This window comes from Cupressus sempervirens, chromosome 3 (genome assembly GCF_028749045.1).
Source record: "Cupressus sempervirens isolate cs-2001-9-10 chromosome 3, ASM2874904v1, whole genome shotgun sequence".
Classification (NCBI taxonomy): Eukaryota; Viridiplantae; Streptophyta; class Pinopsida; order Cupressales; family Cupressaceae; genus Cupressus; species Cupressus sempervirens.
The window spans coordinates 529,893,482-529,965,570 of record NC_143120.1 but is presented as its reverse complement, the minus strand read 5'-3'; the positions used below and the strand labels follow the sequence as shown (position 1 = coordinate 529,965,570).

At 34.6% G+C, this 72,089-nt stretch overlaps 2 protein-coding genes across 3 annotated transcripts; both read right to left on the bottom strand.

Annotated features, from left to right (window-relative positions):
* Positions 1-55,469: 55,469 nt before the first annotated feature.
* LOC149567498 (uncharacterized) lies at positions 55,470-57,159 on the bottom strand. The gene is made up of 3 exons (XM_089816644.1): positions 57,079-57,159; positions 56,848-56,890; positions 55,470-56,155 (listed from the first exon to the last, which is right to left on the bottom strand). Exons 1-3 carry the CDS (start codon positions 57,157-57,159, stop codon positions 55,929-55,931), a joined length of 351 nt encoding a protein of 116 aa, XP_089672770.1. The 3' UTR covers positions 55,470-55,928.
* Positions 57,141-59,183, bottom strand: LOC149567497 (DNA N(6)-methyladenine demethylase ALKBH1D-like). 2 transcript variants are annotated; one of them, XM_089820706.1, is made up of 2 exons: positions 59,054-59,183; positions 57,141-58,885 (listed from the first exon to the last, which is right to left on the bottom strand). In XM_089820706.1, exon 2 carries the CDS (start codon positions 58,686-58,688, stop codon positions 57,324-57,326), a length of 1,365 nt encoding a protein of 454 aa, XP_089676832.1. In that variant the 5' UTR covers positions 58,689-58,885; positions 59,054-59,183; the 3' UTR covers positions 57,141-57,323. The 2 variants fall into 2 exon arrangements, with proteins under 2 accessions (XP_089676832.1, XP_089676833.1); XM_089820707.1 differs by having other exon boundaries at positions 59,049-59,178.
* Between the last annotated feature and the right edge of the window lie 12,906 nt (positions 59,184-72,089).

Sequence of the window (72,089 nt, the reverse complement as noted above, 5' to 3'; positions counted from 1 at the left end):
GGCCTAATTGCCTAAGCGAGATGTTGGGTAAAACCCTATTTTGTTATTTCATCCAACCTTGATGCTTTATTATGTTTAGTAAAACCAAAAAGGGTATCCCATTCTATGATTTTTTTCCTAGGTTATGTGGATTTTATTGCAACTAAGTCAATTTTTCATCAAAAAGGGCTATTAGCCTATTGAGTAGTTTTGCAAAGAAACTATGTGTTAAAAGTTACATAGTTTGGTTTTAACCATTGAACAACTTTTTTATGACCTAAATAGGCCATCCCCTTGTGTATGAGTCTCCCCTAGTCATTTCATGAAGTTTAGGGGTGTTATGCCAAAATTGGTCAAATAGTGCAATTTGAGCAACTTGTGATAAGTTGGATTGTTTGTAGGGTTCCCTTGTGATTGGGGTTTTTTGTGGTTGGGTGAGTGGTTGCGATAACCTAATATCACTCCTGAAGCAATAGTGATCGGTGCTTGCACTTTTGATCATTATACCAGGTACTTGGTTGATAGAACTTTAGTGAAGAGGGTCTTAGGACCAATTGATCATCATTTGATCTAACCACTAGGCTCCATTGCATCAAAAGCTCAAAGGTTGCTTTGTTTTATTGATTTGAACTTTGATATACTACCTACTTTTGATTGTGGTTAAAAAGAGAGCATACTTGTCACCACATTTGAAAAGAGAACCTTGGTTCTGGTATGCATGATTTGGGAAAAATCTCATTTGGTCTGTCTAGTCTAAGTATACAAAATTTAGGAAAAGCCGCATTTGGTTGTTGTGTTCCATGTATAGGAAATTTAAAAAAAGAGTCATTTGGTTTTTGTGCTCCACATATATACAATTTAGGCAAAACCTCATTTGGTTGTTGTGCTCTATGTATGCTCAATTTAGGAAAAGACTCATTTGATTTTTTGTCCAAGTATACATAATTTAAGAAAAGTCTCATTTGGTTTTTGTGCTTTGAGCATACACAATTTAGGTAAAACCTCATTTGGTTGTTTATTTTTGGGTGTACCATTTTTATAATATGAGTCAAAATCTATTTGTGTGTTGTAGCCATATTTTTATATTGAACTAGGTTAACATGTGGTTTTGATCTTGTGTTGAAATTGTCCATGGATGGTTGTGAGTAGGTATCTTGTCTCCAAGAAGCTCAAGACCTCGTTTCAACCATGGGTAAGTGTTGGAAGTGTAATAGGAGTAACTAAGAGGGGAGGGGTGAATCAGTTACCACAAAAACAAATCCTTGTCCCTTAGATGTCAATACAAACTTCCACTTATCATACAATAAAGAATAGCTCAATTAACAAAGAAATTTTAAGATGTGGTAATGTGTTTCATCCTTTAGTGACTTAGTTGCAAAAATATAAAGCATAAGCAAATAAAATGAACATAGATGACACTATGATTTAATGTGGAAACCCAATTTGGGAAAAACTACCTTGCAACTAGTCACAATAATCTTCACTCTTCTGAAGTGAGCCCTATTAGGAGCTAACCCTATTAAAGGTTACAAACCATATTGTTAAGTATGACCCTGTTAGAGGATTTAGATCACCCTATTAGGAGTGGCTTGGTTAGAGAGGATTTACAAAATGATTGTTAATTCAACTCTGTTAAGAAATTTCTTTACTGCTACAATGGTTAGAAAGCAACAACAATTTGACCTGATTTATGAAGGAACTATCTTTGCGGATTTAGATCTTTGTTCTGGCTTGACCTTTGGATCCTTCTTGATCAAATGTTTCTTTGCAAGTTATCTTCCACACTTTCCTGCTTTGCCTTTTGCCTTCATTCACATGTCCATCCTTTTCATATTCTACTTGATACACTCTATCCTCACAACTTGACCTTTCTTATATATCATAATGCTAGGAAAAGCCAGCTTGAAAAACCTTTCAAAACATCAATAGCCATCATAATAGTTGACCTCAAATAATAATTTATTTTACAATTTCAATCTAATGTCAGTCGATGTAAAGCCCAACCAGGGAACCAAAAGAAATTAACCTAAAGTTTCACTAAGTTTGCCAATTTTTTTTTTATAAAGATAATAACATTCAATAACCTAGTGGAAGAAAGTAACATACACACATGCATAAGCATTACACGAACATATTACATCACTTAAGGGTTCCATGACGTTGAATCACATTCAAGCTTTATTAATACTAAAAATGATACATAACAAATCCACATCATAGATAAACCACAAGTACAAATCCATTTAAAGAATATACAATTACATAGGAGGCCACTTGGCATAACCAAAATGTACAATCATATGATGTATAGGTCATGAGATATGAAAAACTTTAAGAATAACAAAAATGACATATCATTTAAATGAGTTTCATTTCTAACTATAATCTTTATAATAATAAATACATATTCATTCATGTACATAATTGATATATTTCATTTATAATATCCTATAATATATCAAACCTAGAAAGGAACATTATGAAACAAGCATTGTGTGCAACATTAGTCCCTGCTTGTGGCAGGCTTAGCTGGAAAGATTGAGCAGATGTTCTCGGTCAACAAGTTGAAGAGGAGAGAATGATGGAACTCGATAGAAATAGAAAACAATAAGATCGGATACAACCAGTGTAGAGCCAAATGCATGGAGGCAAATTACATAGAATATAAGACTTAGATGCTAACATTATACTTTGTTTGAAGAGGGATGAACAATCCTACCAAAGCAACTTTCCCTACTTGATTATATACAAGCAACCAATGTACAACCACATGCATGGAGGCACATTATAAGAAATACTTTGAATTAAGGAAAATTATCAGAAATACTTTTACCCTAAGATAATTTCAAATTAGATATAATATTGTTTTTTATTAGATAAGTAGGTTTTATAGGGATCCTAAAACCTGAGAGTTAAAACATAATAGGCTAAAAATAAGTGTTAGAAGCCCAACCACAAAAGTAACAAGTATAAAGGCTGATAATAATCACTAGGCCTAGCCAAATAAAAAAAGGCTAAACAGAAAAGACAAGACAAATGAAATAGACAAAAGCCAAAACAAAAAGCCAGCCAAAAAGGAAAAAGATAAGAACTAATCCTCAATCTTTCTTTCCAACTCCTGCATGACCTGGGTAGCCTCCTAGGTCATCTGGTTCTCCTCGGCCTCCTACTGGTGAGTCTTGTGTTCTTCCTGGTCTAGAGTAGAAAAAGTGATACCAGTGGTATTATCATCATCAGATCTGGCTTTATTCCTATCTTTTCCATCCATATCCCCCTGGATGCCTCTATCTTTAAGCCAATCAGTTAAAGATAGAATGTTGTTATTAATTGAGTTGAGTAGTGAGATCATCTGGCTAGACAAATTGTGATTGTAATTTTCCAGGTTGTGGATCCTCCTTTCCACCAGGCTATGCCTATCAACATAATTTGTCCCTTTCTCTAGGCCCTTTAGATTCCTGGCTCCTTCCATTTGACCCACCTTCTCCTTAACCTCCTCCAACTCATGAAAAAGCCACTTGATTGACTTGTAATTGTCTATCATGTTGTTGCGGGCATTGTTCAAGAGGTTCATCCCAAATTCTTGAGCATTATCAGAGATTTCCACAATCGTAGGATTAATGAGCGCTTCAAGATGCAGTTCCTCCTGGCTGTCCACCAGGATCTGGGGGTTCATCACTTCTCTGAAAATATCCATTTTTGAAGTCCTCACATTAAAATTTCTCCAAGCTTTCCTCCTATCTTTAGCCAACACCTCCCTCCCCTCAGCTCCAAAACTATCCTTCATCTGCTCCTCCGGGTGGGCTTGGAGATGGACAGAGGAGAGAGGGAGCAGAGAAGAGTTCAAGTCCTACTACAACCTCTCATCCTCTGTGCCCACCCTCTTGCGTTTCTTCCCACCCTAGGTTTCCTTTTTTTCTTTTGCCTCTCCTTTTCCTCATCTTCAAACTCCATAGCCTCCTCTTCATCACAAGTGTCTTGCTCCTCATTCCCAAGATTCTTCTGACCATGATCTCTAGGGCTTTTTCTTCTAGGGGTAATGGGGGAGGGCGACTTCTTTACATTAGGCATTGCTTTTTTACCAGAGAAAGTAAGCCTTCCTTCCTCAGAACTAATGCTCTGTATATCATCTAAGTCAGAGGAGTAGCTAGAGCTTTCAATATTCTCATTCCTAGCCTATGAAGGGATGTTACTTATCGTCTGAGCCTTGAAGTGCTCATAGATGAGCAGTAATAGCCCCTCATGAAAAGTAGGCTTAGCAGAGGGTTTCTTTTTGAAGCTTGACACCACCTTGCTCATAGAGTTCAACAAATAGAAAGGGAAAGAAACTTTGCTATCATGCCAAAAATGATTCAAAAGAATGAAATGGTGGGTGTGAAAATGATCAAACCTAGGGTCAAGAGTAATGTACTCAATGACAGCACGCAAAACATACCTCCAAATCTTCATTATAGAATCCAGATCATAAAACATATCACTCTTTTTCAAGGCATTCAACTCCTTAGAGTTGTTGGCAAAGTCCTTCACTACACTGGCTAAAAGAATTTTTGTCCCTAAAGAACTTAAAGCCCGATAGGCCAACACTGGGGCAAATATTAACAAAAGAATTAACAATTTTATGACAAAGTTAGGCTGGTCTATATGTGTCAATCCAAGAGCGTAAGCTTGCAAAATGTGTTCGAGCAATATGCTATCAAGGGGTGCAGCTTGTGATATGAGCAATTATGAATGCATCTACAACACACGAAATTGAATCTATGAAAACTAAAATAAAACTCCGACAGGAACTGTCACTTCCTGCGACAGGAGCTTGGCTGAAATCTACTAAAGTAATTCTGGCAACAAAAAATCAACAACAAAAATGTCTTTCTACCAACAATAATAATATGATTACCTCTATTCAAAGCTATGAAAATACATTAGTAATTCAAATTATGGATAAATAATAATCATATTATACCAATGCAAATTAGATTATAAATTGCTTATAGGAACAACGTGCATATCATATTAATACAAATTAGATTACCAAAAAAAATAATCAAATCAATCATGAATTTAAACAAAACTTGATATTAGTGTAATAGAAACATACCATACTGAAATAAAACCAGAAAACATACCAGACATTCCAAGAAGTGGGCCCCCTCCTCAGTCTGTCAGGTGGTGAGATAGAAGACAGTGAGCACAAGGTTGATCAAGACAATATACAGTCTTTTTATTTTTTAGAAGAATAGTACATAATTAATACATATATATTCCCTCTGATTATGAATTGCGATGTTTATATACACAGCCTACAATACATAATAGGAATAGCTTATAATAGACAACATAACAGATATCGTACAACCTTAGTTACAGGTTGTGAGTAGTTGCAAATACAACTTATTTATGCCAAACAGGTTTGTTTCATTTTTGGCCCACGACTAACAAACTATAATATAATAGTTTGTACAATCTTGGATTATAACACACAATAAATATAGGAATAAACTTCCCACGTGAGTCTTACAAATCTTTCTTCCTTATACCAGTCACACAAGTCATTCTAGAATGCTATTAGCAGATGACATAGCATTACATCTTCCACCGTGAACTGCAAATAATATGGTTTGAATAGAATATTTCAGTAGCAACCTAGCTATTCATAGCCTACGGTTCAAACCTGCATATATGCTTGCAAATATTGTTGTAGAAATGGAACTATGACATATGAATTAATATGGATTAATATTCCATCCATCGATTCTGAGCCATTGGTTTGAAAACGGTTTGGAAGACAATAACAATCAGATTCATTAATCTGATTTACGTGGCTTGACATTTGGAGAGAATGCTTCCTATTATTATTCCACAAAGATGCAGCAAGTATTGTAATTAATATATGTTCATAATAGGAATAAAACTTATGCAGCTGGAAAATACATTCTCCACCAGTCTTTAATGTCCTCCCCACGTATCTATGTTGAGCTAGTAACAACAGAAAAATATAGAACAAACTTTCCAAACCCATAATAGAAAAATCACATTTTGAAAATGGCCTCTAACTTTTCCATCATCCATGCTCTGAAGATTCTGCCGCATGGGATTGTAATTGGGCACATTCTGGACAATACCCATGTCTCAAATTTTTGAGATTCATCCATATCTGTTTGCAAAAGGAAATACAAAACTGTCTATCCTTATTTTTAGTTGCTAATTATTCTGGTTAAGTTATTTAAAAGTGGATGGAAATTTGTATTTTTGAAATAGCTATATGAACATGCATAGTGGGTGACAAGAAGAGCCATAACTTGTTAGATAAATACAATCTCATCTATTTATTCACACATTGTATCTAATAACTATATTAAATATTGCTCATAAATATTTGGTCATATGCAACATAGAAGGAGAAAATGGAATAGAAGATGGGTATTGAAATGCGTGTGAAGGCTTATGCAAAGGTTAAAATATGGTATAATTTGGGACATAAAATGCTCTCATCAAAGCCCACCATCAAGATCTTAGTAACAGCCAAAATCACCTCCTCTATTATTAGAAAAGCTATTCCATTCACCTTGACTCTACCATCCTTCCATGAATTGACCATGCTATCAGTCACATTTTGGTTGTAACCATGCAACTTCACGATATACCTTGAAATCCCTCCCTGAACCAAATTCTCCCACACTTTCTCCCTGCTTCTCCATTTCTCCATTTTTCCCACTGGGTCTTTTCTGCACCTTTCACCCACCATATCGACACTTTGCTCTCCTACAATTCTCATAAGAATAGCCCTTTAAAACCTTACCACCTTTTAGGGTTTTCTGTGTTTTAGAGAGAGACTGAAGAAAATAAGCCTTGTCGTTGCTTAGGTTACAAATGCAAAAAAAGACCCATAAAGCATGCGGAATAAACTATGATAATTCCCACTTCTTGCATTTACCAATACAACCTTTAAGAGTCATAACCTTTCCCCATAAGCCTTTCCTATTCATAATTGTAGATTGATCTCCTCTATACTCCCTTGGATCTTATCCAGCTCGATCTGGCTCTTAACATCCACTGAAAAACTCTTTCCCAGTTGCCAAGTCATTTTTTGGTCAGATTGGACACCTTTATTTACGAACCAATTTGTCACCAGGTTTGCTGCTCGAAAAACATGAGTGACATGGACTCTATCAAATTTAGCAAGAGTCTCACATGTCTCATCAATAAGATTAGCAATCGACCACAAATAATGAGATTTTCCATTTTAAAAAACATTTAATAATGTTATTCAAGTCCCCTTCAAGCCATAGATTAGTAACTCCTACTTCAAAAGCTAGTTTCACCACAGGGCAGGCCGCACTTGCTTCCACAAAGTGATTAGTTTGGAATCCCAATGGGCGAAAGAAGGCCACTACTTTATCCCCAAATTCATTCCTAATTATGCTTCCACATCTCGAGGAGCTAGGATTTCCCTTAGAGGCCCTGTCAAAATTGGCTTTATGCCATCCTTTAGGGGGGAGAAGCCACTTGGCTTCTTGTCTTTTTAACATTCTTTCTTTTTCCTTCTCTATTTTCCTACCGCCCACTTTGATATCTCCCCCCTTCCTTACTAGGTAGTTTTTCTTTATATTTTTGTGAATCTTCTTCCTGAGAACAATGGTTGGCTCCTCTCTATCTCTAAATATTCTATTGTTTCTCTCCTTCCATATGCTCCAGTAGTAATGGGGTAAGATCCAGGTTCCTAATTCCTGCAAAACAAGGGATTTGAACAAGGATTTCCATTGGTAGAAAAAATATAGGAGATTATCTGGCATGCACTAGCTAATCCCTAAGTCTTGGGTCAGGAAGTCCCAGACCTCCCTAGAGAAGGAACAATGAATGAACAAGTGGTTGCCTATTTCTAGCTGGTTCTTACATAAACTACATCTGCTTGGCAGAATCTGTCCTCTTTTTATAAGGTTATCCTGAGTGAGAATTTTTTTCTGTAAGGCCAGCCAATAAAATATATTGATTTTAGTAGTGACGCCTGGGATCCAAGCTTTCGACCAAGGAGACTTCTCTTTTAGGCTCTAAAGAGCCATATACCCAGAAGCAACAGAGTAGTTTCCACTGGTGTTGTCCCCCCAAATCACTTCATCCCTCTTGTTGCTGAGAACCATTGACTTTAACATTAACATGATTGGTTTTATATCATCATAGATTATAGACAGATCTATCCAACCCTAGTCATTCCTATAGTTGTAGACTTTCAGCCCAAAAAGTTGAATACAATGGTTCGCCCAAACATCATAGACAAGATTGTTCATTGGGGGGCTTTGAATAAGCCAACTATTTCAAAAAACCATTCCAGATAGCTGATCCTTTAGGAATGTCTTCACTAAAAAGGGTGAACTAAATAAAAGGCCTCTTAATGTACTTGTTGACCAAGATGTCTCTCCATTCCCTAGTACTATTGAAGATATGCCATAATTGCTTTACCAAAAGAGCCTTATTAAGATGAGTAAGCTTCCTTATGCCAAGACCTCCATAATTCTTAGGGAGATAGACTTTGTCCCAGACAACTAGTGGGTATCTTTTTTTCCCTTTAACTCCTATCCATAAGAAATCCCTCTAAACTTTCTCCATCCTCTCTGCAAATTTAACTGGAACCACAAGGAGGCTTAAAGCGTTAGTGGCAAATTCTAAAGGGTGGATTTAACTAGTTGACATTTGCCAGCTTGAGTAAGAATAGCTCCTTTCCAGCCAACAAGCTTTTTCTGAACCTATCCATAATACCATTCCAAAAGGAGTCAGGAGGAATTGGACCCAAAGGAAGATCAAGGAAGGTAGAGGGAAACTTTCCCACATTACAACCCAGAATCCTAGAAATTTTCCTCTGTCTATCCTCTGGGGTATTAATAAAATATAAAGAGCTCTTTTCCTAGTTAACTAGTTGGCTCGACCCTTTGGAGTAGATATCCAAGACATCCTTCATTGCTTTTTCCTCCTTCATATAAGCCTCCCCCGCATGATAGTATCATCAATGAAATGCTGATACAAGAAAGGATCACTTTTAGAGGAAGGTTTTATCCCTTTGATTTTACCTTCTTTCTTCTTTCTCTCAATAAGCCTTCCCATACATTCAACCAGGATAATGAAGAGTATTGGTGAGAGAGGATCCCCTTGCCACAGTCCTCTTAAGGGTTTGAAGATTTTTGAAGGAGCTCCATTAACTAACACAACAAGAAAGAAAGTAGAGACAAGCTGAGATATTAGTTTACAAACTTTTAAATCAAACCCAAAAGCCTTGAGTACCATATCAAGAAAAGTCCAGTCAACTTGGTCATAGGCTTTAAATAGGTCTAGTTTAAGTAGCATCCCTTCTCATTTGCCAGCTTCCATAGAGTGGATCACTTCGTGTACCATCATGATCGAGTCTAAAATCCGTCTGCCTAGGACAAAACCCACTTGTTGTTGCGATATAATCAAAGGGAGGAGCTTAAGCAACCTAGAGGTAATAACCTTTCAAATAATCTTGTAAAAGGAATTGCACAAGCTAATAGGTCTGAACTTGTCCAAAGAATTAGCCCCAAGCACCTTAGGGATGAGGACCAGAAAAGTGGAGTTAATCTCCTTAAGAATGCTCCTGGCTCCAAAGAATTCTTGAACTGCCTTCACCACATCATCCATCACCACCTGCCAATACATCTAAAAAAAGAAGGTAGGGAACCCATTAGGGCTAGGAGATTATCCGCAGGCAAGGAAAAAAGAGCTTCACGAACTTCAACAATAGAAGGAATGGCTTGAAGCATTAAGTTATGATGAGGTTGGATTAACTAAGGAATAGAAACAATCAAGTCTTCCTTGTCCACTTTTGACAAAAGAGGATCCCAAGACAAGAGAGAAGAGAAGAAGGAGACAGCTTTAGCTGATATTTCCTTCTCCTTAGTCATCAAATCCTGCCCTTTCATGATGCCAACAATTTTGTTATTAGCTCTATGCTTGAAGGTGGTTAGATGAAAGAACTTTGAATTCTGATCACCATCTTTAAGCCACTTGACCCTAGATCTTTGCCTCCAAAACTTCTCATCTTTGTTGATGATATTATGTAAGTCTATAAGAATAGACAAATTAGCCTCCCTATTAAGCTCATCATACCCATCTTGCTGAATAGAGGCTTGAATAGAAATAAGATTGTTAGACAATACATCTTTCTCATGAAAGATATGGTCAAAATCAGTCTTATTCCAAACTTTAACAATTCCCTTAACATTACTCAGTTTCTTGGCAACTCTAAACATAATAGTGCCTTCCACTTCTAAACCCCACCAAAATTTGACTTTATCAATAAGATCAAGATGAGAAGTCCACATTTTTTCAAATCTAAGGGGGGGGGAGGGTGTTCCTTCTAGGTTCTAAAGGAGCAACTGAGAGGGAGATAGGAGAATGATCAATCCCATTCTAGGTAGGAGAGCTAACCTACAAGAGAAAGACTTCAACCAATTAGGGGAGATTAAAGCTCTATCCAATCTGACCTACATGCAATCCTGCCCCAAGCATTTTTTTGACCAAGTAAAGGCACCTCCCATAAGATCTAGATCCAAAAAAGCCAAACCATTGATGAAGCTAGAGAGGTCTTGTTTACTTTCCCAATCTAGGCTCAGACCACCCATCTTCTCCACATCCACAAGAGGACTATTGAAATCTCCCATAATGATGCCTTTCTTTAAATTACTACTTTGCACCATGTTTCCTACTTTATTCTAGTAATTTATTCTATCTCTTTTATTGTTAGAAGCATATATATTCAGAAAAAACCAATTTTCATTGGATTGAATATGATGAACATGACAGAGAAGGATATTACCCTAATTAAACACTGCTTCAACTCTGAAATGCTTGGTATTAAATAGGGTCAACGGACCACCAGAGGTACCTTTTGCATCTAAAGCCTCCTCACTCATCATGCTACTAAACTTAATTTTCCTTAGAGATTCCTTTTTCATCTTAGTTTCTTGGATCATCAAAGTATCAGGTCTTTGATCTCTGATCAAATTCCTTATAATTTCCTATTTGTAAGCTTCGTTTAAGCCCCTAATATTCCATGATATGATCTTCATTTTCCATTCTTGGAACACTCTTGAAGAGTTCTTTGGCACCCATTTGCCAACCATCTTCTGGTCGCCTCCTCTCTAGTTTTCTTCTCTATTTTTCTACCTTTTCTAGCCACTATTCCCACATCTGGTTTGCAGTTTCTTCTAGTCTCCACCAGAGAACCCAAAGAGGGTTCTCTAAAAAATTTCTTCCTAGGCTTAGGGGAAAGAAAAGCTTCTCTTTCCAAAATAGAGTTCAAAGACCTAGATACTATTTGATCTTTCTTTGGAGTTCTAGGAGGATCCTCCCAATCATTGAGCACCCTCACCAAAAATTCTTTCTTGTTCTCTACAACACTTTCAGCTCCTACTCTAGAGGAAACAAAATTATCCTCTGGGCCTTGATAGATAATTATATCCTTATTAACTCTATCCTTCTCTTCATCTTTGGTGGCAAAACCACTTCTCCCTTCAAACTCAGGGATCCCTTCTGGATCTGCTTCCTTCATAATCTTTTGAGGAGCTCCCTTGCAATCTTTAACCATAGGCTTTACCTATTGCAAATCTGTTGCCCCTACCACAATCTGAGAGTCTTCTGACTCATGAAAGTAAACTTGGTTTCCTTCTAGGGAATTTGTCTCTAGCTTTTCCTTTAGATCTATAGATACTTCACCATTTGAAGTTTTCTGGGCATGCTCTTCAGAATGGGGAAAATCCTTCTTATCTTTGGTTTGAGCTATTGTAGCAGAAGGTGCTGGCTTATGTGTAATGTCCTTCTTAACTTCTCTAGCCTTTTGACCAACCATAATAGGATCAACCTTGTGGCCTATGCTGGTGGTCTTCCTCTTCCAAATTTTCTTGTCCCTATTGAGATAAGAGGAAGGGAGAGACTTCTTCTTCTTGTTCATCTTCACTTTCAGACATTGAAAAGCCTTATGTCTAGTCTTAAAAAAATGATAGCAACCAAAAGGTATGCTCTCATAGTTCATCTAATGTATGTGAGTACCAAGCTTAGACTCGAAGTACACCACTTTCGGTATATCGTCCCCTTCCCTTACTCTTATGCAAATCCTCTCATAGGTAACTTTGATCTTAGAAGTAGTAATAGGATCAATTGATAATAGTTCTCCAAAGGAATTGGCCACACCCATAAAAACATTCTCATTCTAGAATTCCAAGGGTAGCTCAGGGAGTCTAACCCATACTAAAGCTTGCTAAAAAAAATATTCATTTAAGTCCAATTTTGAAGACCATTTCTGCAACACCAGAGTTTCCTGTCCTATACTCCAAGGCCCTTCCCAAAGAATATTAGCCATGTCCTCATTACAAGAAAAGTCAAAAGAGAGAAACCCCTTTGCCATCGCAGTAATGTTGACCTGACCTTTAAGATGCCATTTCTTCAAGGTGAAGGACCGCACCACATCAATGTTTGGTCTCTGACCGATAAACTTTCCAACCAGTGTGGATGCCATCAAAGCTATGCTATGATCAACTAATTTGTATGGAATAAAAATTGTGCATGATCCCTTTTCCAGACTTGATACAATCTTAACCAGAGGGAAAGATGACTTACCAGATGGTTTGACACTAAAGAGCGAGGCCCATTTCATTGGAAGATTCCCTGGCCCGACCACATTGGGTTTCATTTTTGGCTTGATCTGGATTTCACCATTAGCATGTGGGTCCCCATCCCCATTTTTTGCCTCTCCACACTCTACTTGAAAACCCTCCTTTGTACCTGGTTTTAGAGATCCTCCTCCTTGAGGACTCTCACCTGAAACTAGGTTTGAATTTTGAACAGATGCTTCCCATTTTCTCCCTTGACCTCTCCCTCTCCCTCTCTCCATTTTTATTGTTGATTAGATATGATATTTTTAATAGCATGCCCAACACAAGGATTATCGAGAAAACATGAATTCCATGTCACCATCACTCAATGTAGTCATAGTCCCTACCTTTGGTGGGCTTGGCTAGAGGTGCATATTGGCTGGACTGGATGTATGGATGGATGAGCTGAGCACTAGAGTATAGGTTATTGTTCAAGACATAGCTAGGTGAGATTACCATATTCATTATAGTTGTGGTGTTAGGTTCAAGCTTAAATTCTATTGCTGTATAAGTCCTGAAACTGCTATTTTTTATGAGTATGGCTTGTGCTTTGAAACATAGCAATTGAGTAGGCTAAAGATCTTTCTAGTTAAACCACAAGAGTTGCTAATGGAGCACCTGATATTTGCAATATGTTATAGTGACCTAGAACCCTTTAGATTATTCACCAAGTTCCTTATAGACCAAAGTTCCCCATTGCTAGAAAATGCAACATAAGATGTGGGATTTACTTCAATGTTTGCGCTTCTGTGTTTAGATTTGATATTTTATTATGTGGATTGTTGTAACAGTAAATTAAAAATAGGCAGACATTGAAAGCAAATGTGGGAAGCTCGTGCTAAACAAAGAAAAGTGAAGGGGCATTGTTGTAACAGAGCACTAAACTTGTAATCTTTAGCACACTCATCCTCTTTAAATTGAGAATATGTTGGCATTTTAAATCATATCTTTCTCTACATCAGCTATCAAATTCTTTTTTTTATCAAAACTTAAGATTTAAGTATCAAATTCAAAATAAGGGAACGAAACACCCAACCATTAGTCACAAGGATGAAAATAAGAAATATTCATGATACTGAACAAAGGCCATTGTTCGTCTAATAGAAAATAATAGAACACATTGATGCAAATTTAGAACAAATAGAAGAAGATAAAATGATAGCCAAATAAGCCAAAAAGACATACCTGAGAGTAGCAGGCAAACATAAAAGGAATTTTGTGCAATGGTAAATAAAATTTTTGATAATAAAGGGACCTCCATTAGCAACACTGACCACAAAAGTAAGGAGACATGGGTCTATGGAGTCATGCCAGCAAAAAATGCAAGAGGCGCGTGTTGTAGTCTACAACGAGTAGTTCGAATGTAGGCTGCTAAAAAAACATTAATTTTTTTGCCAATAAAATTAAAAGACATCCGAGAAAATCATTACGAGCCAATAGAAATACATGGAAAATTAGGAGGAAAATAGTGATAAATTGAAATGCAATAAGGAGCTGATTTTTGTGGCATTGTTTTAGTGTTTTGCATGGTTCTCGAGATAGGAAGTAATAGAGAAATGTAGTGAAAACATTAGTACCTGCCTATGGGTAGTAGGGACTAATATTAATAGTAATACCTTTTTTCTTGCCTTTCACGCCAACTCACTTGGCTCCCTCTTAGCACACCTTTATATTCTAATTATTGTTCTTTCATGGAAGTCGCTCTACTAATATCTATGTTTATATTTTCAACTACCCTTTTTCACTCATCTTTTTGTCCTCTACATGGATGCAATCCTTCTTGCTTTATTTTTCATATTACCATTATATAACCTTTTTGTTCTATGTTTTCTTACCTCTTATTAAGGTGAGATAAAATGAATAGATATATCTTCCTTTTTTGCATCCTTCTTCCCATGCCCCTTCCATATTAAAGGACCCATATTAAATATTTAAACTCTTAGGCCTACCAAATGATGCAATTGATCTTAAATCATATGTGCTTCTTTATTAGCAAGTATATTTTTATTTGTTTCTATTTATTTGTTAACCGATTTGACAATGATAGGTTTTATATCGATTCACTTGTATTTATTTTTTATTAAATTAATTTTGAATATTTATGATTTATTATTTTTTAATATTGACAAGTAAAATAAATATTATTTGATTGATTATTAATTTTTATTCTATTCTATTATTTTATTTAATTAGTTGCAAATGTTTTTTAATTATAAAGCAGCCAAACAAGGGGGTTGACCGTTACGATAGTCAAACTAGTCAGCAACCAATAGATAACCACCAAACAAAATTACCCCCTAATGCTTACAATCACAAAAACATTAATTGAATAGATGAAAATAAGATTTTTAGCAAGCATTAAACTACTATTGCCTTACCATAACAACATAAACTATAAAAGTTTTTAAACAAAGGCACAACCACCTTAAAATTATCAAAGTTCATAAACCAATAGACTATAAACATAAGGAAAAAGAGGAAACGACTCTAATTGGGCTTCTTGTCATCCTTCCCTTTGAGGAGGATGTTAGCCTAGTCCTCAGCCAGGAAGTCAAATAACATTTTGGAATCCTCATTGGTCAGATCACCTTCCTGGTTGTCCTTCAATAGGTCCAAGGTGGTAGCCACAGTGTGAGTGATCTTGATAGTGAACTTGACTATAAGTCTCACTCTTTCCTCCAGGGCATATACTCTCTCCCTCAACTCTTTATCATATAGTTTATGGGCCTCCGTAGGGGTCTCCTACATGCCACTCTAGTTGCCATCCACCTGATCCTTAGCAATTTCCTACAATACCAGTGGGTTAGGGAAAACATTGTCTTTGGTTGTAACCTTAACCAGTGAGGACACTGTCATAGGGGAGGGCTCACTTTCCACCATTTTAGGGAACTGGTCCTACATGAGGTCCATGCACCCCAATGCAATGGAATCTGACACATGAGTCATCTCTTTCCCACCTCTAGTCTCATCTCATGAACTAGACATTGAGGAGTCCAAGACCTCCTCCTCCATATTCCCCCCACCAAAGTTTGAGGTCTTTTGTTTAAGTCGTTGGTTACAGTGGGTCGTCTCCTCCGAATTAGAATCCTCCTCCTGTGAGGCCCTAGACCTCAACTTCTTTTTTGCATTAGACTTAGTGATTCGCCCAAACCTCCTCCTACCACTTCTCCCCTCGTCCTCAGAGTCCTCCAACTCTTTATCCTTACCTTCTTCCTCTCCATAGGGGACCCACTATGGGAATGCTGGGGGGTGGGGACTCTGAGCCTAGTAATTCTGAGTAGGATTTGGTGGGGGCGAGGGTTAGGGAGAGAAAGGATATCCACCTCAACAATTCTGGGGGGTAACAAAGCAAGGTGAAATTGATAAAGGCGAAACATCAGCCCTTGATGGAGAATGGTATAGTTAACCCCCTTCCTCATTTTCTCCTTAACAGAAAAAATACAATAGAAATGTGATCGCAGTGATGGAAATGGTTCAGAAGAGGAAAATGATAATAACAGCAGACTCCATACCTTCCTTCAAGCATTAAATACTTCATGATTAGCACCAAGAAGACATCGTTCCAAGGCTCCAGGAACTTTTCCCTCATAATCCCTCCCTTATGATGAATAGGTTCTTTGCCTTCCAAAAAAAAATGATTTAGGCTCAGCAGTGACCCTAGCCACCTTCTACCACTTCCTCCCCTTCATAGCAAGGCCCATAACCATAAAGATAACTTCCTTAGAAATATGAAACAAAATACCATTAATAGTCACCTTTCTATCCTCCCATGAGTTAACGAATTGTAGATAACAACTTTCATCATAACCATTCAATGCATCCATAAAAGGGATAAACCCTCCCTCTTTGAGCATATACCAAACCGACAATTTACAGGCACTGTCCTTCACCATCAAAGGTTCAATGCATACAAGATCACCACCCATATTAGCAACTTCCACTAGAATTCTCTTTATTTTCAAAAACCAAAGGCAATTATTAAAAATGCAATCACACTTAGGTGAAAAAATGGTGGCTTTGAGTATTCATAAAGGCATTTATTGTTATGAATAGCCATGTCACATCTATGTTGAGTTGTCATGTGTCGCTTGTCATTGCCCCAATTCCAATTTTTTCCACCATTCCTTGATGTAGAGCCTCACCTTGGAAAACTTAGGAGGAAATTAATCACTTGGCTAAGTTTCTTCAAGGGGCACATACACCTTCCAAGATCAATTTTAAATCACCCTAAAATTGCTATTCAATTGATTCTCTTAATACTAATTCATACACTGACATGCGATAGGAACTTCCTTGACCTCCTGTAGCAACATTTGTTTTGTACCCCAAATTAACATAGACTGACTAGACTCCTCTTCACTGACTTCAAGATATATGGAAAACTTACTCACGTTCGAATGAAAACCAAATATCAGAACAAATACAAATTGATTATCAATAAAAAAAACTACATTCAAATCCACACTATATGTCTACATGTAAAAAATATAAAACTCGAACCCAAACTAGTTATTGAACATGACATTCCTAACATGAATCAAAATTGGCATTTCATGGTTTGGCTCAGTTCTTCTCACCATCTCATAACAACTATGAGATTAAACATATCGGTGAATACATGGACCATATTCATTGAATTCAGAGATTGGATTCCACACGGACACAATTAGGAGTAATAGAAAAAATAAAAACAAAAGGCAACAAAACACTTTACTACATAACTCCTCCACGATTCTAGAAATTAGATCATGGAGAGTTTAAAAGACTCCCATCGATGAACGTAACTATCAAAATAACAAAAATTACATTCACTTTTTAGAATTTGATAGTTCTGTAATAAATTTATGAACCCAAAAAATTTAGGTTGGAATTCATAAATCCACTCAAGGCCTTTTATCCATCTATTAATATATCATTGGTATGATCTTAGACTTCAATGTTTCAGTTTAGGAAAAGGAATAAAGAAAAATGCACATTCCAATCACATCCCATGAAATCAGAAATAAGACTCACAAAAAAAACTTTCTATTCCTTTGCTATGCATCCGATCTCCATTACATTAAAAAATATGACTTTTCAATACTTTCCCATCTATGATGTAGGAAGATGAAATGCCATCCAAAATCAAGAATAGAGAGTCATTTTTCAAATCATGAGGAATCAAAAACTGCAACCAACTTCCTATAGTTGTCGATTGTTTAGTTGGCTTCATAATTAAACACACAAAACAAACTTAAAGAAAACTAACTCAACTGAAAATCAAACACACATTGTCCTAAGTGGCTATACTTGGAGAGTTCATTGAATTACTACTCCATTTATGCCACTACATCATAGGACTTTATTAAAAACATTTAAAAACATGACATTAACAATGTTTATAACTTCTTGTAGCATATGTAAACATGTTAGTTCCTATAGCATTTGTCTGATTTGCCACTGCAGTATAATCCCCTATAGAATGAATCTCAAGTCCACTTGAGATCAGATGTTGTAATGATGAACCATACTTGCTGACTTATCTCTCATCCATCCAAATAGCTTTTGTCATTGGTCTATTGTTCCATTTGACTAAATACTTAGTGTATTGTCTTCTTCGAGTTTTCTTTATCTTTGTATCGAGTATCTTCTCCAATTGAGCTGGTGTTGGTTTAGATACTTGCTACAAATCTATTTTTACTAAATCTTCATTTGCTGATTGTGTTTTAGAACCTTTGTATGGTGTAAGATCATAAACATTAAATATGGGTGAGATACCAATTTGTGGAGGTAACTAAATCTTGTATGCATTGTGTCCATACTTTTCCAAAATTTGACAAGGACCAACCTTCTTAGGTAATAACTTTGTATGCTTCGTTTGAAGTAATCTTTCTTTCTTCAGATATGCCCACACTAAATCACCAACCTTGAATTGTACTTCTCTTCTTTTCTAATTAGTGAATTCTTTGTATTTTTTATTTAAATTCTGTAGTTGCAACTTGACTTGATCTTGGACCTCTTTAATAGCTTCAACAAATTCTTCACCATGTGAACTGCTTGAAAAAAGGTTTGGAAGTTCTCTCAGCTCGAGAATTTCTCTTGGGCGTGTACCATACACAATCCAAAATGGAGATTTCCCTATACTTCTATTCATTGTATCATTGTATGAGAATTCAACTTGAGAAAGTATGGAATCATATTTTTCTCCATGTTGTTTTGTAAGGCATCTTAACAAAATTTTCAAAGATCTGTTGACAACTTTTGTTTGACCATCAGTTTGTGGGTGATATGTAGATGAAAAAGATAAATTTGTTCCAAGTTTCTTCCAAAGGGTCCTCCAAAAATGACCTACAAATATGCCATCTCTCTAAAACAATTTTCAATGGTTATCCATGAATTCAAACTATCTCTTTAAAGAATAAATCTACTATGTATGATGCATCTTTAGTGGATTTACATGCTAAGAAATGTTCATTTTACTAAACCTATCCACAACAAAAAAAAAACTATCATACCCTTTTTGAGTTCTTGGTAAGCCCATAATGAAATACATACTGATACTTTCTCATGGTCTTGAAGGAATAGGTAGGGTTTGATATAATCCTACATTAGTACTTTTACCTTTTCTTTTCTGACAAATGGTCCACTCTTCCACAAATTTTCTCACATCTTTTTGTAACTTTGGCCAAAAGTAATTCCTAAGAACCAGCTCTAAAGTCTTATCGAGTCCAAAATAATCGGATAATGCTCCACTATGTTTCTCTTGTATGATGTCATCTCTCATTGAAAATTTTGGTATGCAAAGTTGTCCTCCTTTGAACAATAACCCTTCTAGAATTAGAAAATCAACATACTCACGATTGTATCTATCATCCAAATTAGTACATGATTTATAAATCTCTTTAAAATCAGCATCATTAATATACATATCTTTCAACCCTTCTTCAATTAGAAAATCAACATACTCACGATTGTATCTATCATCCAAATTAGTACATGATTGATAAATCTCTTTAAAATCAGCATCATTAATATACATATCTTTTAGATTTGAAATTCCTGTAGTTTCCAACTAAATTTGTGATGTAGTCAAAGTTATTCTACTTAACGCATCAATAACCTTATTTGTAACTCCCTTTAGTTTCTTAACAGAAAAAGTGAATGCTTGCAATGTCTCCACCCATTTCGTATGCCTATGATTCAATTTCTCTTGACTGTGTATGAAACTAAGTGCATGGTTATCTGTATATACAATGAATTCTTTGGGCATAAAATAATGTCTTCGTTTCTTAAGGGATTGGATAAGGGCATACATTTCTAGATCATATGAAGAATATTTCTATTTAGCTTCATTGAGATTCTCACTAAAGAAGGCTATAGGCCCACCCTCTTGACTAAGTACACCTCCTATTGCTATGTTGTTGGCATCACATTCTATTTGAAAGACTTTACTAAAATTAGAAAATGTGAGGACTGGTTGTTGGGCTACTTTCTACTTAAGAAGTTCAAAGGCTTCACTAGCTTCTATTGTCCAAACAAACTTACATTTCTTCCCTCCTTTATGGTATTCAAAATAGGTGCACAAATCAAACTAAAATTTCTAATGAACTTTCTATAGAAAGTGGATAAACCATGAAAACTTCTAATTGCTACAATAGTTCTAGGAATTGGCCATGAATCTGTGCATAGTCTCCATGTTCCTTCTTTATTTGGTGCTAGGTTTGCATTTACTACACATGGGCTTATACTTTTTCCAATTAAACTAGTTTCAAGCAACTCTTCAATTTGTCTTGACATTTCTTCATTCTGTTGTGGTGTTAGTTTGTATGCAACCTTGTTGGGTAATGTTGAACTTGGTATGAGATCAATGCAATGACTGATTTCTCTCATAGGTGAGAGACTTCTTGGTATTCCATCAACTATGATTTCCTTGAACTTGTCTAGAATTGGTTTAACTTCTTCTACTACCTTTTTTTTTTTCTTTTCTATCACTTCCACCTTCAAGTTTGATTGTTCCATTTCTGATTTTTCTTCCTCAATCTGATTTTTGGCATCATTATATAATGTATCCTTTAGTACTGAAATTAATGCAAAGATTTGACACTTCTTTCCTTTCACTTCTTTCAAAAATTCTTTCTTACCCATTACCATGATCTTAGCTTCTGTAGCTTTTGATTCTTCTTGGCTTGGTTCAGTTATAGGTATCAATTCAATGACCTTTCCATTCTTTGTAATGGTGTATGTATTCTTCACTCCATCATGATGTGCCTTGAGATCATATTTCCATGGTCTACCAAAACATAAATGGCATGCATCCATATTAACAATATCAAACAATAATCTATCTCTGTATGCTCCAATCTAAAATTCAACCCAAGCTTGCTCTTCCACTATAATATGTTGTCCTTTATTCAGCCAAGACACTTTGTAAGGATACAGATGTGGTGTTCTTGGTAACTTTAACTTCTCCACCATTTCAAGAGCTACAAAATTCTCTGTAGAACTAGAGTCTACCAATACCTTGCAAACCTTTCCTCCAGACTTACAATTAGTTCTAAAAATAGACTTCCTCTGTGGTGGTTCTTCTTTTACAAGCATCTTCAATAGTGTTCTTCTCATCATAAGTGTGTCTCCCCTTTCTGGATAACCATAAGTTTCTAAATCATCTTGCAAATCAACTTTTTATGTAAGGTGTATTCTCCTTTCTTCATGAGTACTAGAGCTTACCTTTGTTGGACATTTATGTGCCATGTGACCTTCTTGGTTAAAATTGTAACATCTTATTGTTCCATTCATTCTTCCTAGTTATCTTCCTCTGAAATTTTGTCTTCTACCTTTGAAACTTCCTCTTAAATTATCAAACTTGTTTACTTCATTATATGTCTCTATTTGTGGCTGAAAATTTGGGCTTCTTCCTCTAAATGTGCCTCTTCCTTTGAATGATTGTCTTCCTCTACTTTTTTTGTTATTCTCTTGTTTCCATTTGATTTTCTCCTCCACTTTCAAATCTAGCTGATAACATTTAGCTACTATGTTAGGACTCAACAACTGCAACTCCTCTTGTATATTTATTCTTAAACCATTTAGATATCTTGCTACCTTGATACTCTCAAGTTCTGCAAACTTTGATCTTAGACTCAACTTCTGAAATTCCTTTGTATAAGTGCAGATATACATATCTCTTTGTCTAAGATTCTACCTTTCCTAATGTAATTGTACTTCATAATCTTCAGGGAGATATGTCTCTCTTATCATAGACACCATCTTCTTCTATGAACAAATTTTCCTCTTCTCTTCCTTTACTCTTTCTTCTTGTATAAAATTCCACCATGTAAGGGTTGCTCCCTTCATTCTAGACTTAGCCAAATTGATTTGCTATGATTCTAAAATCTTCTCACATTCAAAGTGATTCTCTAGAGCTTCAATCCATTCCAACACTAATTCAACATTCATCTTTCTCGTAAACATAGGTAACTCAGTGGGTTTTCCTCCCAAAGCCTTCAAAGCTTTAAAAAATGGTTTCTTAGTTTCAGATACTTTATTCTCATCATCATTTGGGACTTCTTCCTCCTCCTCTTCTTCTGCTTTCATTTCTTTCTTCTCAACCACATTCTTCATGTGTTCCAACTAATCGGCTAATTCTGCCAATATCCCCTTCATTTCTCTACTCTCTTTCTGAAGAAGTTCTTCTTGCTCCTCAACCTTCTTAGCTAACTCTACATTGGTCACCATCTTACTTGACCCTACTAAAGAATATTGATCGGGAATGTACAACATGTAAGTTTACACAATTTGCAAACTCTTTAGCTCTTATACCAAAAATGATGTAGAGCCTCACCTTAGAAAGCTTAGGGGGAAATCAATCACTCTTCTACATTGCTTCAAGGGGCACATACACCTTCTAGGATCAATTTTAAATCACCCTCAGATTGTTATCCAACAAATTCTCTTAATACTAATTCATACACTGACATGTGATAGGAACTTTCTTGACCTCCTGTAGCAACATTTGTTTTTCGCACGAACTTAACATAGACTGACTGGACTCCTCTTCATTGACTTTGAGATATATGGAAAACTTACTCACATCCGAATGTAAAACCAAATACTAGAACAAATATGAATTGATTATCAAGGAACAAACTACATTTAAATCCACACTATATGTTTGCATGTAAAAAATATGAAACTCGAACCCAAACCAATTATCGTGACATTCCTAACATTATCAAAATTGACATTTCATGGTTCAGCCCAATTCTTCTCACCATCTCATAATAACTATGAGATTAAACATATCGGTGAATACATGGACCATATAAACCAAATTCAGAGATTGAATTTTGTGTAGATACAAGTAGGAATAATAGAAAAAATAAAAACAAAAGGCAACAAAACACAATAATACATAACTCCTCCACAATTCCAAAAGTCAGATTATGGAGATTTTAAAAGACTCCCATTGATGAACATGACTCTCAAAATAACAAAAATTACATTCACTTTTCAGAATTTGAAAGTTTTGTAATAAATTTACGAACTTGAAAACTAAAGGTTGGAATTCAAAAATCCACCCAAGGCCTTTTATCCATCTATTAATATATCATTGGTATGATCTCAGACTTCAATGTTTTGGTTTAGGAAAAGGAATAAAGAAAAACACACATTCCAATCATAGTCCCACGAAATCAAAAATAAGACTCACAAAAAAAAATTTCTATTCCTCTACTATACATCCAATCTCCGTTACATTCAAAATTTTTCCTTTTCAACACTTTCCTATGTATGATGTAGGAAGATGAAACGTCATCCAAAATCAAGAAAAGAGAGCCATTTTTTAATCATAAGGAATCAGAAACTGTCACCAACTTCTTGTAGCTGTCGATTGTTTAGTTGGCTTAATAATTAAACACACAAAACAAACTTAAAGAAAACTGACTCAACTAAAAATCAAACACACATTTTCCTAAGTGGTTATACTTGGATAGTTCATCAAATTACTACTCCATTTATGCCACCACATTATAGGACTTTATTACAAACATTTTAAAACATGACATTAACATTATAATTTATAACTTTCTGTAGCATATGTAACCATGTTAGTTCCTGTAGCATCTGTTTGATTTGCCATTGCAATATTCCCAATACACCAAACCTTTTAAAATTTGAATTTTTACTTAGTGCTAAGTACAAGAAAATGCATAAGAAAATCATTAAAAATATACCTGTATCATTCTTTAATATCCTCTCCCTTTCCAAACATGTGAGATAATTATAACACATACCCCTGTCTTCATGCCTTGTCATTTGTCCTCTATGACATCTCCCCTTTTGCCCACTCAACAATGAGTTGTCATAATTAATAGAAAAAGCCTCCTAACTAAACTTAGTCATGATTTAATGTCTTTGTTCACTAAGAGTCTTACTAAGTTTGGTAAGACTCCCAAATCTCTCCAACACCGTAGACCCTATACTTTTAGTTTTATCACCTCCATCTCGTTTGCCACCCCATTTCCCACTTGAAAAATATGATGCAACTCAAATATCTTTATGATGATCAATAAATGCATGACATCTTCCACAACCCTTTTGATTGCCCAACCTTCATTCATGATGCCTTTCATAATGTCAATTATTATTTTTGAGTCACCTTCAATCTCCACATTCTCCCATCCAACACTAATTACCAATTTCAAAGCCCATATCAAAGCCATTACTTCCACCACATTATTTGAGACTTCCCCTCGGTATCTTGCATAATCCAAAAGCATTCTATCATCATTGTCTCTGATTATACCACCTCCATCAGATCCCTCCTTCCTCGCTACTCCATCAAACTTAAGTTTAACCTAGTTCTCCCTAGGTGGTCTCCATCTTGTCCTTTTCCTAGCAAGTTGCTTGGAATTATCAATCTCCAAGAACCCATCATCTAAATTCCAATTTCTGGCAATCCTTTGTTCCTTCTAATTGGGGGGATTGCCAATTTTTTCCATTTGCAACTTTAATATTTTCCACCAGAAGCTTGCAGATAATATCAGTAACAATCTCCTCACTCCTCTCTCCATTTATGAATGCCTTGTTGTTTCTTTCCTTCCAAATTCCTTATAAAACATGGGAGGGGGGGATAACTTTCCACATTTGGATAAGGAGGGGGTGAGTGAACGAGCATTGCCAACTCTCAGCAAATTGGTCTAGCCCAAAATTAAACACCCAAACCATATCCAACTTTTGTAGCAACCTACCGCATATGTTGATGGCATAATAACACTCCAAGAATAGATGAGGGATATTCTCCTCCACTTCCTTACAAAGGTAGCATCTATTGGGTATTTGGAATCCTCTTTTCCTTAGGTTATCAATGGTAAGGATCTTCTCATGCATAGAGGTCCACTAGAAAATATTTACTTTCAAGATCAAATGGCTAAACCAAAATTTCCCCTAGTATTTAGGCACTAATTCTTTTTCAAAAAATAATTTAAAGGTAGAACTGGTAGTGAAATCCCCCGTCATGGTCACCTTCCAAATAAACATATCATTTCAACCCCTCTCGAGATTTTGTACCCCTTGAGTAGCTCGTTTAGTTCCTCCACAAGCTGCTCACCATCTAAAAAGTTATGTTGTAATTCTAACTTTTTCCACTTCCTCTATGGACCGATATAATTGAACACCTTATTCCCTGCCTACTCCTGAAGGTGGTCACGGAGGAACCCATACTTCATTCTGACTAGAGATTTATCAATAAGTTAAGTATCCTCCCAGAAATGAACCTAAAAGCCATCACCCACTAGCCACCTCACTCCTCCCCTGAGTAAACTTCTATTCTTAAGGATATTATCCCAAATCCTAGAACCCGATGGGAGGTCATTTCTCCAAATGCAATGAATAAAATTCAAATTTCCCAGATACTTTTCTTTAACAATCTTACACCAATTGGCCTCATCCTTCAATAGTTTCCACCTCACCTTAGTAAGAAGGACATTATTTAGATTAGAAATCTTTCTAATTCTTGAACCTCCTCTACCTTTGGGTTTACAAACCATTTCCCAAATCACTAGGCTTAATCTATTCTTCTCTTTACCCCCTAACCAAAGGAAATTTCTTTGAATTTTCTCCAGTTTCTCTACCATACTTTGCATGATTTTGAACAAGGAGAGGAAGTAAACTAGAATTCCTTAGAGGGAAGAGGCCAATAGTTGTAGCTTACCCACACCACTCAAGGTTTTCCCTTTCCACCCAATCAACTTATTTTGTGTCTTTTATAGAATGGTACTCCAAAAGTTATCAATTACTTCTTTCATAGTCAATGGAAGCCCAAGGTAAGTATCAGTGAGTGAGGTAGTATTGCACCCCAAAATATTTATGATTTTCCTCTGGATATCAGACATAGTGTTGAAGAAAAATACTTTACTTTTATCCAAATTGTTTCTTTTGTCTCACATTGATAGTATAATCCTCCAGGACCAATTTCTAGGCTTTTGCTTCTATCACCGAGGACTCCCCACTTAAGAAAGTGTTATCCATGAACTGTTGAATCACCTTCATCAAAAGTGAGGTAGCGGGCTTAATACCTTTTATCTCTCCTCCTTCCATCTTCCTCAAGAATGCTCTTGCCAACACTTCAAAAACCATTATGAATAGATAGGGAGAAATATAATCCCCTTTTATTAGGCCTCTCTCACCTCCAAAGTTACCCTAAGGTGATCCATTCACCAACATAGAATAATTGACAATCTCTATCATTGATTTAATCATATTAATAAATTCTTGACTAAAACCAAATTTCACCATAATATCATACAAAAAAGTCCATTTTATTCTATTAGAAGATTTTGAAATATCAAGCTTTAGTTCCATACCAGGATTACCACTCTTCTCCATTGAGTGAAGTACCTCATGTTTTGTTATATCAGCATCAAGGATTTGAAAACTCGGGACAAACTTGTTCTGGGTTTTCCCAATGAATTTGTGCAATAGTGGCTTAAGTCTATTCACCAAAATCTTGGAAAAGATTTTGTAAGTGGTGTTGCATAGGATTATCAGTCTAAAATCAAAGAGAATCCCTAGATCCTTGAATTTGGGGATAAGAATGATGAATGTTTTATTAAGTCACTTTAGAAGCTTCCCAGTTATGAAGAAATCATGAGCAACTCAAAGCAGGTTAGTCTTGATCATCTCCTAGAAGTGTTGGGAAAAGGCCAAGGGAAACCATCAAGGCTTGGGGATTTATAAGCTTTCATGGAAAAAATAGCTTTACAAACTTCCTCCTTTGTGACTAGCTGAGTCAGTTCCTCATTCTCCTCTGTTGAGATCACAGTGGGCATGGAGTTAATTAGCCATAGTCTATCCTCCTCATTAGTAGTTCTATACTCCTCTTTAAGAGAATCTTTGAAATATGTGCTAGCCTACCAATCTCTTTCATTTTTGTTAGTATTGTGTTATTTTCATCACTCACAACATTAATGGTGTTTCTTCTTTTCTAGATGGAGACCGATATGAAAAAACACAATATTCCTATCACCTAGTTTGAGCCATAAAACCCTCGATATTTTCTTCTAAAAGGTCTCCTCTCTAAACATCGTATTTCTCTACACCTTCCTATAGTTTTCCTCTTCTAGTATCATGTCATATGAGGCAAACCCATCCCCCATCAATTTCTAGAGTTCCTCTAACCTTTTTTCCACCTCCTTCTTAGTCTTAAAGATATCCCAAAAGTACTTCTTTTTCCATGGTTGGGAATTCCTTCTAATATTATCTAGTTTGGTGGAGAGTCTAAACATGGCAGTTCCTTCAACTTGTATCCCTCACCACTCTTCCACTTGATCACCAAAGTCAGGGTGAGAATACCACATTATTTCATATCTGAAAGGTCTGGGTCCCCCCTGCATCTCCTCCTTCCAATTAAAAATGATAGGGGCATGATCCAAGATAATTTTGGGTAATTCCATGAGTGAGGAGGAAATCAAACCTTCCCAGCTTGTTGGGACCAAAAGTCTATCCAGTTTGACTTGGATAAGGTCAGTCCCATTTCTATTATTTGACCAAGTAAACTTTACACCACGCATCTCCATGTCCATTAAGTCATTTTCGTTAATAAACTCAACCAAATCCTTCATACTTTCTGTAAAATTTGCCACACCCCCAGTTTTCTCCGAGGGGTATAGTGGGAAATTGAAATCTCCCATACAAAAGGTGTTCCTACTAAGGGCAAGGAAAATAAAAAATTCCTTCTAGGTATGACCTCTTCCTTGTCTTGAATTTGGAGCATACACATTAATGAAATTCCAGACCCTATCATCTTTCCTATGTTCAGTTATAAGATAATATTTAGAACAATGTATGAAATTCCCTTTACTAACACTTGGGTTCCAAAAGTTAGCAACTCCTCCTGATGCTTCCTTTGCCTTGCTATAGAAAAAATTAGCCCTTGGCCAAATGTAACTAGCAATACTTTCTAGGTTAGATAAAGTCATTTTAACTTCTTGGATCAAAAGAATATGAACTTTCATGTTAGACAATTGCTGCTCGAGAGAAAACTATTTTTGAGGGTTATTCAACCCCCTCATATTCCAAGATAGAAAGATCATTTTCTACCTTTAGTTATAGATTTTAGGGTTGGTTGCCTGCCACTAGCCACATCATTGCTCCAACTAAGCATTCTAGCAACCTCCATCATTTCCAACCCTTTCCCTTTGTCCTCCACAATCTCTTTACCTTTATCCTCCAAACCTCTACACCTCTCCTCAAGCACCATATTTCTCATTAGGGTTTTGAGAAGATCTTTGATGCTTTATAAAAAGGGAGAGGGTCCCTAGCTTCACTATCCACTATCTCCCCTTCCTCCATCACATTGGTGAACCCACTAGGCTCCATAGTCTTCCCAACAACCACCACTTGATTGTTCTTATCCCCATCTAAGGGCACTTCAACCTCCACCTCAAGCCTTTCCCTAGGCAAAGATTCCACAGTCTCCTTCTCTCCCAAATCTTCCTCCCCCTTATCTTTAGGGATAACCCAAGCTTCCTTGTCCTCAACTAGCTCCTCCTTCCTTCTAGATGTATTGTTGTTTTTGCAGTCCACACACAAATGTCCAAATGAGGCACAATTCTGGTAGAAAAGCCTTACATTCTCATAGACAATGGGCTGCACCTTCTTGCCCCACTTAGAGCTATTTCAAATAGACTATGATGCTAGTGGTACTGCAATAGGAGCTGTTATGAGCCAAGAAGGTAGACTTGTTGCTTATTTTAGTGAGAAGTTGAATGATGCAAAAAGAAAATATTCTATTTATGATCATGAATGTTATGCTATTGTTCAAGCATTGAAGAAGTGTAGACAATATCTTTTTCGTAAGGAGTTTATTTTGTATATTGATCATCAAGCTTTGCAATTTTTGAATAGTTAAGGAAAATTGAACCAAAGCCATTTGAAGTTGGTTGAGTTTTTGCAGAGTTATACATTTGCTTTGAAACATAGGAGTGGGAAGTCTAATAGAGTTACAAATGCTCTTAGTAGAAGACAAATTTTGCTGACAAAAATGTAGATAGAGGTGGTTGGGTTCAAGGAAATCAATACTTTGTATCCAGATGATCTTGATTTTGGTGAAGCACGGAAGGCTTGTGTAGAACCTATTACACTTGACAGTACAAAGTGGTTAGATTTCATGATCTAGGATAGTATGTTGTTTAAAGGAAGCCAGTTGTGCATTCCCAGAAGTTCAATGAGAGAGAATCTCATCAAGGAGAAGCATAGTGGAGGGTTGGTTGGACATTTTGGTAGAGATAAAACCATAGCTTTGGTTGTTGATAATTATTACTGGCCATAGTTGCAACAAGATGTGAAGGAGTTTGTACAAAGTTGCAGAGTATGCTAAATGGTGAAAGAAGCAAAGAAAAATATAGGGTTGTATCAGCCATTACCTATACTAGAGAAGCCATGGGAGGATGTCAGCATGGATTTTGTTCTTGGATTACTAAGGAGTCAGTGTGGGCATACTTCTATTTTTTTATTGGTTGATAAGTTTTCAAAGATGGCACATTTTATTCCTTGAAAGAAGACTAGTGATGTTGTTCATGTGGCAGGGTTATTTTTTAGAGAAGTGGTAAGACTAAATGGTCTACCAAAGAGTATAGTTTTTTATCAAGATACCAAATTTGTTGGGTATTTCTCGCATACAATATGGAAAAAATTGAAGATAGATTTGAAGTTTAGTTCATCGCATCATCCACAAACTAATGAACAAATAAAAGTGGTGAATAGGAGTTTGGGAAACTTACTGAGATGTTTCGTTGGAGATAAACCAAAAGGATGGGATATGATTTTACCACAGGCAGAATTTGCATATAATAATTTTGTCAACATGAGTACTGGTAAATCACCATTCCAGATTGTATATGGGAGTAGTCCCAAAAATGCTTCTAAATTGTAACAGTTGGATAAAGGAGAGATAAGTAGTGCTAAAGTAGAAGAATTTGTTGAACATTTGAAGAACATCCATGAGGAGGTGAGGAAGCACATTATAAAGATGAATACACAATATGGGAAGAAAAGTTGTTGATAAACTTGAAGAAGTGCAGTTTTGTAAAGGAGTTGGTGTACCTTGGATTTGTAGTTTCAGCAACAAGTCTAAAAATGGATCCAAAGAAAGTGAAGGCTATCCTTGAATGGCCTACTCCAAGGAGTGTGATAGAGGTAAGATATTTTCATGGACTGGCTAGTTTTTACCAAAAGTTCATAAGAGGTTTTAGCAGTATTTGTAGACCCTTGACTAAAACAATGAGAGGGGATAGGAAAGAATTTAAGTGGACTATAGGAGCAGATAAGAGTTTTAATCCATTGAAACAGAAAGTTACTGAGTAGCTTGTTTTAGCACTTCTTAATTTTAACAAGGTGTTTCAAGTAGACTCTGATGCTAATGGTACTGCAATAGGAGCTATTATGAGCCAAGAAGGTAAACTTGTTGCTTATTTTAGATGAGGTCTAAAAACTCAATGAAAGGTGGCAAGTTCACTATTATGAGCCTGTAGATCAGGAGCTAGCATTTCTGAAAAGTGGTTATAATAGCCAATCAGAGAAATGGTTTGTGAGTTATGGCCTTTCAAAATTTGGGCTACTTAAAATATCTAAAATAATTGTCAAAGATGTATTTGACCGACTCTATATGTATGGTTAGGGTCTGTCAACCTTAGGTATTAAGTTTCAATGTCTAAAACCTTCCTGGGTGACATAAACTTGCCTATTTAAGAAAGGCCCGAACATTGTCTAAAATAACTCTAGGTGATAGTTTGTAGCTTGTCTTGCAGATTATTGTAATGAAGGCACCTAGGTGAGTTAGCATATTGTACTTGTGAATTCTATAATTCTACATTTGCGATGCAAATAAGAAGTCCATATTTTGTTCTCACATTTGCTGTTGTTTCTTTGTTTCTATTATGTGTTAATGGTATTAAGGGGAGCACCCTTCATCACTTCCACTTCTAATTTGCCCACTTCCTAGTCATCTCAATCGATGGGCAGAAGGCAACAAACCTGCCAATTAGGCACAGTTTTAGATTGGCAAACACACTGTCCACCAAACTATCTAGAATAACAATCTCAACTCCCTCTTCACCATTGATCAACTTGGGAGCTTATAGTGGGGCATGAGTCTTACTTTCTCCAAGGACCATGTCCTTCCATCCTTGAGTCACTTTTGGACTCACAATGCTCTCTTAACATTCCACAGGAAGCATAATAGACTCCACCAGATTCCTGCAAGTAGGATGATTAGAGTCAACTCCCCTCCAGGCATCCCCAATTTAGAACTAGTTGCAGGTCCAAAAAAGAAATAAGGATCTGGCTTGAACCTAGGAGGCCATTCCCACTCATCAAATTCAAACTTCAAAGGAGTGGGATACGTGAAAAGTTGCAGAGAAGAAAAGTGAACACTGTATTATTGTTCAGTAGCAAATGTTATTTAATGAAATATATTTTTCTAATTATTTTAATAAGATTAATTCACATATATTTAATATTGATAATGAGCAACATCAAATAATATTTAAGTAATATTACTAACAAATATATTTAGATAAGGAATTAACACACACACACACACAAATATGCCAAATGGGGTTATGAAAATCCACCCTTCCCAAATATGCCTATCCTCAAGCAGTTATCTACATGTTTAATATGATTGGTCTCTGAATATAGGACATGTTTCTTCTCATATGCAGAGAAATGACCATCACCTAATGTTGTGTATTCAAGTATTCCTTAAAGCCAAGATTGTTGAGTTGAGGACATTTATATCATTGATCACTCTTAAAAAAATTCAAGTATACATGTATATATGTTCATTTTCTTTAGATCGGGTTCCATGTATTTATCCGTTTACCCTACAGGATGGTAGGATCATGCTCTGATACTACTATAATGTCCCCACTATTAGGGTTATCTTAGGACAAGTAATATCTGAAAAAAATTGTTAGAATCAAAATAATAACAAATCTAACTATACTATTCTACCCTTTAATTTAACCGCAACCTTAGTGATGTCTCCAGATAGGGTTTCGTAACCCTTAGCTATTTCGTCATCTTGTCATGGAGTGCTCCCATTAAGGTTCTTCTTGGATAGGACATCCTCTATCCAAGGCCAATCACATATGCATATGTTGACATCATCAAAATATCTTGGCATATGGAGATTGTTTATTAGTCTTAGCCATGGCGGTCAGATGGAGACCTTAACACCTCACATACCCCATGGTAGAGATTCCCTTAATCTCCATGATGTGAGCCCAATAGAATGACACAATATTATCCAAGATCCAACGTTCCACACATAAAGAACTATATTGATTATCATAATAAAATATATTCATATTATTCAATAAATTTAAAATTATATTATACCTATATATAAAAATAAATAATAACATATCATTTAAATGAATTTCATTTCTAACTATAATCTTTATAATAATAAATACATATGCATTCATATATATAATTTATCACAACTTATTTATTTTATTTATAATATCCTATAATATATCAAACCTAGAAAGAAACATTATAAAATTAATAATTATTATAAATAAAACATATAATGTTTCTTACCCCACATGCTAACTCACTTGGCTTCCTCTTAAAACATTTTGTAGAAAGTACTTCTCTTGCCAAAAATTTCAAAATTAATATTTTGACTTTGCTTTTTGGCTTTGTAGGTCCGTGTCATCTTTAAGAATGCATTGGTTTGTTTTCCTTTTATATTCTTCCTCATTACTATTATTTCTTGGAAGTCTCTCTACTAATATTTATGTTTATATTTTCAACTACCTATTTTCATTTGTCTTTTTGTCCTCTACATTGATGCAACCCTTCTTGTTTTGTTTTTCATATTACTATCCATTGCACCTAAATGAGGTGAAATGGTTATGTCAATAGGAAGATGTACCTATATAATATATTTATGGGTGAAGGGAAAATTAGGAGAGCATGTGCATGGATAAGTATAGATATAAGAACTCATTTTTTGCAAAATAGCATATTTCAATGTAAATCATTTAGGTACTACCAATAAGCAAATTGCTACCAATTCTATATAAATAAAATTGAAGAAATTTCTAGGAGTAATATACAATGAATGAAAAATCAATAAAATTGGTAGAAATTTGTCTATTAATACTACGTAATCAATTTACATTATTTTAAAATTCTTTGTTTGGTAAAAAACTATTCCTTTTTTTTCACCTTTTGCATAATATTACTAATCCATATCAACTTTATTTTATTGGCTATAACCATACACAATTTCCAAGGTCTAAGTAAGAAACCATCAATATTGGCAAAGTGGAAAGGTAGGGCCTAACACACATGGATATTCCAAAGTTATTAAATAGCCTCTACATTCAATCGATAGCCACCTACGAAAGATACTCCAAACTACAAATTAATCTATTTATATAATTAAGTTGATAGGCTTTTTATTGTGGCATACAATGACCTGAAATTGTCAACTGAACTAAAAAGTGTTGGATGAAAGAAAGAAATAATTAGTGAGGTTGTGAAAAAATTAAATTAATAACTTAATCTTTAATTTCCCTTTCCCACATCTTTCACAACTCTCATTCGCATATCCGAATTAATCGATATTCATATTGCCACATGGATTTGTCAACAAAAAAATACTCTTTATAAAAAATATTGCATGAAATTATTCCCTAGATGTAAGTGTTAAAAATCGAGGATCAATTATTCTCTCCATCTTCTCATGTATTTGGGTTATTAAAAGATGATTAGTGGGAATTAAAAAGGGGAGGGGGGCGACGGTTACAAAACATTCTTAACAGAGTGAGAGAACTATTTTTCTAGAGGATAAACTAACAATTTTTTTTGGGCCGCTCATTGTGGATTTTTTTTGCCTCTTTCTTCCTTTGTTTTGAGCTTCCTGTTGGAGAGGATCATTCATGGAGGGACGCTATAATTAATTTAATCGAGAAAGATTTTATTTATGCAAATGGTTGGATATGCTCTTCTTGAGGCGCCTTCTAAACCAACATGCAAAAGTGTCTATGAACATTGTATATCCAACCATCAGTCACACCATCTTCTACAAACATCTCCATGATCTAAGGATTTCATTACCATTGCTTGGCATAGTTAAAAGTTATGATGACTTACAAGACTCAATTTATCAAGGAAAACCATTTATCCTTGAGGATCTCCTTGTCTATCAATCGTCACCATGTTTCATTTTTGTAGAATCTTTGATAAGAGTTTGATCATAGAACATACTTGATTCTATTGATTATGGTGGTGTTTGGGGAAGAAAACAAAGAAAACATAGAGCTAGAGAGGAAAAAAGCTGGCTAAAGGAGAAAATGGGGCACTCACTTCATATAAGTGCAAACCAAGTTCCCATTCTTGTATTAATTCATTCATTCTTTTGATGCATATCTGAACATGTAACTAAACGTGAGAAGAAATCTTGATAAGTTTTGTTAATTTTAACTTAAGTAATTGAATGTATTGGCCCTACATGTTGAACATTGGTGAACTTGTTTTGGGCTACATGCTTGAATACCTCTGTAAACTGAACTTGTTTTGGGCTACATGCTTGAATACCTCTGTAAACTATGTGTATAAACATTCCTATACTTCCAGTATGAATTTTTATCATACTCTCTCAAGGTTTGATGCTTTCTGGTTTCAAAGAGTTTACAAAAGTAAATGGGTAGTCTTCTTCATTGTTTGGTCAATCCTCCCTATAAGCCAATTAGTGTAGCATTGGTGAAAGCTTAACTATAAGCTTGGGGAATTTATGTTTTTACAAATATATTATCATGCATGTCACCATTGATTAACTATTTAGATGTTAATATGTCAGGTCTGTGCAATAACCTATTTACTATCTGCATTTTGGTTTCTTTCCAAATCAGAACATAAGTCTTTGATTTCTTTTGAATCATTTTGTTCTATTAGCTTAAAAATGGTATTCGTAGAGAATTAATGTGGAAGTTATTTTTCCTATCCTTCAAAATATATTCCCTTTCTTTTAAGAATTAAAATCTCAGATTCATAATTTTGGTAACTAAATTCCAAAGGAAGTTTCTTTAAAATCTTAAATCTATTTGTAATTAATTTGTAATTGGTCATGAACTAAGTCAAGTTAGCTAGATATCAAGAGAATTATTTTGCACATTATATGTTAGTTGAATTTAATTAATTAGATTTTCAAATTTCAATTGTTAATCATGTCATTTATCTATCTAGAAGATCTTTAGATACATTTAAGTATATATTAGTTAATTCTTTAGGTTTAAAGTAAATTTGTTAAGATTAGTTTATTTTTTATGTCTTGTGTTTGTTTGTGTATGAAATGAGGCATAAAGTTTTAATCATTTTGTTCTATTAGGCTCTTCTAAGCATCTTCCATGGTGAGTCACACACTAAAATATCAGATTCATAATTTTGGTAAATTAATTCCAAAGGAAGTTTCTTATTAGTTTAGTTTTTAGAGAGTAAAGAACATTGATTCTTTAAAATATTGAATCAATGTATAATTAATTTTTATTTGGTCACGAACTAAGTCAAGTTAGCTAAATACCAAGGGAATTATTTTACACATTATATGTTAGTTGAATTTAATTAATTATATTAGATTAGTTAATTAGATTTTAGATTTTAAATTGTTAATAATGTTATTTAACTATCTAGAAGATCTTTAGATACATTTAAGTATATATTAGTTAATTCTTTGATTTAAAGTATATTTGTTAAGATTAGTTTTTTTTTTTTTTATGTCTTGTGTTTGTTTGTGTACAAAATGAAGTATAAATTATTGTAAGTATTATGAAAGAAGGTTTGGTTAAACTATAAAAAATATTTTTATGAATGGAGTATTATTATAAATATATTAATTTGATTAAAATTAGTATATTAGAGTTGTGAGTTAGGGTTTCTTACATAGTATCACCTACTTATCTCACAACATAGCCAAACATCCATGTTTCAAATGTTATTTAGTTTTGCACCTACAATTAACAATCCCAACAAAGAAAAATGGAATCAAAGAAAGAAATGAGTGGAACAAATTTAGGTAATTATCTCAAGATAGATAGATAGATTATGTCTATGATTCTATTCACTTGTATGGATAGAAGTAGAAAGTCTCCAATACAACCATTGAATTGGAAAACAATAAACAAGTATATGCTTATATGAAAATTTAGGGTACCAAAGAATCCTAATATAAGTTTCCCACATTTGCAAAGACACTTGGTAAGGACAAAAAATATTTCCCTTCTTTTGTCACATTTAAGAAATTGTACAATATATGTTTCTATTGGTGTACCCATTGCACCTTCTGGTGCAAGTGCTAGTTATAAGGGAAAAAAAAGAGAAAGTTCATTTGCACAACTCTCTATAACAAACCATGGTATTCATTTATTTCTCATATCTCTATAGTGTTTCCATTTATGATTCATTGTGTATCATTACTAGAAATTTTCTTTTTTTTTAATTCTTTATAATTGGTAGCAATTCTCCTATTCGTACTACCATTTACATTAAATTTTAGAATTCTTTATTTTACAAAAATCAATTCATGTTGATTCACCTTTTGTAGAAAATAACTAATATGAGGCGATTTTGAAAAAGTACCATAATATATCTTGCACTTTAGTCAATAATATGAACATAAAATTTTGCTTTGTCGATGCATGTGCTCTCCTACTTTTACCCTCACCCCACAAATATATTGTGCAATCATATCTTCCTATCACTATAACCATTGCACCTTATTTGGGTTCAATTATGAATAAGCTCTCCCACCATTTCAACTTTACAATCTTTCACATTTTGTGCATTTTTAATTACTCGATTCAAAGGTTAGATATTCATTGATATGTCCACACTTTTGCTTCTAATTTTCCTATATTATTATCAGAATAGCTACATGAAATAGTAATAACATCTTCATACACCCTCGACCCATTAATGGGCTTCCAAGGGCTAGTCCTTTAGATGAAACTTAAAAGAAAGGGAGAAAAATAGTTGCAAGTTGGGGGAAGGTTGGTTATGACTACATTTTGATGGTGCATCAAAAGAAAATATAGGGTGCAGTTGTGCAGGGTGTGTCATTTTAGATGCAGCAAATAACATCATGGCTAGATGCAAAGTCATTGTCGAATGGTTTCAACAATGTTGTGGAATGCTTGGCAATAATATTAACTTTTTGATTGGTTAAGAAATGTGAGGGTAAGAAAATTCATCTTCTTGAAGATTCTCATATTGTGTTTGATGACATTATTAAACTCCTTACTAATATTTATGTTTATATTTTCAACTACCTCTTTTCACATGTCTTTTTGTCCTCTACATGGATGTAATCCTTCTTATTTTTCTTTTCATATTATTATTATTATATAACCTTTTGGTTCTATGTTTTCTTCCCTCTTACTACGGTGAGATAAAATAAATAGATATATCTTTCTTTTTAACATCCTTCTTCCATTGCCCCTTCCATATTAAAGGACACAATAAATTTTTAAACATTTGAGCCTACAAATGGCGTGACCCATCTTAAATCATATGTGCCTCTTTATTATTAGCAATTATGTTTTAGTTTATTAACTTCCTTTCCTATTTATTGACAGGGAAATAATGTTCCCAGTTGCACTTGACAATTAATTTTTGTTACAAACATTATTGACTTTCTAAAGTTTTGAGACATATCTACATTGTTTTATTTTTTAATTAAATTCTAATCACTAATTTCTTTTTTATGATTGGCTAGTTGTAAATTTCCTAGGGATTTTATTGTTTTTCCAATAAAAAATGAATAATTAATTTTGTAGAAAGCTCCAAGAAACTTTGGAAATATTGCTCACTAGGCACACTCTACTCATCCAATTGGGGCCAAAATGGTTACCCTGCTTGGTCGTCATGAAAACCATGAAGAAGAAAATATCCCTAAGCACTTGGAATGAGGGTGCATAAGTCTATGACAAGCTTTCATCGAAAGAGGATCCAGATCACTGAGTCTTTCCTTTTTTAAATACCTGCATCATCTGGTTTCTAAGTCCTAGTAATTGAATGTAGCTACATACAAGTGTGTCTGCCTTTGGAAAATAATTTTCTCTTGGATTGAAGTCTTAGAATTTTTTTTTTGGAAATTTTAGGATGGCTAAATCTGGTATGAGTTGTTTCCCTAACTAGCAAGCCTTTACAAACCCTTGCTCGGGCATTATCTTCAAACACTATTCGATTGAGATGGCTAAATCTGGCTCAGAAGTTGTTGCCCTAACTAGCAAGCCTGTACAAACCAATGTGATCCAACAAATCTTTGAAAGCTTATGTTCATCTCTAATTGCTGATGTCAATGGCCTATTTGATAAAACTTGTGGCACACGGCATTTCAAAAACAAAAAAGTTATGTCATGATCCACGAATCACCAATAGTTGAAAAAAATGACAGGCTCATCAAAATTCATTTGATTTTGAAGATAATTATATATAGGATAGAGTTAGTGTAATGCATGCTCCTAGTCTACATTTTCCTAGTTTACATTTATGCTATTATTGCCAAACTCTTTTGGGCCAGTTTTATGTTTGATGATTAGTAGCATTATCTTGAGATTATTAGATATTTTTTCAAACTCAATTGATATATGATGAGATTACTTGGTACTCTATACTTCATGTGTGCATGATGATTATTACAATGTTGTTAAATTATTGATGATGTTTAGTTAGATGGATTATCATGTGTGTTTTCTTATGGATACTTACCCCATATTGCAAGTGTATGGTGTGTGTGTTTTTTTTCTTTATGTATGGCGTTTATGATGTGGTTAAAAAAGGGAGTCATAGTCACCTGCTAGTTGAGATCTACACGATGCACCACTTCCTGCTATTGCCTATTTACCTTAGTATATATTGTGTATGTACATGCGTAGATTTTATGCAGGTTATAGGTACCAGGTATCGACTTCCCTGAATTTCCAGGATGAGCATACCCTATCGCATTATCTCAATGGTAAGAGAGGGGAGATAAATTCTTAAGTCCAAATCCTAAACCTTTGAGCCATTCATCCTAATTGATAACTAAGACAAGTATTTGAGTCGTGTACCTTTTGAATTCGTCAAATGATGTTAATTCATGATTTTAACCCCTTAGTTTGATTTTGTATGAATTTTTCTATGATGGGTTTTCGTGTTTTACCTTGGGAGTCTTTGGTAAATTTTCTGTTAATTAAGTCTAATTAAAAAAATTAATTTAATAGAAAATTTATATGATATTTTAATATTTTATTTAATTAATTGAGAAATTAATTAAATAAATTTGAGGATAAATTTATAAGTTTAAATTTGGAATGTGATAATATTTAATTAATTTAATAATAATATATTTAGAGTACATTTTTTAATAAATGCTAAATAATAATATTATTTAAATTAATAAATAGTTATAAAAAAATTAATGCTACAAAATAAATTTAGAAGTGGGAAAATAAATTAATTTATTAAAAGTTTCATGATTGCATGATACATGCATGAGACTAAATTAAATAAATTAATTTATAAGAGGTCAAGTAAAAATTAAATAAAGTAATTTAATTAATTATTGTATGTGCATGGAAACAATAAAAGAAAGACAAATAAAAGTTGATAAAGAGTTAAAAGGTAGGGAGCAAAGAGTTCTCTCGGGTGAACACACAATTAGTGCCTCGATTTTAGGGAGAGAACTCCTTATCATAATTTGGGGGTTCATTTTCAATGGACTGCGAATTTTGGAGAAGGAAGAAATTTTCAAAAAGGAGAAAGTTTTGAAAGGGGAATTGTTCTCTACATATTTTTGGAGTGTACCGAATTAGCATTAGTGTCCAGGTAGACACTTGTGAAAATTTGCATAATTTAAATAAGTTCTTTTAATTCTTGTCTTCTTCATGTTTGCTAGATGATTGTTTGGATAATTCTTGTGAAGAATATATCATGTTGTGAATTTTGGATATTTGAAAATTTCTCTGTACATGGAACGTTCTATTTCTTCAATATATTTTTTCCTCTAGTAGATTCTAGATTGAGAAATTTACCAGGAAGGGTTTGAATTTAAAATGAAAAATCTTCCTAGAGAAAACAAATAAATACAGAGATAAAAGGAGGAAAAAAATGGGCACATTGTATTCATTTGTCAAATTTATTCTGAGTTTTGATAATAAAAATAAAATAAAATGAATAATAGTAAATATATATTCATTGAAAATAAATATGGTTTTACCAAGAATTAGTTATTTTAATTTATAAATGAGATGAATTTAATTTTTTAACAAGGTAAAATGTTTTATTTAAAAAAAAAACATTTTATAAAAACATTTTATTTAAAAATTTTGTTTTATAATTTATTTATTTTTAAAAAATAATATATATTAAATGGGGAGGTGGGCAATCACATCCCACCCCCCTTGCCGCAGCACTGTCCACGACAATGGACTGTCGGCAGCCTTAAAGGCTATGCGGTAGGCCACTGCCATGGCAAGCTGCAACCTCCCTTATTAAAGGGAAGGCGTCTGTTAATACAATGCTAGTATATTAAATCGCAGGTGCTTTTTATATGATTCGACTTTTATTAAAAGTTTTAAATTTTTTATTAAATTAAATTAAATTTAAGTTTGTTTATATATATATATACATATATATATTATAAATCTTTTTAAATATTAATTTAATAACAGATTTATTAAAAAGTTTTATTTTATGAAAGTAATAAATTTCTTTCAATATAATTAATGAGTTATTTTAAATTAATTTATAAATATTAATTATATTTTAAATAGACATTAGTTTATCTAAAATAAAATTTGATTTAATTAATATAAGTATTAATTAGCAAAATAGGAAATCTTTGAGATGATTAATTTGACTTCAGTGGAACTATGATTCAACAGGAATCTTAATTTAGCAAATTTGAAACAATTATAATATTTACCTTAGTAAATTTAAGAAATTGATTTTTAAATTGCAGGGTGAATCTTTATTTTACTTAAACAAATACTTGAGTTAATTATAAGACAATGGAGGATATATCTTACTTGATTACAACTTTGAAACAGAAACTAAAACCTCCTATTTGGCTTAACCATGTGATTGTAAAAGCAAACCAAAACATGTATCTGTATCTTGTTTCTTTATGCTATTTGTGTTTTGGGATTTTGGGGTTGACTAGATTTTTGACCAGTTAGAGGACGTCTACCAGAGGCTCGAGGGTTTTGTGAGTGTGGTATCATGTTGACTCGATCTCGATCATTATTGCTCAACCATGTATGTGATGGTATGCTTATGATGAGTATGTTTTTATTGTTAGTTACTATGTTTCAGTGTCTTTGTGGGATAACATGATATATGCTATGAGATACTAGATTAACCATTTTGAGTCATTGATCAGTATTGTTGGATTACTTTTCGGTTGCTCATTGAGAATTGATGGATATTGTGATTTATCTTTGTTACTTATCGGTTGCTCATTGAGAACCGATGGATATTGTGATTTATCTTGTTGCTTTCTAGTTGCTCGTAGAGAACTGATGTGATATAATGATTATCTTTATGATGCTTCCCAGTCACTTGTATAGGACTAAGGTGATTTTACTATGATTTTGTGATTTGTGATTTCATGAGTTTAGGGTAGGTTATCTATATGCAGTGTCGAGAAATGGCTTGCAATGGGGGCCGGGGACCCTAAGTGGACCTGGGGGTAACCCATTGTAAGTTGTTTAATAAGTGATAACTTTACACTTAATACTAACTTAAATGAACCTAATAAGAGATAATTGTATGTTCTCGCCCATACGTCAAGTGCTAGTATAGACTAGATGGGAGTAGAGAGAACGTTTGGTTACAACCTTGTATTTCGTAGTATGCCTTGTCAGTACGAGAGGATACTAATAGCCACAAGGATCACTAGGGACCTGGGAGTCCTAAGGGACTACTCGGGTAACTCTGAACGTGATTTGTATGATGAGACTTTCTTGCTTACATAGTAGATTCCTACGTGTCTTTGTGTGCCTCTGGGTCTAGATGTCGATCTATGTTGGAACCTTTGAGTTAGTATACTTTCAGGATTTCTTGGACTTAGAGAGTATCTATGACATGTGATTTGATATCCTATTTGGGACTTGAGACTATCTCCTCAGCGCAGTGGGAGTGGGCCATTTAGGTTCCACACCTTCAGGTGGTAGTGCTTTTTCACTCTTACCATTGAGATCCATCCGTAGTTGCTATGGCTAGAGCATTCTATGTTGGCATTTATCTTCATTCTGTTCATGGATCATTATGATGGATGGTTAGATTTTATGATGGATGTTTTATCATTATTGATGTATGGATGTATCATGTATGGTGGATGATTTCATTGATTTTATTGCATGTGTATCATGGATCCGAAGAGGATAATGTATTTCTATTTTTACATATGTATATTGTTTTAAGCCTTTCATACCCTATGACATGTACAGTGGATGAATGAGCATTCCAAATTAATTTGCCAAGAGGCATTCGAAAAAAAATGTATATTAAATGAACTTTGGACTTTTCATTATTCTTTCATATGGATGTGGTATTGGATGGACTTAGTTTTAGATTAGATTTAAATGTGATTCAACATCATGGGATCTTTAAGGAATGTTATCTGTTATGTATGATATTGCTTTCACTATTATATGTTTGATGTGAATGGTGTATCTTTCATATTTCAAAAAAAAAAAACCTATCAAACTTAGTCAAACTTTAGGTTATTTCTTTTGGATCCCTTGGCGAGGTGTTACAGTTAGCCCAATTCATGCCTTGTTCAAACCATTTGGATTTAAAGATAATTAGTGTAACCAAATTCCCAAAAATTGATATGGGCATGAAGTCTTTGAATTTTATCAGCTAGATCTTAGGTGATGTGGATGGCACAACACTTGCAAATGTAGGATGTGTTTCTTCAAATTTTTGGGGCATTACAAGAGACAAGAAGATATGGGTAGAGGTGTGTTCACATGTTTGGCCCTCCACAATGGACACAAGTGTTAAGCAACTCATTACTTCTTCATTCAGTGGCTTTACAAACTTTTATGCAAATTGCTTCCCCCTTATTGCTTATGAAAGCACCCAAAGGAATTTACCATCAAAATTTACTGATTTTGTTCCTTGTGATTTAGTGTTAGTTGTGGATGTGGCATACAAGAATAAGCCCATCTTTTCCAAAGTTGTTTATGACATCCCCTGTGCTCATGACTGGGCTCCAAGATTTTTGTAGTTCACCAATGGTAAGACAATTCACCTTTTCTTCGCATTGTGTAGCCTTCAACAAAGTTACAAGCATGATGATAATCTTGATGGTGAGCCATAGATAGACCAGGTAGAGTAGCAGAATATACACACATCATTTTTGTCAAATACCTCCCTTAAGCTATGATTGTGGCGGGAAGCTCATTAGAAAAGGATGACAGTTGTGGCCTTTCAAAATTATGATGGAAGACTAAAAAAAGGCTTCATGCTATTGTAGTGGATTAGAGATTTCTTTGTTCTATTACTATTATAATTTAGGGGACAGAGAAATAATATCTTTCGATGGGAATATTCGAAGGATTTCGACTTCGCATGCTCTGAAGAGCCCTAATACAGATATGCCCCTAGCCAAAACAACAATCTTGATGACATTTTAGCATAACCCCAACTCAAATATTCTTTGATCTACCATTTCTCCCTGAAGACAAATGCCTCACTCAATTAGGGTTCGGTGTCTCTTGTGGTCTGTATTGGAAAATAGCAAAGCTTCTTTGTTCCGGCTTTTGGGAGTGTGGCTATGAACAAATTATCAATTAAAATAATAATAATAAATATTTAAAAAAGAACTATCACAAAGTATGATTTTTTTGTCGTTAATATTTACCAAATGCCTTGGAGTATATTTTGATTCAAATTTTCATCCATTTAATTATTATTATTATTATACTTTATTAATAAGTTTTCACTATTATTGTATTTTAGCAATAAATTTTTACTTTTATATTTAGAGACTTTATTCTATTTTTTAATTAAAATATTTATTTTAGTCAAGGATTTGAACAGAGCTGAAATAGAGACATCTCAAGCAATTTGATAAAATAATTTATTTAGGTTTGGAGAAACATAGAAGATATGGGCAAAAGAACATATCTAGAATTCAACATTCATATGCCTTATTTAAAATTTCTTTTGCACAAATTTTCAAAATTTTGTCAATGATTTATGAAAATTTCTAAGTTTAAGTTGATTCATTGTTATCTTAGCTGTAATTTTTTAAATTAATATTGTATAACTAATCATATTTATTTACAATTACAATCTTCACAAAATAATTAATCTTCAATGTTGTTGGGTATTTAATTTAATAAAGTTATTTAAAAAATATTAGATACATTTTTATTTTATATAGTCTAATGTACACTAAACAAAATTCAATCTTTTGTATATACATTGAAAATAATCAATTAAACTAACAAATCAATTTTTTATAACAATTATATATATATATATATATATATATATATATATAGAACACATGGTGATTCTTCGTAACTTTTAATTTTAACTATGTAAAGATTTATATCTAGGCACTTTTATCCATGGACATTTTGGAACATGCTCCATCATCATCATTCAAATCAACAAGATAAAAGAATAGATCATAGAGCCAAGTTTTGATGGATAAAAGTGTACCATTAAATAAATGATAATTTTGACACATCAAATTTTAACTTAAGCTTCTTTCCAAAACACATGATAGAAGATGATTTGACTATGCATTTTAAAAGGATATAGCAAATAGAGTTGAGGCTTGATGTTTGGATGTGCTTTATTGACTATTTTAATTTTAATTTATTTATAGTTCAAATAAGCTAATAGATTTGTGAAGTGTAATAAGTTTTTTTTCTAGTTTCTTTGGATAGGTGATATATCTTATTTGATGGATTTTTGTTTTCATTTTTATTCAGTAAATTTTTCTTGCAAGTCTAGTGTGTTATTTATATAATTTGGACTGTCATGAATTTTTTTCTTATTTTAGAAACTATTTTTGCAGTTTTTGAACTTTTCAATTGTTTCAATTAACTCAACATTTTGGTTGCCTATAGATCTAATAGTATGGAAAACCTTTATATCGAAATGATGTAGGTAGTCCACTAAAGATACATAGACATAGAATATACCTTAAAAATTTCTAATATAAATCATCTATCAAACAAAAATCTAATATAAATGATTTTACATTCTATATTTTCTTTTATATCTTTAATTATTTTAAAGTTTTAATTCAAATTTAATCTAAATGAATCTAAATTACATTTATTTAAAATGTTAGTGGAATGAACATACACTCAATAGTTTCAATTTATGGTTTGGTCTGATCTCAACTTGAATTCAATGTATCAAAAAATGATAAGACAAAGATTAGATAACAAGAGAAAAATAGAGCAAGACATTAAGAAAATTCCTAAAATAAAAAATTGGAAAATATGAATATGTGCTAAAATAGTCTTTGAGGGTTTCAAAATATGTTTGAGAAGAAAGAATAGTGAAACTGATGCATATGTCCATGTCTAAATGCAAGTCAGATATATTTCTTCCCAAAGTTCAAAAAGTTAATAAAAATTACATCCCAATTAACCTTGAAGTAATGCTATATGACCGAGTCATTAGAATGTACATACATATAATACATAAAAAATCTGGCTAGGAGGTATTGGACAAAAAAACTTAAAAATCTTTTTAGTGCTTCTTGCAATAATGTTAAGGATTTGAAAGTCTAAGACATAAAGGTTTCATTTCCTTCAATAATGTATACTTGTTAGAGCTTGATCAATATAAAATTTGGAACAAGAATATTAAATTTACTCCAATCCACACATTTGGGATTTTTCTAATAGTATATTTCCTTATTCTTATTCCAATAGGTAGGGACTCTTGCTTCCACGGAGCTCTTGTTTCTCTATATTTGTTATCCGATTTGAATAATAATAATTTACTATTTTTTAAATATTGATAAGCAGTAAATATTGTTTGATTAATTATTAATTTTTATTCTATTATTTTATTTAATTAGTAGAAAATATTATTTAATGAAATATATTTGCCTAATTATTTTAACAAGATTAATCCACATATATTTAAAATTAATAATGAGCAACATGAAGTAATATTTGATCAATATTATAAGAAATATATTTAGATAAGGAGTGTGTGTGTGTGTGTGTGTGTGTGTGTGTGTGTGTGTGTGTGTGTGTGTGTGTGTGTGTGTGTGTGTGTGTGTGTGTGTGTGTGTGTGTGTGTGAACATAGGGTTATGACAGCACTCATGCAAATGCTTTCTCAACTCTGTTATTCATATCGCGAAGGTAAGCAACAATCTTGCCTTTGTCTTTGTTTCTCTCCCAAGTAGAAAATCCATTGAAGATAGTAAGAGATACACATTTCCTCTTTGTCCCAAATAAACAAAGGCAATGCATTTTTGTGTGTTCCAATAGTAACAATCCATGGAGTCACATTTGTTATTGAATTGACAATTGTGCCAAAATTTCTCGAAAAAGAAACTACTTCCTTTCTAACCAAATGACTTGAAAGTAGTTAACTGTGCTCAAGGTGGATTGATACCTCCTAGGAAATCTAGGTGCTTCACTTTTGTGAGCATCACCTAGATCCAATGAGTGCTAAGTCTTCCATTTATTCTCATGAGAGATGGATTCATGAATCACTACAGATGAAACATGGGTCAATGAGTTTGACTCAAAAACTACACAGTATAATCTTGATAGCAATATCACAATTTGACTTATTGTGGAAAAGATCGCTTGCTTATCAATTGATGAGTTTAAGGGGCTTTCTAATGAATGGTTCATAAGGCACAACACTTGGTGAAGTTTTTGCAAATGGGGTTGCAAGCAGAGTGGGTTTAACTCTAGAGGAAACCTCGCAGTTAAGCATGCTCAAGTTGGAGTAGTACTAGGATAGGTGACCTCTTGAGAAGTCTTGGTGCTTCACCTCTATGAGCATCACCTAGATGCAATGAGTGCTAAGTGTTCCATTTATTTTCATGAGAGATGGATTCGTGTGAATCACTGCTCATGAAACATGGGTCAATAAATTTGATTCAAAAGATACACAGTCACGACTTGAAAGTAATCACTTTGAGGAATAAAATCTGACCCAAGATGAGAAAGAGAGAGCTAGACTACTCCTTAGTAAATGCCTGCGTCAAATGTTGTAAGAACATCTGGTGTGAGGAGCTCCTCCCTTTCACATATCTACAAATTGGTGTTTTCCACAAATTATGAGATGTTGTCAATAGAATATGAGTTCCATGCCCAACCATGTCTTGTGGAAAATGGCTTAAACATCACATAGTAAGTTTCATTCTAAGTGTTAAATAGTCAAAGTTGACTTTATTTTTCCAAGCTTAATTTTCTCCTTAATGTATGATGTTTAGGGGTGGCAGTCTTGTAGTGTGAGAAGTTCTCCAAATTTTGTAACATTCAAACAATTTGTAAGTATATGACACCAATTAATATTGATCTTATGTAAGAATGGAATTAAAATAAAAAAATATAAAGAAATAAGTGGATCTAAACATCGATCTCCATTCTTGGATGATTTCCCATTTAATAGAGAGGTGGAAACTTGAAGCTTCAACATTCTATAATGCCTGACTTCTGTAGCTCTGAATTGAAGACTGAAAAAAAAGGTTAGGTTGTAATTGCTTCCATAGCCTACGTTCTCAATTCCTTATTAATGCAAGTTGCCCCTGTTTATTTTGTATTTGATTTTTCTACTTCACAATGTTTCTCCTTGCATTCAATATTCAATGCTATGCATTGTTCCTACAACATGAAGAAACATGGAATAGAACCATGCTATGTTTTATTTGGTATGATATTATTCAGCTTCTGTAGACAACACATAACATACAAGCTAATTATATGTGTTTCCCTTAACCTTTAAGAAACAATAATTGAAATTTGAAATGATTAAAATGTAATATTGTCATAACCCATTTCTCCTCCACCGAATAAAGTGGATATTGTTGTGCCACATAAGCCTAATTATTATTCTATAATAATAATAATATCTTGTCAGTTAGAGAGGGAAAAGGTGTGCAGAGGAGGGCCAATAAGAATGATTAGAAACAAATGATGAAAAATGGGCAAAGAAGGATGATCTGTGAGAAATCATCCATAAACATTGTATTGGATCATCTGTTTGTAAAACTATTAATTATTTGCATTGGAAAATACTTCATTACCACTAAAATGCAAGAATCCTTGATGGGAATTGTACCTTTCTATGATTACTTATACTTGGAAGTTGGGTATTGATTAGAGAGAATATATGAAAAGTCTCTAACTCAGAACAAAATCCATGACTTAATCAAAGTAATTTGGGAAATGTTACTTGAATTTTAGACCGTATATGTGTAAGATACTGGTTTTGAGATTTGAATTGTTTATGAATGCTATAACAATTACCTTAACTAGGGAACAGATGAGTAGAAGGTTGACTCTAATAGATAGGAACAAAACGTTTGTGTACTGCATATAATCTGTGAGTAAATATGTACTCTATATATTTGGGAATTGTTTTGAAACACTTAGATTCTAAGACCTATTAAATGTCAGTTAACATCCTCAATGCAATCAACTTTATATGTAATACCATAAAGAAGCTTAAGGATGCAAGAGCAAGATGTATTATACTGAAGAATGAAACCAAGCATCTTCAAAATAAAAACTAAAGATTCTCGTTATTTAAATTAACACCTTGTGTATCTAAGTTTTATGAGACTCATTCAAACTATGATAACATACTAGGAATATTAATTGATGGAGAAAGAGTTTCATTGTTAGTTATGTGATTGGATTTATATGTGCGTATTTATAACATGTGTCAATAGAGAATTCATGGTAGTACTTGTATGCCCTTTTGGAAGTTGGACTCAATTTCTTGCTAGAGATGAGCTAAGATGATGTAATTAATTGATCCATGATTAATGGACTTTATGGTTTTATCCTTGTATGTTGATGGGTATATGGAACTCAATGTTGGATAAACCTTGTTATGTTTTTTTTTAAAAAAAAAAATATAAAATATACTTATTATAAATGATGGAGAAGGGACTGTGATACTAAAGCGATAACTAAGAAAATGTTGTTTTGTTATCTTGTTGACCGATTAATGTTTGACTTTATTTGTGTAGCACGATTCCATTACTCCTCTAAGTTTTACTTGTTTAGACTATCTCGTTGCCACATTGGGTATCTTTCATGTCAGGAAATGTTTTGGGGAAGCTTAATAACTTCGTGGTAGGGTGGTAAAGCACTCCTACAATATTCTCGCCCTTGTGTTCTTATACAGGTTCTAGCTTCTGTCAACATGGTCGACATAATCGGTACATCTCGATATTCTGGTAATGAAATTATGGTTTCTTTTAAATTTGAGCATATATGTATATGTATCATTTTTGTTAAAGTTAATGATAGTTAATCAACTAATGTTGATTGGTCAATATTCAAAAGACTTTGACTCTTGTTGAATTTTCTGTATTTTATGGAGATTGCTGATGTGGCATTGGTTTTGCAGTCTTTACAACTATAAACAAGAAAGAGATAGAAATTGGTATGTTATATTCAGCCTCTCCCAGGCAAGTTAAAATGGATATTTGTTTATTGAAATTATATTTCAACGAGCCAAGTTAGTTTCACTATTGTTTGAACTCTTTAGAGATAAGATTGATGAATAAACAGAGTCAAACAAACACTAAAGATGGAAAGTTTTAGAACATTCATAAGATTCTGTAAAATTAAACTAATTAACATAACTATCATTTCCCATGCCATCAAATGAGTATGTCCTCACCCATTAACTTAGCTATATAATATTATTATTATAAAATAATAATTAATAATAATACATAATAATAAATCAATATATATATTTAATTTAATTTTTTTTTTTTGAAGTTGTTATTTTTATGTGCTCCTCTGCTACTTTTGCTTTTATTTTGTAACCCAGGAGTAGCCTAAAGAATAGTGGCATTCTAGTCCAAATATCGGCTGTTTAAGTCTCGGATTTGATGTATTGACCAAAATAATAACTGTGTAAGGCTAGACTCTCTTAATTTAGGTCTCTTTTCTGATGTACTGAACACAATAATCACTATTTATGGCCAGAGCATTTTTTTGGTATGGTCTACGTATGTAAATTTAGGTCTCAGATCTGATGTTTTGACCATAAAAATAACAATTTATGGTCATTTTATGTTAATTTAGGTCTCAGACCCAATATATTGATCACAATAATAACTGTTAATGGTTAGATTATGTCAATTTAATCGAAAATGTTTGTGACTGTTGCAGTGTGCAGGTTCTGTTCATTGCAGGAGTGGAGACATCAACCATTCCTTTGGAGTGGACTATGAGTTAAATGGTGAGAAACTTTACATCATCTAGAGGAGGCAGCAACAAAATGCATCTGTGGTAGGGAAGGAGTGTCTTTTGTAAGAGAATCTGATCTTTATTTTATTATATTTATAGTTGAAATTTTTTGTAGAGATATTGTTCAAAATGTCATATTTTTAGTTGGAAAAGCTCTAGCTCTTATATCCCTATATATTTTAAAAGCCTTTATTCAAAATGATGTTACTCCCAAAGTACTTTTGGCAATAAGGCATTGTAATTAATTTTTCTTCCAACTAATTCACTTTGATAATATCTCTTTCAATATTATGTGTGTAGAATATGATGTTGAAATTGAAGACTTTGAAGGATCCTTTCGTTTCATCTTTTGTGGCTGGATTGAAATTTGTATCTTGAAGTTTTGTGGGTAATATAATTATAGGTACAAACTCTGTCTTTAACATACATAGCTTTGCATTGGTTTAGGCAAAATTAGTCTCTAAAGAATATGACTTATTGGCTTAATCAAATAGATGCACTTATTTGATGTGATGGGTTCTAAGTACCATTGTGTCTTCTTGAACTATTGTCTAAAGTTACACACCTTGCAAAAATCCCACTTCTTAGAAAGAGTTTGGTTCAAAACATATCTTTTCTCTCTACATCAACACACATTATAGATTTTGTGTTTTCAGTTTTCCAAATGCATTGATTACAAGAAGAGTCAATAATCAGTCTTCTTGTCAGTAGATAAAAATTCACCAGAACCTTGGAGAGGGAGTCTCTGAGTATCTCATCCACATCAAAATCAGCATCTAGAGGCATTCTTCAAATATAAGAGATTGCGGAAAGAATCTAACCATAAGTAAATAAATATTTGTGACCATAGTTGGTGTTGTGGAGTGGATTTTTTTACAGGCTTCACAACCACCAAATCTGTTGTGATTATATCCATTTTTCTTTTAATTTTCACGCTATCTTCTACTTGAAGTTGATGAAAGGGTACACAAAAGGGGAAATTCGTTATACTGGAAGTTTGTCCTGAAGTGAAAACCATGGTTTTCAATTCTACAACCTTAAATGCACTTACAAGAGTTTAGGTTAAGATCTAAAGTGTCTTGAGGATGTTCTCAACTCTGTCAGGGACAATCAAGTAGGTGTTTTATGCCTTCTCAGTTGGGGCACCAAGCACCGAGCAGCAATTTTCAAGCAAACTTGAACATCTATTGTAAACAAAGTGGAGTAAATATTACACTCTTGAGATCCTCCATGTCATTGTCCTGCAGCCTGGTTAGAATAAATTAAGGGTTTTGATTTTGCAACTAAGTCATTCATTTATATTAAGTTTTGAAATCTTTGATGTCATCACACATCTTGTAGCATTATTAGATGACACCAAGAGCTTTTGGGTTTCCAGTTCGAATGAGAAATATATTAGTCTTAAAATCATCCTTGATATCAAATATTTTGGAGCAATGTCTTTCAACAAGTTAGACTAGATCAATTTTTAAAACCTCAATAAGAAATGCATTTAAATATTAGTGTCAGAAAATCATTTTTGTCATGTAGCATGGAAAGAATAAATGAAAGCTCTTTTTGTTTATTAATTTAAATAAATATATATTTATAGATTTTAGTCTTAAAATTCTATACGTTAAAATATATATTTTATTCTTAAAATTGTACATCTCATCACATATCTTAGAACATGATTAAAATAGAAAGAGTTCTTATTTCTTAACATCAATGAAATAATACATTTGAACTTTAGATTATTATATATTTATCTCTTTTTTAGATGAATAGAGTGTCTAGATTATAATGTATAAAATATAAAATATGTGGAGGTCTTTTACATATTCAGATTCGTCTATACTATCAGTAAAATTAGTAAGACTATGACTGATCCTGAAAAAATAAAATGGAAAAAGTAGCATGCCGTTCTAAGAATCTCAACTTTCTTTTTTTATCAAAGGTGGGTTTTATCCAAGGAATTCAATGCATATACAAATAATCATATGTATACAAATTATTTACGTGTATACAATTTGAAAAAATGAATTGATTTTGAAATAAAATCAAATAAACTCAAGAGTACGAATGATTAAGGAGTGATTAAGTCAAGTGAGTCAATGGATAAAGTTGGATGGCTTGAATCATAGGTAAGACCAAAAGAACAAGCTTGTGTTCCTCATTTCAACAAGGAATTTCTTTTACCAATTGAAGCATAAGATCCTTTTACTAACCGATAATTTCCCTGTAGTTGTAGCTTACACAGAGAATCTGTCAAATAAGCCACAGGCATAGAAGCTTACACATAGAATCTGTCAAATAAGCCATAGGTAGAGAAACTGAAACTTGAAAGACCAATCAGAGGCTAACCATTTGGCAAGCTCCCTAGCAATCATATTTGACTATAGCTAGGCATAGAAGCTTACACAGAATCTGCCAAATAAGCCATAGGTAGAGAAATTGAAACTTGAAAGACCAATCAGGGGCTAACCATTTGGCAAGCTCCTTAGCAATCATATTTGACTATAGCTAGTCCTTGAAAGTTTGCATTCAAGCACAAGACTTCTACCCTCTTTGGCAGGAACTAGAAACTTTGCATTCAAGCACAAGACTTCTACCCTCTTTGGCAGGAACTTGGCTGCCTTGCAGCTCTTGTTTCAATGGAAATTAATGACAATGAAGAAGAACTAGGTGTTAAGATACGTAGATTTAGGGGAGAGATGGAATGAACAACTATGATGAGAGGATGAATATTAACGGTAGGAATTGATGAAATGTCCCGGCAGTTATTGGTTCTTTCAGCACTCACGATTCATACTTCACGGATTAGTCATTTCGACAAACAATTAACTACCAGACACTGATGGCCCTCTCTATAAGAGTTTAAAGTGTTAACCTTTTATCAAATACTTGCCATGAACCAGACTAATCTTATACAACGAATAATAATATGGGCAAGAATCAGTAAATGATACAGTTGCAAGAGAACTATAGTATGAACTATCCAGTTTTATGGGTGATCAAATGAAAAAGAATTACAATAGCGCAATAATAGAAATGAAACCTGTTGATTCGTGCCCCAGATTTGGATTATTTAAGCGTCCATTTTCAGGGATGGTGGGAATATGGGTGCCGTCTTTCCTTATATATAATCTGCTGTGCGATTTACTTAGGTCAAGATTCGAGGATCTCTTTCCCAGCTAATCGACAGACCACCATTCCCCCGCTGCGCGCATTAACTCCCATCGCCTGTGATTTGGTGACTGGTCCCCTGTCTGCGATCAGGTCGTAACTTGTGGAGGTGCCCCAACTGTCGGCAGCCGACCCCGCGGGTTGCAAGAGTAATTGAAGCTCACAAACTGTTCCAAATCTGCGTTCCCTTCCCTTCTGTAATCCAATCTCAGATTCGATGATAAATCTGCAATCTGCCCAATCTTGATGCGATCAGCCTTCCTGTTGGCTTCCTATCTGCAGTCCAATCTTAATGCATTCTATTGATCACGTAAACTCTAAACTGCTGTTTCGGAATGGAAAGAGAGTTTCACATTTCAAACCTGCCAGTACTCAGGATTTCAAATCGTCATCCTCAAAATAATCCGAATGCACAAATAATCACAACATGAGATGGCTGAAGACCACCTCCAATGTGCAACCCTTCGGAAGATATTCCACCTCCTCAGTTATGCAGATCCCAGGGAGTTCTCGTTCCCAAAGATCTAATGGGAATTTGCAGACTGAAGACCACAAATTGCTCCAATATGAAAAATAGAGAAATCCACTAAATTGCTTGCTTCAAAGAGAGCCCTATGTCCTCTATTTATCTCTTTGCCGGGAAGCTTCTGGGAATTATCCGGAACCTTCTTGCACTACAAACATTAACTTTACAAAATTAAATAATTAACTTTATAAAGTTAGAATACAACCTTTATTTAATATTCGAATGAGTAGGCCCCGCTTATTTATTTGGAAGACAAAATCGACCCTCTCCCCATAATTATTTGCCTACGAGAGTCAATGATAGGCAAATCCCCTGTTATAATTATGTTGCTAAGAGAGGGACATGACAATTGAGAGGTACCTCTCAAGCCATCGTGAGGGAAGCATATGCGCAAAATATTTTTTTGGGAATGCGGATGTGTGTGCAAAGAAATGAAATAACATATAAAATTAAAACATTTGATAGTATTGATACTTAAACTTCATTGTTCACATTGAAATTCAAATATTCAATAAGATTAAAAATCATATCGTAAAAGTCTATGCTCACAATTCCAATGCAAATTAACAAATCATCATAACTACAAAATCAAAATATAGCTCATCATTCAATGTTCATCAATTTATATCATCATCTCTTTTAGAACAATTTCAAGGTTTAAAGACAAAAAAATAGGTTGAAAAATGTATTTCCCCATATGTTAATAAAGTTTTTTAAGTGGCAAAAATTGTAAAAATGGGCTTTTCAGCTGTTTGAGTCCGCACAGGCTGTTGGAGGTGTGAGAAATATTTAAAAAAAAATTTCAATCACAAAAAATAACCCTAAACCTAAAAATTTGTTCGGTAACAACTATTATCGAGTGACAAAAATTTGCTCGGTAACAAAACAAACCGAGTGGCAGGAGAGGTTACCGAGTGAGCTCGGTGAATGAAGAACACACAACTCGATAACCAAAGTGATTACCGAGTGAACTCGGTAGAAGAATGATTACCGAGTGAACTCGGTAGAAGAATGCACCGAGTGTACTCGGTAGCCACTGCAAAGAATGACTTCTACCAAAGACAATACCGAGTGCAAACTTATAATGTGAATATTTCCACTATTAAAATCAGAGACCCAAAGCTTCAAACTTTCAAATAAACTTTCCAAAATGCAATGAATAGAAGAAGGACAATAATGGATTCAAGTATGTCTGCTTGCTTTCTATTCAACTCTGATTCAAACTATTACAAATCTGGGAGCATTCGGCTTCAACTAGAAAACCCTAAAATAACCCTAAAACTTTAAACTGATAAAACTTCAAACTTGCAGCTCTAAAGGCTGCATACAATAACGCCTGGAGCAATCACTGCATCAACAGGACGAATGAAAACAATAAACTATTCAACTTACAGAATGATCAGAGAAGAAACACGTGCAACTACAGGCACGAAATGAACTTCCTCTGTCCCTGCAACAAACTGGATCTGCTGATCATTTTTTCTGCTCTGCAACTTCTGAGCTCTTCAACTTCTTCTCCTTCTCCTCTATCGAATGAATCTAATCATTCCTTTTGTTATACTTGCAAAATGTTTTCCCCCTCATTTTTGAATTCAAAATTTTTTCACCTACCATGCAATAAATACATTTGATCGTTCTACAAGCCGTCAAGGAGGTAGGTGGGCGTTTGGCTCCAGGGAGAAATGACCAACCACATTAAATATTCCAACAGGAAGCTCCTGGATGCTCGGAATCTGGCCATAAGCCACTCCCAGCCAGCCAACGGTGGGTGCAAGCCATGAACAGCTTCTAAGGAGTGGCTTCCGGCCAACTTCCACCCGCCTCCACTCCCAAATCCATCTCTTCTTGCATCCGCTTCCACCTCTGCAGGCAGGAAGCCTGAATCAGTATCTAAATTGATGAGTAATGAATTATGGTTTGAACATTGGTGAATGATAATTGATGAATGCTGATTTGACAGAGAGACACTTGATTGCTGAATTGTTTTCTTAATCTTGCTGATTGATTTTTGGTATAATTTCACGAGTGATTAATTGTTGATGGATGAAGGGTCTATTTTGAATGATTCATGATTGATGACCGATAAGAGCAATGTTCTTTTTGCAACTTCAAACCCTATCCAACACCATAAAAGGCGTGGCTTGCCTTGTGAATGAATATATTCTTACTCAATGCAGATAAAGGCCTCTGCCCTGCAAATCAGATCCAACAGAGTTCCAAGAACAATAAGAAGAAACAAGAAAATAGTTCAACATAATTCAAAAACTTTTTTATATTCTCCATCTCTTCCATTCAACTATAGAGCAGAACTGTGTAAAAAATAAACTTGATCTCGTTTCTTAAATCTGAAACTCCTAGGCCCAAAAAAATCTTATAAATAATTAGACGCCAACTTCACTACTAAACACTACAGCACACCAAAAATAGGATCAATGCCTCAAAAAAAGGCAGCAACAAAGGGCCATGCAAACAACTTACATGCAATTCAAAAGGTGGCTTAGTAATATAATATCTATTTCTAATGCCCTACACCATTCTGCTACGTGCTAGATTACCTTTAAGCTGCCCATGCAAAAGAAATTTGAAAACTTCAATTACCTGCTCAGCAAAACATTACAAAACAGTTCAACTTTTGCCTATTGTACGATTAATGATTTTGCTTGATTTTACTAATTAGAAATTGGGAAATCTATCCAGGAAAATATCTTGGAGCCAATGATAAATATATGGCGATCATTTAGAACAATTAAAACATTAAATGGCTAATTTAAGTTGCACATCAGCACAGGTTTCCAATGCAAATTATCCTTCCTGTAGGGAGGAGTTATAATTGAGTTCACAAAACCAATGAACTGAAATTGAATCATTTTATCATCTTAAATCCACATAGCTGATAAAGTCTGTTCCACTTAAAAGAATAATCAATTAATTAATTTGAATCTATACATCTTCATCTTTTCTGACTGAGATGACAACTAAGCACTCTTTCTATTTAAGGTTTGCTATCATAAATAAAATGAACATTTTTCTGTCATATAGATATCTGCCTGAAAGTGAGATTTAGTCGGCCAGGGCGCAACGAAGTCCTTTGAGTAAGCCAGTGAGGAGCAGTGCCAGGGTACATTTTAGAGATGCTATGGAAAACAAGCCTTGATTCCCCTCCAAAGATTAGAACATCTCCAGACTCCAAGTTGATCTTATTAAGATTCTCAATCTTCCTATCGATTCCATAACAAAATTCTGCAGTGTCCCCAATACTAAATGATACCACAGGTAAACCTTTTTTAAGACTTGCTTGACTTTCATCTTTGTCCTGATGCAGTCCTAATCTTCCACTCTCTTCATAGAAATTAACAATGCAAACATCAGGGTCTAGGCCAGGCAAAGCTTTGAACAACTCTTCTTGAGTTCTTATATTGTGGTCCATTGCGAGTCTATTTTGAGAATCTTCAATGGCCCTCTTCACCAAGGGAACAAAATCTGAAGGAATGGCCGGAGGCAGTGCATTATCATGTGCACGAATTTCTTCATATTTATATGTTTTGTGGTTCCAATTCACGCCAAGGCACATCATCCTCAAGCACATTTTTTTACCACTATCAAAACTGGGTTGAAAAAATCCACCATTCCCAAAACCAAGTTCTCGACATTGTTTAACTATTGCATCTTGCTCAGATTCTGCGAGCCATTTCTTTAACAAAAACATACCAGGCATCAAATTCTGAATCTCCTTGTAAGTCTCATTACTCTGAGGAGGAGGGGATAACTCTCTTGGTGTAAAAATATTGGGCATGCTGCAAATATCAAATGGTTCTTCATCATCTTTTTGTATCTTTCCACTCCTAAAGTCTCTTTCATCTGTAATTATATTTTTATTGCTATTCTTGTTTCTGAAATAGAGAACATGTTGTCTGAATATTTTACTTGACTGATACTCTTCACAGTGATATCTCTTTTGATCATGAAATTCTAATTTTCTTCGCTTCCCATCGGAGCTTGAACCTGCATGATCATCATCCTTATATTTCTCATAAGGATCATCATGCTTATATTTATTATAACCCTCTCTTGCTTTTGACACTAGATCCTGGCCTATACCATGAGAAGCATCGCTAACTTGGGTTGCTTTTAGGTGGTCATCATACCTATAATCAGGGCTTTCGTATTCTGAATCATCGTCGCTTTGTGGGTTCCATCTATCATCAATTAAGTTCACTCTGCTATCTTCTCCCAGTCTGTGTTGCTTTTTGTGCTGGGCAGCATGACTAGAACAAAGTGAGCATTTATAACCATTCTCTACATGGGAAGAGGGTTTTATAACCAGGGATTTAATAGGAGGGTTTGAACCTAGGTTATATTTGCCCTTTGGGAAGCTTGAATCCTTGTAATCATCCATTGCAAAAGCATTCCTCACAGAGCTTGAACGGAGGTAATTATGGCACTGATGATCATCAGAAACATCACTTAGCTTTATTTGTGGGTTTCTTCTCTCACTATTTCTCACAATACTCCTTGTCTGCTTGACCACCTCTTTCTGATCGGCCTCTTCATGCCGAATATTGTTTGTACAATCATTACGAGGCCTTTCAATATCTTTTTCAGAGAACAAATTAGCACTATCAGGAGTTGTGCTGAAAAGAGCTTCTGATAATGAATTTGAAAGCGAAAAATTCTTGCTCTTCTATTTGAATTCTTCTCGTATTCGTTGGAATAACACAATCGAACAAAATTAATAAGTTTTCAGAACCGTAAATACCTTACCTGAATCGCCTGTTCCTATGGACTTGTGGCTGTGAGCTCTTCTCGACAAGACGAAGCAATGCTAATGGAAGAATCCTCGCCTATCTCTTATTGTGCCTCCCTGTTTCTAATATTAGAAAAAGAAGTCTCATAGCCCTTTTTCTAATATTATAAAAAGGAAGTATGATAGTTCAATTGTACAAATGTATACATTTTTTATTTTAATATATAATATTAACACTTTTCTTTTTAATCTAAAATAAATTATTCATTTAATATAACTATCAATTTTTCCTTAATATTAGTTAAACTAACTAGTTTATATTAAATAAATTAGTAGTTACATGTTTATGTGCTATTTTAAAAATATATCTTAATGTGAATAAATAAATTAATAATTAATTTTCAATTTAAGTAAAAATAAATAAATATATTAAATATCTATTATAAATATATATTTTTATATATTTAGTTTATCATATATGAATAAAATATATATTATTTATTACATCAAATACTCATTACTAAATTTGAAGTGTTAGAGGTGTTGTAAATCTATAAAGATAAATAAATTAATCATAAGATAAGAAAACATCATTTTAAAGCAATCTAAAAACATATAAGTTAAAACATGAAATAATAACTATTTAATTTTTTTAATAAACAAGGAAAAAAATAAAGAGTTAAAATGGAGATAACAACTAATTAAAGCTAAATTGAAAAGGAAAAAATAAGAGGTAAAAGTGGAATGAGATGAAATGAGGATGGAAAAATAGCTATGGGAATAGGTGACAATTTTTTGGCAAAAAAGTAATTTTATACAAAGTATATTGGAAAAAGGGGGTAAAGATTTATTCAATCAAAGCCAAAAATTACAAGATGCCGTAGGCCCAAAAGAACTAGACTCAAACACAAGAACAATTAAATCCTATCCTTTTCCACTAACTGTTCAAAAATCCCAATATACTTAGCAGGAAGTCCATCCCTTCCTGAAATATCCAACCATCTCCTTTCTTCGACACCCATTTTGCCAAGACATTAGCCACTCCATTCCATTCTCTAGGAATATGACAGAAAGAGATCCAATCCAAAAAACTACTCAGATAAATAATCTCTCTAATAATAGAGGATAATTGCCAGTTAACATCATCCACACTTTGGTTATTGATCATATCCACAACAATCTGAGAATCTGACACACGCATAATCTTCCTCCAACCTAAAGAGCATCCCTGCTCAATAGCTATCTTAATGGCCAGGGCCTTCATCAGGTTATTAGAATGAACTCCTTTATAAATAGAGAACATAAAGATATCATTACCGTCCTTACCTCTTCCAATCCCCCCCACACCTGCCTGCCCATGGTTCCCGCGGGAGGATCCATCAGTATTAATTTTAAGGATATCCATTGGCGGCGGTCTCCATCTGCCCTCCGTGCAAACCTTTCTCTTGAGTGACTGAGATGTCTTACCACTGTGCATCCCAATCCTTTGTCCACTAGTCCCAAATTCCTAACTATATTGTAGTCACCAGGGTCCACAGGTTCAGTCATATCACACTTGGCATAGATAGTTTCCTTGAGTCTACTTAGAATCATTTGCCACAGTTTAGTGACTCCCAAACAAGAGTTACAAAAAATCCTGCGATTACGTTCCATCCAAAGATTCCAAAGAATAAAAGTAGGTCCAACAACCCAAGCCACTTGGAGGAACATTGTTTTTGCTGGAGGTATGCCAAGGCTATTCCAAAATTCAATAAGAGACTCAACATGAATGCACCCATGACACCATGCCTCCCACCACTTATGCCAGATTTCTCTAGAAAGAGGACATAAGAAGAATAAGTGAAAAACACTCTCTCCATTCAACATACAAAGGGAATAGAGAGAAGGGCCCTAGAACCCTCTTCTCTGAAGGTTATCCCAAGTAAGACATTTCTTGCAAGCAACTAGCCATACGAGAAAATTACACTTTAGCCAAGAAAATTTATTCCAAACCTTCTTCCACCAGGGAACTTCAATTATTCCATGACATTATTATCCAGCCAAGCATAACCTTGGGTCACACTAAACTTGCCTTTAGGACATAGACCCCAAGCAAGGATATCCTTGTGTTTAGAGGAGCTGCACAATGTACCAAAGAGGAGACTAGCCAGTTCAATTAGAATCTCCAAGGAACCCCCCAGAGGCCACTCACATGGATCCTTCCAACAAGCCACATCCACCAATTCACACCATTTGACAATCTTGAAGTGTGCCACCTTAGTCCATCCTACAACAGTAAAAATATGACAAAGGGGTTGGAAGTGGGGGTAACTGGAAAGAATGGGAGGATGGCCATCCCAAGAATCTTGCTAAAATAACACACTTGATCCTCATTACATATCCAGAAAAAGGCTTTTGTTGATAAGAGGAGCTCCCTTTTGAAGAGTGTCCCAAAAAAAAGAACCCTTTCCATCTAGAGCCAATCTGGGAATATCCTAATACTCCACTCCTGGAAAGTACTTTTGGGCTTGAATCTTAGCCCAATCCCAATCTTGATTATTGCACCACCTCCAGTATAACTTAGTAGCTAAAGCCTTGGCACCAAGAGCCATACATTTAAGGTCCAGACCCCCAGCAAAATTTGACAAGAAAACTGTGTCCCAATTAACTAGGCTCCACTTAGAAGAGAGAAGATTGCCTGACCAAAGGAATTGTCGAGATAGAGCATCAAATTCTTTCATAACTCTAGTAAGAGGAGTTTGCACAAGACGCCTGTAAATGGGAAGAGCCTAAATCGCTATCTTGAGGAGGATAACTCTCCTAGTGGAAGAGAGCCACTTATGAGTCCAATCACCTTGCTACAAAATTTATCCAAAAGATCCTACCAATACTCTTTCACCTAAGTCCCCAAAGCTAAGGGGACTCCAAGGTAAATCAAAGGAAGAGAGCCAATTTGAAACTTGAGAATCCTGGCAATCCTGAGCTGGATCACATGTGGAGTATTAAAGAAATAAATAGATGACTTACCTTCATTAATTTGCTGCCCATAAGCTTTCAAATAAGTGTCTAAAATCATTTTGAAATTTCTTGCCTCATTTATTGTAGCCAAACCCATCAGTCTAGTATCATCCACAAATTGGAGGTGCGTGTACACTGGAATATTATTGTTCTACTTTGACCCATGGACAAGCCCCTACTCGGCTTGAAATTTTATAAATCTTCCTAAACCCTCTACCATAATGATGAAGAGATATGGAGAGAGAGGATTCCTCTGTCGAAGTCCCCGAGAAGTAGAAAATAGCTCAGTAGGTTCTCCATTAATAAGAACCTGTAAAAAGGATGGGGAAGTCACACAACGAGAATCCAATCAACCCATTCTACATCAAATCCAAAAGCTAGAAGCACACAACTCAAGTAATCCTAGCTAACCCAGTCATATGCTTTTGCTAAATCCAACTTAATAAACATAGCCTTTTCCTTAGACGTTGCCATAAAGTGGATAGCCTTTGAAGCAATAACTACCCCATCAAGAATTTGTCTGCCACCAACAAAGCCTCCATGTTCCTCGAATATCAAAGTAGCCAAATAAGGCTTGGGCCTTTCAACAATCAACTTGGTGATAATTTTGTAAGTAACATTGCATAAAGCAATAGGTCTTAACTGATCCAAACTGTTAGCCCCGTCAATCTAGGAAATGAGAGTCAGGAAGGTAGCACTCAAAGACTTAAGCATTTGTTTGTTTTGATGTGATTCTTGGACTAATTCAAGAAGATCAAATTTAATAATCTCCCAAAATTCTTGGAAAAATTCAATGGGAAAACCATCTGAGCCTAGGGCTTTACCTTTCTTCATACCAAAAACCACCTTCTTAAGCTCTTCAAGCAAAATAGGCCTTAACAGATTCTTGTTTATATTGCTAGAAACAAGTTGGGGAATACAATCTAAAATAGTCCTTGTCTCCACCATTGAACTAGGTTCTTGCTTAGAGAAGAGTTGGGAAAAGTATCTAATGGCCTCTAGAGAAATTGCCTCTTTGGATGAGAGTTGATCTCCAGGAGTAGAAATGGGAGAAGAGATAGAATTAGCGGGCTTTAACCGTGTTATTAAAGAAAGCAATGTTTATGTCTCCTTCCTACAACCAATCCACATGAGACTTTTGCTTCCAAAAGATTTCCTCTAGAAGATCCCATTCCTCTAATGCCCTTAGAGTTGAGGACTCTGCAAATATTAAATTAAGAGTCATTCCTTGGTCCCTGATCTGGCAAGTGACACTGTCCAACCTAGCCTGGGCTGCCCACATTTGGTCTTGAAGATTACCAAAGCACTATTTATTCCACTTTTAAAGCTTGAATTTCACATGCTAAAGCCTCTTCTCGAAGGAGAACGTGGCTATGCCATGAGGTGGCCTACCTTCCTGCCACCAAGCTATCATAAGATCCTATAGAGAGGGATCCCTCAACCATATCAGCTGAAACGTAAAAGAGGGATTTTTAGAAGCCTTAAAAGAAGTGATAGAAAGCTTAATAAGACAATGGTCAGAGCCTCTCCAATCAAGAACTTCTAATCTGGTAGACCATCTGATATCCATCCAAAAGCAATAAACTAGGAACCTATCCAACCTTTTCGAAATGGCCTTTGTCCCACTCCTTCAGTTATTCCAAGTGAAGGTACTAGTGCCAGCTTTAACATCAATGAGGATCAAAGAACCAATATTATCTCTAAGCATACTTGAAGAAGGGCCCAATTGAGCAATCCCACCTCTCTTTTCCTCTAAACTAGTAACAACATTAACATCTCTAGCCACAATCCAAGGGAGGAAAGGATCTAAGGAGAAAAAAAAAGTGATATGTGACCACATAAGAGATTTACCCTCCAAATCATTAGGAGTGTAAATATTGGAGAACATGCACCTTTCTCCCATCTCAAAGTGAGAAGCCAACAAAGAGATAGAAGACCTACTCGAAATCCACCATAGAGGAGTCACCTTCCTAGGATTCTAGAGACAAGCGAGTCCATCTAAGCTACCTTGAGCACCCACTCCCTACCAGCTACCATGAGGCCACAAATTTGGCTTGTAGCTATCCAAATCATCAACTATAAGCTTAGGTTCTTGAATGAAAACAATATCCAAAGAATGAGAATGTATCAATCTACGAACAACCTTTTGTCTAGGGATGCTACTCAACCCCCTCATATTCCAGGAGAGAATAATCATTTAGAAGGTTGCAAGAAGTGGGAATCAATGGGCTTCACAAACCCTACCTCAACTAAAGTCTCTCCCATCATCTTAACCTTCTCCTAATCAGTCTTCCTTCCACTCTTAGCAGACTTCTCTGAGGGCCCTTTTTTAAAGGGCTTTTGCTGTAAGCCTAAAGAAGGTGTGGCTTTAGTACCTTTTGTGGTGTCTGGAATCCCTTTTTGGACAGGGAGAGTAGAAGCTGTGATATTTGGGGTGCCCCTAGATTGTGACCCTTTAGGGACATCATAATTTTTCTCCTAATCCAATCCATCCAAAAGAACTGGTTGACCTTGTTCCTCTTCTGATGCCTGGGCTAGACTCCTTACCTCCCCTGCCTGTGACCCATGAAGAGATCCATCACCCGAGGGCAGCTCAACTAGTATGCCTTCCTCTTATACCAAATTATCTAGAACATTAAACCTGTTAAAAGTACCATCATTTCATCTGTCCATCTAGGTTCTCTTCTTCCCTTTTCCTTTATTGTGTGACTTATTTGGGATAAAACCCTCCTTGTTTATGGACCCCTCTGGCATAGGGGCCTTACCCTTGTCATCCTTAGGGGCCAACTCAGTAGAAGCTAATGGTTGAGAGAATTTATTTTAGGGACACTTACGTTATAAGTGCCCATACTCATGGTATATCCTGCATCTAAAAGGTAAAGTTTCATAGTCCAACCGTTGAATCCATGAGGTAGGGCCCAAGAAAATTTCCATAGAATCAGGCAGCAGATTATTAAGAACAACCTCTACACAAATTCATGCATATGAAATTACCTTTCGATCTTGAGTTTGTGTGGTTGACCCTACCGGTTTCCCAAGAAAAAGCGAGATCGAATGACGAATATCCTCTCTCCAAAATTCCAAAGGTAGCCTTGGTAGACAAACTTACACTGGGATCCAAGAGGGAATCTCCTCAATAGAGTTAAACCCGATGTGCCAAGGTTTGATAAAAAGCCCAACCTAGTTAAAGAAATATGGACCACCTTTAAACACCTTATTACTATTTGTCATATTTGAAAAAATAACCATAAAATAGTTGTTGGCTGCTAGGAGAATCTCCATATCCCCTTCAAAATTCTAAATCTGATTCGCCCATGATTCCAACATAGGAAGAGAAAGACAAAGACCCAAAAACTTATAGACGAGCACATGCTTGCCCCAGTAATCTACATCCTCTAAAATTTTCTCTGATTAAATAACCAATATTGGTCGATCATCAGATCACTCCAGACACCCATTCATCTTCTTAATACAGATAAAACCCTTCGATGATGAAGCATTCACCCTAGATGGGAGATTGTCAGTCTGGCCCTTAGCCCCCACTCGCATCAACATGGAGGAATCAACCATCTCCATATCAATGGACAAAGTTTGAGACACAAGAATCTCTAATTGCCCCATGTCAAAAACCTTAGAAAACTCTAGCCCCAATCTGAAATCTTCTTACCTTCAGGCACTAGTAAATTACCATGCACAAAGCACAACAAGAGAGAAGAGGTCACACACTCTGTAGTGCTTGCCCCTAGTTTACACACTCTGTAGTGCCTGCCCCTAGTTTACATTTTCGAGCTACATTTCTGATATCATTGCCAAACTCTTTTAGGCCAATTTATGTTTGATGATTAGTATTATTATTTTAGAGATTATCAGATGATGTTTACACTCAGTTTATTATATGATGAGATTACTTGGTACTCTATATTTCATGCATGTATGATGATTATTCAATGGTTTCAGATATCGATGATGATTAGTTAGATGGTTTATTATTCCATGTGCTTCTTATGAATACTTACCCCATACTGCATGTGTATGGTGTGCATGTTGTTTTATTTATGTATGGTGTTTCTGATATGGTTAAGGAAGGGAGTCGTAGTCACCTGCTAGTCGGGATCTACACGATGCACCACTTCCTGCCATTGTCTGTTTAGCTTAGAATATTGTGTTTGTACATGCATGGATTTTATGTAGGTTGCAGGTACCGGGTATCGACTTCCCTGAATTGTCAGGATGAGCGTACCCTATCGCACTGTCTTAATGGTAAGAGAGGGGAGATAAACTCTTAAGTCCAAATCCTAAACCCTTTAGCCAATTGTCCTAATTGGTAATTAGGACAAGTATCTGAGTTAAGTACCCTCCGAATGTATCAAATGATGTAATTTCGTGATTATAACCCTTTTGTTGATTTGGTATGTATTTTTCTATGATGGGTTTTCGTATGTTGCTTTATGAGTCCTTGTTGTATTTCTATTAATTAAGTCTAATTAAAAAGATTAATTAATGATTTAATTTAATAGAGAATTATTGTGATATCTTTATAATTAATAAATTAATTAATTAAATAAAAGAATTAAATTTGGAGATTAAAATTCAAAGATGAATTTAGAACAGAGTAATATTTATTTAATTTAATAATAATATATTTGGAGTTCATTTTTAAATAAATGCTAAATATTATTGTTATTTAAATTAATTAAATATGTTATCAATTAAGTTCTAAAATAAATTAAAAGTTGAAAGATATTAAATTATTAAGAATTCTAGATCGCATGATCTAAGCATGAGTTTAAATATGAGAATTAAATTAAAAGATTAAATTATAGAAATTAATAATATTATTTTAATTTCTTAAAAGTGCACATAAGATTAAAGTAATAAATTAATTAAGAAAAGAAGTCAAGTGGAATATTAAAGAAAGTTATTTAATAATTCAACTTAATGTGCATGAAAGTTGAATGCAAAAGAATAAGAAAAGATACTAAAGGTTAATTTGGAGTTAACTGAGTTGTGCAAAGAGTCTTCTCGGGTAAACGCACAATTAGTGCCCCGAATTGAGGAGAAATTGCTTATCACAACTTTGGGGGTTCATTTTTGAGGGATACGAAGTTGGACGGGAATTTTTGGGGAGAGACATCTTTTGGAAGCGATTTTCAGAAGGCGAATACCAAAGAAAGATTTTGGGAAGAAGGTTATTGAGAGGAGCGAATTCTCTTACAGTTCGTGGAGATTTCATAATAGCATCAGGATCAGGTAGGGTCTTGTGTTGTTGATTATCAATTAAATACGCAATTATCCTTTCCTGTCTTCTTCGTGTCTGGGGTTTGTAAATCCGAATTCTCTATGATGAAAGTTTTAAGCTTTCAATATTGTGAATTTATTAATTGTTCGTCAATAATTTCTGTATCCATGGAGACTGGATGAATTATTAGAACCCTTGTTTTCTTGATTTAGAAATTAAGATTTGATTAGGTAAGGGTTTTGAGTGTAAAATTAAAAGTTCTAAATTTAAAAAAAAATAAAAAAAAAAAAAAAAAATAAATAAATAAATAAATAAATAAATAAATAAATATATATATATATATATATTATGTATATATTTTCCTTGGAGGATATTGTCTTAATGAAAATTAAATAAAACTAAATATAAAATAAACATTATTTATTATATATATATATATATATTATTTTTAATAAAATTAAAGAAATCTATATTAAAATAAAATAAATTTATTTTATACTTTTATTAAAATTGAAATTGGAGATTTTTTTTAAATTAGAAAAAAAAATAAATTAAAAAAAAAAAAAAAAAAAAAAATATATATATATATATATATATATATATAAAATATTTTGGGTGGGGCGGGGCCACCACTTCCCACGCCCCACACCTTTCCCCACACTGCCGCAACAGGTGGACGGTAGGCCGACGGGCCTTTAAAAAATGCCGTAGTTTAATATTGCGATTTCTTTTTTTTAAAAATCGTTTTTTTTTTTAAAATAATTATTTTATTAAATATTATTGTTAGTTAATTTAAAATTTATAAAACTTTAAATTATATTGTTTATTAATAATTTTATAAATAAATAAATTATTGAATAAACATCATATGATTCTTTATGTATCATTAATTAATCTTATTAAGGTTTGACTTAATTAGGATTAATTAAATTGAAAATTTGTTTAAGCAAATTTAATATTATAACACCAATTTTAATGGAAGCATAGATTATTATAATCAACAAGGATGATTAATAATTTAATTATTACCTTAGATTGTTTTAGGACTTTGACTTAAAATCAATTAAGGGTAATTAGAAGTTTCATTTGGAGTTAGGAACGGGATAAGGTTCTATCTGTTTAAAACTTACGTTCAACTGGAAATGGAAACCTCACATTAACACAATAGTATATTATCAATCAATTGAACTATAAAACTTTTTACTTGAATATAAACACTGGAAACTGAAACATAAACCTTACCTTAACTCAATAATATACTTTCAAATCCAATATCTGAGACTTTGATGTTTTCTTTGTGCTTTGAATGTTATGGGGTTGGTTTAACGTTGACTAGTTTAGGTTGTTACCAGAGGCTCGGGGTTGTGAATGTGATGTCATGATGATTTGGTTTCGATCTTTCTTAACCTGACCATGGTAATGCGATGAAGTGCTCTATGACATGATTGTGTTTACTGTTTGTTATTGCTTTCCAGTTTCCTTGTGTGAAGCTGAGGTGTATGTATTTGAGGTACCTAACTTAACCTTTTTTGAGTCTCGATCAGTTATATTTGATAACCATTTCTGAGTCTCGATCAGTTATACTTGTATTACTTTCTGGTTGCTCATTGGAGAACCATTGGTTTTTGTGACTTATCATTGATGCCTTCAGTTGCTGATAGAGAACTGTCGTGATCATATGATTACTATTTGATATTATCTGTTGCTCATGAAGAACTGATGTAATTTTGTGGATTATCTTTTATGATGTTTTTTAGTTTCTTGTATAGGACTGAGGTGATTTTATTACGATTCTTTGATTTATGATTTCATGAGCCTAGGGTAGGTTATCTATGTGTAGAGTCGGGAAGTGGCTTGCAATGGGGGTCAGAGCCCTAAGAGGCTGCCTTGAGAAACCCATTGTAAGTCATTTTTAATAAGTGAAAACATTTACACTAAATGAGAGAAAATGAACCTAACAAGATAATTGTATGTTCTCTCCCATGCCTTAAGTGCTAGTACAGACTAGGATGGGGTAGAGAGAACGCTTGGTTACGACCTTGCACTCCATAGTATCCCTCGTCAGTATGAGAGGATACTAGTGGCCGCAAGATCAGTAGGGACCCAAGATTCCTAAGGGATTGCTCGGGTAACTTCTACATGACTTTTGTGATGACACTTTCCCGCTTGCATATTAGGTTTCCTACGTGTCTTGTGGTACCTCTGGGATTTAGATGTCAATCTTTTTAGGAACCCTTGAGTTAGCATACTTATAGGATTTCCTGGACTTAGAGAGTATTTATGATTATAGGTTTTGTTATCCTATTTGGGACTTGAGACTATCTCCTCAGCGCGGTGGGAGTGGACCATTTAGGTTCCACGCGATCGGGTGGTAGTGCTTTTACTCTTACCATTGAGATCCGTTCCGTGGTCACCATGGCTGGAGATTTCGTGATTGGCAATTACCTTCACTATGTTCTTGATTATTATGATGGATGGTTAGATTTTATGATAGATGTTTTATCATTATGGATGTATCTTGTATGGTGAATAGTTTCATATGTTTTACTTTACTTTGTATTATGGATTTGAGGATGTTGTATCTTGATCTTTACATATGCATATTCTTTTAAGCCTTTCATACCCTGTGACTTGTACAGTGGATGATTGAGCATTCCAAATTAATTTGCCAAGAGGCATTCGGAACAAATGTATAATATGGACATGGGACTTCTGATTATTCTTTCATATTTATGTGATATTTGTTAGACTTAGAATTAATTAAATTTAAACGTGACTCAACATCTTGGGATCTTTAAGAAATGTAACTTACAATGTATGTTGTCGATGATTACATGTTATTGCTTCCGCTACTATGTGTATGTTATACTTTCTTACTTAAAAAAAAAAATTTTTTTAGCTAACTTAGTGAAACTTTAGGTTAATTCTTTTGGATCCCTTGGCGGGGCGTTACATCTGGTATCAGAGCCTGAGTTTCTACATTGGGAGCTCTGGGTATATTGGAACGCCACTAGTGTTAACTAGTTGAATAAAAATGCAAACCTTAAACTGAAACTTGAAACTAGTTGAACTGAAACAATATGAAAACTATTAGTTACCTATTTTTTTTCATACTTCAACACTTAAGTCTTCAAAACTGAAATTATACTTAAACTGAAATTATAGGTAAACTGAAAATTGAAAATATCTTATTTGCAAAACATGTGTCTTTTATCTATGTGTTTCGGTAGTATGTTTCATGGTTATTTTAGCATCTTGTGTCTTGGATATGATTGTAGGATGGTATCTGGGATGAGATCTTCCGTTAGGGGCCGTAGTCTTGGCCGTGGCAGAGGCCGTGGACGAGGCAGAGATATTAGTGTTCATGAGTCTATCCACGAGAGCCCCATTCAAGAAGAGAATAGGGAAGAGCATGTCAGTGAACATCAGGAAGAGAACCACGAAGAGGGACATGCGGACTCTGAGGAGGTTGATCTGAGGCAAATGATGCGAACCCTTATTGATCGCTTACCTCCTGTTCTTGAGCAGGATAGAGCACACCAGGCAGGACATGAGCATAGACACAGATCTAGGAGTCCTTAGAGGGATCGACTTAGATTCATAGTATCTTCTCAGATGAAGGATCTTTAGAGGTCCAAGATCAAGCCCTTTAATGGGAAAGGTTCTAGGTATGTAGCTGAGCAGTGACTTATTGCCCTTGACAGGATTTTTGCTATGCAGGACTTTGACAGTAATGTCAAAGCGAGATTTGCCATTACCAATCTAGAGTTATTTGGGGCCACTTGGTGGACTATTGAGGAGAAGAAGTTGGGCATTAACATGGGTAGTGTCACTTGGGAGATTTTCCTGGAGAGTTTTCATGAGCGATTCCTACCAGAGGAATGGAAGCAGCATAGAGCAGATGAGTTCCATAACCTGAGATAGTTCACTATGACCGTTGTAGAGTATGAGCGCAAATTCTATGAGCTCATGCCTTTTTCGGGATTCAGTGACAACCCAGCGCAGTTGGCACAACATTTCATTCGAGGCTTGAACAACCATTTTATTGGGGGTGTTAAGGTATTTGAGCCTAAGACCCTCAAGGATGCGGTACATCAAGCTATCCTGGTAGAGCAGAGTGTCAACTTTGGGCAAGGAGGATTTGTGGGAGCGCCTACTATAGCAGGATCTAAGGGCAACTACAACTCCGGTGGAATCAAGAAGCCTCCCTTCCCTTGGAGGAATCAGTATTCTCAGCAGCAGCCTCAGCAGCATAAGGGATTTTACCCTCAGGCACAGAGTGGTGGCGGTGGATCCAACTCTAGGATCAATCGCAATGCTCAACGTAATAGACAGAATCAAAAATCTCGGCCTGCATAGAGCAGCCAGTCTTTTGCTAGCAGGAGTAGCCACCAGCGGTCGAATGCACCACCTATAGGGAGAGGATCTGGTAGAGGCACGAGATGTTTTTCGTGTGGACAGATTGGTCATATTGTAGCATACTGCCCACAGCGAGCATCTCAGTATTCAGGACCTAGGCCAGCAGCATCTGAGCCTACAGTCGAAAATGCAGGTGGATCTCATAGAGTTTTTGCAGTGGTGGATCACCGTCAGGCAGACCATCAGGGGACAGTAGTTGAGACTACAGGAGCTATCTGAGGTACACCTCTCTCTGTATTATTTGATTCAGGTGCTACAGATTCTTTCATTTCTCCATCTACAGATTCAGGTGCCAGGAATGAAGTGGGCAACTTTGGTTAACTTGTTGACGATGACCAAGATGACATCATGCTTATGTCGAGTCATAGGTAAACCCTATACAAAATCCATGCTGATAA

Excerpts from the sequence above, each read along its gene's own strand:
- LOC149567497 (XM_089820706.1), bottom strand. The coding sequence starts at position 58,688 with ATGGATGATTACAAGGATTCAAGCTTCCCAAAGGGCAAATATAACCTA.
- LOC149567498 (XM_089816644.1), bottom strand. The coding sequence starts at position 57,159 with ATGATTCAATTTCAGTTCATTGGTTTTGTGAACTCAATTATAACTCCT. Across the intron at positions 56,891-57,078 it reads ATAATTTGCATTGGAAACCT|GTAATTGAAGTTTTCAAATT; the intron begins GTGCTGATGTGC and ends TTTGCTGAGCAG. Across the intron at positions 56,156-56,847 it reads TTTGCATGGGCAGCTTAAAG|AGGTGGAAGCGGATGCAAGA; the intron begins GTAATCTAGCAC and ends TCCTGCCTGCAG.